Here is a 72,089-nt window from a genome sequence, read left to right on the forward strand (position 1 = left end):
TGTCTTTCTTTTCCCTCAGTAGTTAGGATTTTCATATGTTGGAAAGATAGAAAAGCTTGCTTATCATCTTTAGACTGCATTTAGGAGTTGTATCATACATCTCGAGGTGATCCAAAAAGGCAAACCTCTAAACAAGATCAACCTAAAATGAATCAAATGAACTTAACAACGCTTTGAAACATAACGCAAACACATAGAGGTCTAAGCTAGAGACGTTTTCCAGCGTCGTTAAGCCTAGTGACTGTTGATCTCGGGGAAGGTGGGTGATTCCTCCTGAGGGACGATAGCGCTAGTACGGATTGTGCTCCCACGTACTGTCGCGTATATATTGGGAGACCCCTATAGGCATATATCCTTTATCCTTAGGAAACCGTGTCGTCCGCCCTACTGATCGCAATGCAGTGAACACAGCATTCACGAAGATCGACCACCCGTACTGTAAAACGTATTCTGTGGTTTTGCGAAAAGTTTGGCACACCCTCTGCCTAGAACTCCAGAGCAGTTCCTTTTGGCCTTTTTCAGACTCTATAACAGAAAAAGTCCACCCGAGCATTTGTCACTTCGGGCTCGTTAAAACATCGAAGGAGACTAGAGTCATCTTTAGCTTTTTCTCGACTCTTAAAAAGAGAAAAAGCAAGTTGTGTCTAAAAGCGTCGTTAAAATTTATTTTAAACGGAACAAAATCACCTCATATTCCTGCGTTGATCTTTAGGTTGAGAAAATGGAACACACCAACCAAGGAATTCCCCTTGGTGGAAATCCTAGTCCCTTCTCCTCTTGGGGAGATGTTGGTGCGCCCCATATGGCCACATTGTCGCTTCCAGGATTGACAATTGGCCTGCCAGTCTGGCTCTTCTCAACCAATGTAGTTCAGAACACCACGGTTCCTGAACAGTCGAGTCAACAGTTAGATCAGTCTAGAGCTGCCACCCAGCCTTCTACTTCCGATAACTCTTCCTCTCCTCCTTCCTCCTCGCAAGGTAGAGCCGGCAAAAGCCAAGCTCCCAAAGAGAAGAAGGAGAAGAAGAAGAGAGAGAAGAAGAAGAAGGAGCCAAAGGCGACTGGGGGCAAGCAAAAGACATCTGACAAAAATCCACACACAGCACTGACCGGGCCTAAATCGCCATGTGTCATATGTAGAGGAGACCACTTCCACAGAGATTGTCCCTGTATTCCCCGGATACTAAGGGACTGGTCCCCTCGTTTGCACAATTCGGGAGCATCAACCTCTGATAGCCATGTTGAATGCTTACCGTCAACCAGCGAAAGTGAAGGTCCAAGACAAAGAGGGAGAGCTGGATCTCCCTGCAGACTGTGTGAAGGCGATCACGCCATCCACCGTTGTCCCTTCTTAGACGAGGCGAAGAGAGTTTTGGAAGATCGTCCGGTTTCACCGTCACGACTTCCTCCTGGATATAAAAAACTCGAGCCAAGTCCTTCGTTAGTTGAGAACCCAGCTGGCCCGCTCAAGTGGTCAGCTGAAGCATCTGTCATTGAAAATGAACCTATTGAATCCAAACCGGACGAAAGTCCAAAGGTCGAAACGACAGTTGACCCGGTTTTGCCATCAGAGGATTCATCTTCAAATGACACCGTCACTGAGGATTCATCTTCAAATGACGCCGTCACTGAAGAGAATAAGGATGACACCATCCAGATTCTTTTCATCAACACAGACTCTAACGAGCATCAGGGCAATGCGCCCATTCCTTTATCGCAGGAAGGAACTTCGTCAGGGTCATATCCGGCCGTCTATTCGGTCCCACCACCAAGCAACCTGGTTGTGTCCTTTGATTGGAACCAACTAGGCAGACCCCGGTTGCCAGCCAGTATACCATTCAGAATTATCGTCCAAATATATAGAATGGTAATGGTGGGCACTATCATTGATGAAGGGGCATCTGTGAGTATCCTTTCCTCTATTGCTTGGAAAGCACTGGGTTCCCCAGCGCTTTTGCCTGAGATGAGAAATCTACCAGGCTTTGATAAAGGAACCAGTCGACCATTAGGGATCCTCCCCAATGTGCCCATTACATTGAAAGGGAAGGCCGTTCAAATGAACGTGATGGTCGTTCAAGGACCCTTGGATTATAACCTACTCCTTGGACGAGACTATATATATTGCATGGGAGCAATAGTCTCCTCACTCTTTAGAGTAATGTGTTTTCCACACGAAGGAAGAATGGTCAAGCTCGTAGACCAACTTTCATTTCCGGGATCACGCATCGCAAATAGTCACATACCAACCCTGAATGGTCTATTCAATCAAGAAATGTCTCCACCCCCAGTCCTCTTTCCCGATGAGTGCGAGTGATTCGGAAAGATAGGACTGGAACCCAGGGGGCATGCATCCTGGTCTGCTTCGGGCAGAGAAAACCTCAGGTATAGGGTAGGTTTCCGCGGGAGAATATGACTAGTCCGTACCCCATCCAAAATTGGAAAAGGGGTTGTTCTAGAATAAGATTCTTTTGTCAAAGTTATGTGTTTGATGCAAATGGTCATTCACCTTTGTCTATTTCGGTAGACATCGCCGAAGAAATATTTTATTCGTAGCCGCGAACGAAACAATCTTTGGGTAGCCTAAAAGAGGTAGGCCTCACCTCAGTAAAACAAATGTTTTGTCTTTGAGTAGTGTTCTTCTCTTGTCGCAAGTAGCTGTTCTCTTGTCGCAAGTAGCTGTTCTCTTGCGATCTTGCAAGAATATATTGAAAGTGGGACTAGCGAGAAAGCAAGTAGCTGTTCTCTTGTGATCTCGTATGGACCCGTTAAAGCTAGACTAGCAAGACGACAAGTAGCTGTGAACACCCAAAGAAAAGCAGATGTGAGAAGCCGGAGGGGTAACTTTGAAATCATACTTCATACCTGGGGGCATGCAAACCTTTTGGAGTGCAAGCAAAGAGCGGTTATTTATCTGTTTTTTGGGTTAGCCATAACTGAACTTGCATAAAGAAAGGATGTGGGGCAAAAATCTAAAAGTTGCCGTTTTTATAGGAGACATTTCTTATCTTATGACTGGTATTACGAGCAGTTTTAGCACACAGTTCATGCTCGTTAAAAAATAAACGCAAGATCCGAGCAGTTTTAGCGCATAGTTCATGCTCGTTAAAAAATAAACATAAGATTGTGAGCAAGCTTTCCCCTAGAGTTCAAGCTCATCCAGAAAAAATGAACCGGTAAATAACCATTGTGATCGTAAATTCATCAGCCATAAAAGCCCTGGTCGTGTTTGCACCGTCACCTCCACTTTTCATTTGGCCGATCATTCACCTCCATTTGATTGTTTACCTCTTTTGAGGAGCAGCTGCGAAGAGTGATTTCACCTAACCATCCTTGTGACACTACCGTGATTGGAAAATTCCAACCTGTACCTGGAATCTGCTGCTATCCCTGTTTATCACTCGTTCCTCAAAAGACGAGTCTTCTTTGAGCTCTTTTTAGCTGACTCGTAAAATATGAAAAGATTGCCGAGTTTTGGCCTTCCAGCTCGTTAAAGGGACCGGAAGAGCTATCCCTCCTCTAGATTTTAATCTTTTTGGACCTGAGGGATTATTGCACAAAAATATCGAGCGCTTGTTTTATTCGGCTCGTTAAAACTATCGAAAATTCATCCCTTCTGTATTGTTTTATACTTTTTCGGACTTAAGGGATTAGATGACGAAAAAGGACTTCTGGAGTTAACTTTATGTACCTTTTCAGACTCTCTAAAAATGAAAAGGACCGAGTTATATTTGTCGCTAGACTCGTTAAATCCATTAAATAGTGACAAACTTGTCTTTAGACGAGAACGAGTATCCCTATCGCTAGGCTCGTTAAAACATAGCGATGGGCTTGCCCGAAGGGCAGGTTATAGAACAAGCATATGTTATCCTCCTCAAGCTTGACAAAAATAAAGAGGTACTGGTCAGAAATGATTGGGGAAAAATTGGGAGAAACTCAAAAGCTTTGATGGTAGCAAGTCGCTCTTGAACATGACACTTTTCCTCCGTACCACAATCGGGTTGGGTTGTTTCTGTTGGAAATAATACTGAGAGGGGGGGTGAATCAGTATTATCTAGCAATTTAACAAATCTTCCTTATTTGATCTTTTGAATTATTCTTGCATATCAGTACCATAAAATAATGAGCATGAACAAAGAAAATAGACAGTCACACCAAAGAACACAAGATGTAAGGTGGAAACCCAATGTGGGAGAAAACCACCTACTGCAATATGTCTCTATCTTCTTTCAATTTAGAAACTTCTTTTACAATGATTTTGTACTGGTGCAGTCCTTTACCAGTACGCAGGCTGCAACCTGCAGAGAGCTACAACTCTCTCTCTTTCTCGTTTTCAAGTCTACTCCTGGAAGGGAGCTACAACCCCCTACTTCTTTTCATAAAGCATCAGATGATCAACAAGTACATAACAGATATGGACCACTACAGATATCAGATCAGCAATAACAGAACTAACCCATAACACCTTATCAACAGAGAAATTCAATCAACAGAACATCTTAAAACAGAGACGCCGTTTTTCCTTCTGTGGCCTGCGACCAGACACAGTAAACCTTCTGCTACTCTGCGTCCACACGCAGATATCCTTCCGCTACACTGCGTGCCCACGCACTGTTCCTTTAACTGTTCTGCGTTCTGTTGCTTCAGGGACGCACCCAAAGATACTATCGCGCCGCGTCTTTTGCTACAGAGACGCACCTGAACACACTATCGCGCCGCGTCTTTTGCTTCAGAGACGCACCTGAACCTTGATTGCTCTGCGTCCCCACGCAGATCTACAGTCACTGCGCTGCGTCCCAGACGCACCTGAACTTCGTCTGCCCTGCGTCCCCACGCAGATCTCCAAACTCTGCACTGCGTCCCGGCGCGCTTTTCTTCCATTGAACCTGCGTCCCTTCAGATATAAATGATATGAAGACTTCAGGACTAACCCAAACAGTCAGATCTACAGATCTGATCATGCGCCATAGAGATCACAGTCCATTAGAAGATTCGCCCTCTTAGATCTGGACTAGATCTCACCAAATAAGATATTCAACCAAAGACCATGCTCAATCCAAATGAACTCCTTTGCTTTATATAGGCAAGCTCCTCCCCAAAACATGGAACAATACCACGAGCCGACACCATAGAAACACAAAACCGTCGGCTAGATACCACACAAGAAACCCCCACATGCTTTTTCTCTGCCTTGAAATGTGTGCACTAGGTGGACGCACCCCCTGAATAGCTGGCCAGCGTCGCTGGACGCAGACCCTGCATGGTGTACCTGCGGGTACGCACCTCCTGAACTGGTTTCCTGCGTCCTTCTTAATTTTCAACAAACTGAGAGCCTTGCCACTGGAGTTTCCATCAAGTACAACATCTGTAACATACAGTCATACCAGAAAACATAATGCCAACAATCTCCCCCTTTGGACTTGATGGCAACCTTACAAACTTTAGCTTCATTCTCCCCCTTTGACATCAAGGGCAAAGGGTATGCTCCCCCTAAGCTCATGCTCCTCCAGATCTGCAACAAATAACCAGAGATCCACCATGAAAGAGATAGAGACATATTGCAGCTATTTCCAAGATCTCCTTCTCCATAATGCCAACAATGCATTATGTGCTCCCCCTGAGCCTGTACCACCAATAAGAAGATGTTCAACAATAAGATGATGCATCAACAACCCCCAGCTTTTGCCTGAGGTATTCAAACGTGTCCCTGGGCAATGGTTTGGTGAGAATATCAGCAACTTGTTCCTTGGAAGGAACATACTCCAACTTGACTTTCTGTTCAAGCACTTGTTCCCGGAGAAAATGGTACTTGATTGGTATGTGCTTGGTTTTTGAATGCATAACAGGGTTCTTTGAGATGCTGATTGCACTTGTATTATCACATAAGATGGGGATTGGTGGTGTACAAGTGATTTGAAAATCCTGCAAAGTCTGCATCATCCAAAGAAGTTGGGTGCAACAAGATGCAGCAGCAACATATTCCGCTTCAGCTGTAGACAAGGCGATCGAACTCTGTTTCTTGCTGAACCAAGATACCAGTCTGGAACCCATAAAGAACGCACCACCACTTGTGCTTTTCCTGTCATCCACGCTTCCGGCCCAATCTGCATCTGTATAAGCATGAAGAGTAAGATCTATATCTCTAGGATACCATAAGCCATAATTTTGAGTCCCTTGAAGATATTTGAAGATTCTCTTTACTGCCTGAAGATGAGTCTCCTTCGGATTTGCCTGAAATCTTCCAACTATTCCAACTGCATGCATGATGTCCGGTCGGGTACCTGTCAAATATAGTAAACTTCCAATCATAGATCTGTAGGTTGGTTGATGTACTGCTGCAGATTCATCATTTGCACTGAGACTACATCCTGTGACCATGGGTGTACATACTGGTTTTGCATCTTCCATGCCATATTTCTTCAAAATCTGTTTGAGATACTTGGTTTGAGATAAAAAGATTCCTCCTTCCTTTTGTTGGATTTGCAAACCAAGGAAATATGTCAGTTCTCCTAGCAAGGACATTTCAAATTCTTTCTGCATGACCGAGGCAAAACTTTGACTCATAGCTTCTTCATTGCTGCCAAAAATAATGTCATCTACATACACAACAAGTATTAGCAATTTGTCATTTTCAACTTTTATATACAGATTGCTATCTGCTGAACCTTTTGAAAAACCTTGTTGATGAAGATATTTGTCCAACCGGTAGTACCAAGCCCTTGGAGCTTGTTTGAGACCATAGAGAGCCTTTTTCAATCGGCATACAAGATTTGGATCATTTCCAAGAATGAACCCATCTGGCTGTTCAATGTACACTTCTTCTTCCAAGTCTCCATTCAGAAAGGCCGATTTCACGTCCATTTGAAATACTTTGAAGTTTTGAAAACTTGAGAGAGCAAGGAACATTCGGATGGCCTCAAGTCTTGCAACAGGAGCAAAAGTTTCTTCAAAGTCTATTCCTTCTTGCTGCGCATACCCTTTACAAACAAGTCTGGCTTTGTTTCTAATTACTTCTCCATTTTCATTCAATTTATTTTTGAAGACCCATTTTGTTCCGATAACATTCTTATCCTTTGGTCTAGGAACCAGCTCCCAAGTGTTGTTCTTTTCGATTTGCTCAAGTTCTTCATCCATTGCTTTTACCCAACATTCATCTTTGCATGCTTCTTTCACATTTTATGGTTCAGTAGAGGATAGTAATGCCAAATAGCTTGAGGCTTCTGCAACTGTTCTTCTTGTTTGTACACCTGCTTCTTTCTGCCCCACAATCTGAGATTCTGGATGATTCTTCTGAACATATCTGGATGGAGTTTTCTCTTCTATTCTTGTCTGCTCCTCTGGTTCTTCTTGAGGTTCTTCTTGAGGTTCTTCTTCTTCATCATTCTGTCTTTGAGGGTAGCCTTCATCTTCTTCGATATCTTCCCGATGTACTTGCCTAGGAATGTATCCCTTCTCATCAACCACCACATCAATGCTGTCAACAATTCTGCCAAGTCTTTTATTGTAGCACTTGTATGCTTTGCTATGTGGAGAGTAACCAAGAAGAATGCCTTCATCTGCTCTAGGTTCAAGTTTGCCAAGCTGCTCATCAGTATTCTTGATATAGCATTTGCTCCCAAAGATTTTGAAGTGCTTTACTGAAGGAGTTTTACCACTCCAGAGCTCATGAGGAGTTTGAGTGCTGTTCACCCGGACATTTGTCTTGTTGAGAATAATAACCGCAGCATGTGCAGCTTCACCCCAGAAAGTTGCGGGAGTTCCTGATTCATCAAGCATAGCACGAGCCATTTGTTGGATTGTTCTGTTCATTCTTTGAACAACTCCATTTTGCTGAGGAGTTCTAGCTGTAGAGAATTCTCTCCTTATGCCATGTTCATCACAGAAATTGAAGAATTCATTTGAAGTAAATTCCCCACCTCTGTCGGATCTGAGGCACTTAATTTTGTGACCTGATTCATTTTCAACCAAGGCTTTGAAGGATTTGAATTTTTCGAAAGCTTCATCTTTGTGCTTCATAAGTCCTAACCAGACAAACCTGGAGAAATCGTCAATAAATAATATCAAGTATTCCTCTCCTCTAGGTGTTCTTTTCCTGAATGGACCACATGTATCTGTATGTACTAGCTCAAGAGGCATGCTAGCTGATCCTTCCTTCTCTGGAAAGTTAGTCCTGGTTTGTTTTCCAAACTGACATGATCTGCATATGGTGTTGTCAGGAATTTTGATATCTGGAAGATCGCGAACTGCCTGATATTTGCATGCTTTCCTTATTTGTGAGAAGCTTAGATGTCCCAACCTTCGATGCCATAACCAGTCTCTTCATCCTTGCTCAGATAGCATTGTTGTTGTCCTTCTTCAAATATGTACAGATTATTTGGAGTTCTTTTGCCTTTGAGTACTGTTTTACCTGTATCAAGATCACGAACAAGACATCCATTCGATCTGAAAATAACCTCGGTTCTTTGATCACACATCTGGCTGACACTTAGAAGATTATGCTTCAATCCATCAACATACAAAACATTTCCAGCCTTGACCTTTTCTTTTAAAGGAGCAATCCCTTTTCCTTTTATAGTTGCAGGAGTATCATTTCCAAAAGAAACTTTCTTTCCCTTTTCTAAAGTAGAATAAGATTCAAGTTTTTCTTTATCACCTGTCATATGTTTCGAACATCCACTGTCAATGTACCATAGATTTTCCTGTCCTTCTGCATAAAATGCTATCCCACATCTTTCTGTTTGAGGTTCCTTTATTCTCCATGTTTTGGTGCTTGTGGCTTGTTCCTTTTTCCGCTCTTGTTCCTTTTTCTCCTGAAACCTGCTCTTGCATTCAGAGTCTTCATGACCAAAATTATTGCAAATAGAACATTCAACTTCATTTTCAAGAGCCGAAAAGTTGTTATAGGTCCTTTTTGTAATCCCTGTCATACTTCTTTGTTTTTGAGCTTCCCTAGTCATGATTGTTTTATATGCAACACATTGAGCTGCTTTGTGACCAAAGTTATGGCAAGAAAAGCATTGTCCATTGAAGAAGCTTCTGCGGTTATTGAATCTACCAGCCAACTGATTGTAATTTCTATTTTCATCTATTCTTGAACCAAACTGAGAAGATTTTACCTGTGGCTGGTTGTAGCTTTTGTTCACCCTTAAGATGGATTGCCCCTGATAGTTTTTGTTTGTAATTCGTCCCTGCTTTACCTGATTATCTTCATTGTTCTTCTGCTCATTTCTTCTTGCTGCATCAAGATAACTTTTTGAGGTGGATGCTTGAGAGGTTTCTCCATTATAGCCCAAACCTGTCTTGTTTAGAGGAGACCGCTGCACATTGATAATCTCATCCAAAGTTTCAGATCCTTTGACAAACTTAAGATTAATAGCTTTTGTTTTCTCAATTTCTTTTCTGAGACCAACAATTTCACCTTCTAGTTTTTCAAGATGTTTTTCCTTTTCATCAATTTGAAATTGTAGAGTATCAATGATCACATTCTTTTCTTCTATACATCTCTTGAGTCTAGTAATTTCATCATAGAGATTATCCACATCTACAGCATCCTCATAATCATCATCTTCAAATGCCATTAACAGCTTATATTTATTACCTTGTTCATCTTCATCACTGTTTGATAAGCCATCACTATCTTCATGGGTGTAGTAGCTTTTCTTATTTGTACTTTGTTTCTTATTCCATCTAGCAGGTTCCTTTCCTTTATCCTTATAAGGACATTTTGCAGCATAATGACCTACTCTTCCACAAGCAAAGCATTTAAAAGGTAGCTTACCTCTGAACCTCCCAGAACCCCTTTGAAGATTTCTGACAAAGTTTGATTCTTCTTCCTCTTCTTCTGGAACATGGCTTGCTTCATAGTAATCTTCTTTGCCTGATGCCTTAAAAGCAGCTTCCCTTCTGTATATAGGCAAGCTCCTCCCCAAAACATGGAACAATACCACGAGCCGACACCATAGAAACACAAAACCGTCGGCTAGATACCACACAAGAAACCCCCACATGCTTTTTCTCTGCCTTGAAATGTGTGCACTGGGTGGACGCACCCCCTGAACGGCTGGCCAGCGTCGCTGGACGCGGACCCTGCATGGTGTACCTGCGGGTACGCACCTCCTGAACTGGTTTCCTGCGTCCTTCTTAATTTTCAACAAACTGAGAGCCTTGCCACTGGAGTTGCCATCAAGTACAACATCTGTAACATACAGTCATACCAGAAAACATAATGCCAACAGTTTCATTCACCGGTCACATCACCATGGTCTCGCCATACCATCCATAAATGGGGTAATGCTACCGATCCATCGCATCAGTGTCGCCACATGTTCAAGAGAAGTCATTCAGAAAGAGTCAACCGTGTCCCATCCACTACCATACATTATCCTTCATCCTTTCATGACCGCCACCCTGAATCATATTTCACAGATCGTTTTCACCTCCATTAAAATCATTAGCTCCGTTCCGTGTCACTGATGTGGGATTCATTAAGGCCCTCCTTTGACAGATCGCTTCTTGTCGACATCAACTCATTATCCAAGAAGTTGATCTAGGAACACCCCCTTCAGTACTTTGAAGCTTGCATGCCTCAATGGCAAGTTTCTCACTTCCGGCGACAGGTATACATCAATGACCTTCGACCAGAAGATTTTGCGTGGTGTTCGACGCCAAGTCCTCTATTCACACCACGTGAATTGTACTGCAGTACCTTGAGGGTCATTATCATTATCGGTGATTCCTCTCGCGCTTGTTAACGGTTTACATCATTGACCGGTAATCAAGCGATGTCCTTCCATGTTTGACTTCAGAAAAATTCTCACATGGATCGACTTGTACTTAGAGTGAAGATCGAACGAGTTTGAAGACCCCGGATCTAGTTTCATCCATCTGGGCTGCGATATATATTCAGGAAATAAAGACATTTGACATGTACATCATTGCAACAGATGATCATCCTACTCAAAGGATGATAATTTCATCAAAATTATCAATCTACCATCAGACGATCGTCTGTTCTATGTACCAAAATGAATTTATAAAGCTGAGCATGGGAATGCCCGCCTCAGCTAGATCATGAAAGCAGTATGAATCATAATGTATTGTATTGTATCTTATTACAGGTCTCCTCCCAGCGATTGGATGAACTTCGGATCCTCCTGATAAAGCATTTCACCCGATAAACGGCCTCATACTTTAGGGGGCAACTGTTATAGACATTTTTGTGCCTTACAGCATTGAGCATGAAATGTCCATAATCTAAGGGATCCAAAGTCCCTAAACATGTTGTTCCTACCCCTAGAGGAATAAGGCCGATAAACCACAACAATTCACAGAAGTTCTCCACCAAAAACTGATCAAAACCAAGTCAATTCAGGATCATGTCAACTGCTCCATGGACCACCTGCGCTGAATGTCAATGGCTCCACTGGCTACCTGCGCTGAATGTCAACTCCAACAAAGGCTACCTGCGCTGAGCGAGTTTGGACAAGTGGCAGGCTCATTCCTCAATGTGTCAATGCCCAGGAAGCTTCCAAAATGACAATTGTATCAGGGAATTCGACTGGTGATGAGTAAGAGGTTCCAAATCTCCAAGTGGAAGCAAGAACCTCCAAGTGGAATAAAGAACTCACAGTGAGAGAGGACACTAGTCAGTTTCATACCAGTCTCAAGCTGACTCATCTTCTCTCCAAAACTCCTATATATAGATCTCTCCTCTATGAGATCAGGGAGGCTGGAATTTGGTATTTGCAAAGAATTGCTGCTGGTTTGAGGTTAGAGCTATTGGGTGATTTGCTTTGAAGGAGGTGAAGAAAGAGATTCCTTTCTGCTGGGGAGGTGATGCTGGATTGGGCCTCTTATGGTTGTATCACTCCCTGAACTTTACTTACTTCATCAATAAAGCCATTTGAGTTTCTTCTATATGCATGTATCTCAATGATGTTTTGTTGTATTTGCATATTTAGTTTACACTAATCCTTAAACTAGTTATGAATGTATGCTTCTTGTAGTTTCCTTCTCTTGCCATTTTGCAGGAACTTGGTGTAGCTGGGCCAGTGAAAGAGCAAGCAGCTGGGAGCAAGCAGCAAGGAGTGAGATTGGATCAACAAACTAGCGGAAGACATCGGTTAGTTACATCCTTCTCCTCCCTTTACATTTCATAAAGAAGAACACTTAGATAGTTTTGTCTTGTTTGTTGCTGAGGTACTGTCACTCCTTAGAGTGGGATAGGGGCATTCTGTATTGGATACTTTTCCCAACAACACCCCCGCGAAACAACTAGAGTTTGACTTGGAGAGCGTGAAGGAAACATTTATGGAGTCCAAGAAGAACTTCGTGGAAGCTTCCACTTCGGGTAGCACGGATCAAACAGAGTTGGAGAGGGATACTTCTATGCTAACTACCTTCTTAGAGACATGCATGAAGCTACTTCGGGATACCAAAGCGGTGAAGGGATTGCAAGAGTTAATAACTAGGTGTGCAGGATCGGACGAACCTCGAATGATACAGAGGTTGGGCAAGCATGCGTTGCGAACGGGGCAGGAAATGTGGTTGATTGCCCAGATTTGGGACTATGATATGGATCAAGTTGTTCTGGACTTAGGGTTAGACGCAAATATCCTACCTAAACAAACCTGGGAGCGCATGGGCAGGCCCGCACTACAATGGTCCCCTATCCAGCGACGGATGGCGAATGAACAAAGGATTTTGCCTATGGGAAGACTGCAGGGAGTTACAGTAGACATCGACGGTGTAAGCACACTAACTGATTTTGAGGTCATAGAGATTATGGATGACAGTAACCCATATCCTGCATTATTAGGGATAGACTGGGCAATGGATATGAATGGAGTCATCAACCTAAAGAAACAAAAAATGATATTCAAAAAAAATCTCTCCGCGTAGTGGTTCTGCTAGACCCAGCCGAAGGAGCACGTTATACTGAGCCAGTTCGCAACGAGGACAGTGACGATGAACTAGATTGTATTTACCAGATCACTGCGTAGGATCAGGACCGAGTGAATCCGACCGTGGACGGACGAATCTCATGGGACCGTGACAGTTCTTGCACATCAGACTCAGATGAAGAGATTGAGCGGTGGTAGAATCGATTGCATGAGGTAACGACACTAAATTGTAATATGATGGTTAGATCGCTACACCATGCAACCATGGAAACAAGGGACAGGCCAACGAATGAGGATGCCATGCAGGCGGTCGACCAGTGCGACACGACGATTTTGAGACAAAGGCCGTAGGATGACCCTGCGGAGACACCATGTGCAACGATTATCCACGAATGGAGCACATGCCTAAAGATTTGGCGAAAGGGGCGCAGATATCAGAAGCAGGTACGTGCAAGGGCTACGGGGCAGTCCTGTTCACCAGCAGCCCGTGACAAAGTTAGTTGGGGAACAGGGGGAAGTTCATTCAGTGTTCACTCGAGAAAACGATCCACCGAGAAATTTCAGATACCACGGGTTCAATGGGCCTATACTAGAAGGGAGGCATAGATGACAGTGTCAAGAAGTAAATGGACAGGAGCCCAGACTAAGTGGGGTAGCAGCAGGCCTCATGAAATCGAGAACCTATGGGCATGGCTCCGGAAGAAAAGCATGCTAATTGGGGAAGGAAGCAGCAAAATGAAAGGTAGCAATGCCCACGAAGGCCGCGTGAGTCTGCGCATAAGGGAATCGGGCTCGGTCGAGTATCCCATAGAATGCAAACGCGCCATGACCCTGCTATCATGGTTGCGCCCACACCTACGGAAGGATACAACCCACACAATGACACACGAAGAGATAACAGCTACAAAGACACTCGAAAGGTGGTCGCAGCCTGGGCTAGCAGGGAAGTCTAGAAATCACACCAGGGGTGCGACCACCTGACTAGCTGTAGGAAGCACAGTCCCAACACCCCAAGCAGTTGAAAGAGGGCACGGGACTATAAAAGAGTATGTGGGAGGCCGACGTGGCAAAAAGGTTATCTACAGAGTCATATGGGCCACAACATCGCTGTGACACCCAGGTGATGGCGTTGCCATTCGGAAAACTCAAGAATTGACTGTTAACATCACTATTCCTGACAAGAGAGTCAAGTTATGTTAGGGAGGAGTGGGTGGCAGGTCATTAAGATGAAAGTTTCGAGCTAGATATGAAAAGATCTGCTGCCCAAACGATGTTAAGAAGTTGGAAGTACAGGGAAGGGATTCATTGAAATTTACATGTTCATCTAATAACCTCTGGATGGCACCGAGATATTTGAGATTGGCACCAGTAACAACCAGCAAACACTTGGCTACCAAGGTTTCCATGAGTACCATGGTGATAACCCGAGCACGGTTCGCGAAAGAACTATACTCAACCCAAGAGGCATTAGATGAAGCCGCTGCGATCCCTGAAGTCCCAAAATCCCCATGCACACCGCGGTCTCGGAAAAATAAGCAGCCGATGGGGCTAGTGAGGATATCGCCGAGGTTTAATAAGCTATCAGGAACTAAAATGGGCAAAGCAATCACCACCGACCCTGAGGAGGACGATGAAGATTTGAAAGCTTTGATCAATCAGATTGATGCACAAGATGAGGATGAAGAGGATGCTTTCCAAATCCCGTCATGACCCCCATATATTCCCAAGGGATCAGCATGGTTAAGCTACCAAAGGACGTGGACACTGCAAAGAATACGCTCCAAACCCCGCTTCTTTGGATGAGATAAGGTTTGATGGGCCGTCACTGGGCCAAGTCCTGAGTATCAAGTTCGAAGACTGGGACCTTGCAGACAGCGACAAGTTCCCCAAATTGGCCGAAGACAAATTACTACCGCAGAAGTGGTTACTAGGTGTGGAGAAGGCGGGGTTACTCAATCTAAGGTGGATACCTCACTATCCCTCACCATCTGTGTTATCCGGCAATTACTATGTTTGGTACATGATGGGTTTCTCTGGTTGGAGGAGCCGATTCTGATCATAGCTGATTTAGTACACCGGATTACCCACTTGCCAGTAAAAGGGAATGACCCCACAAACATAGCCGGAACAAGTAGCGATGCGGGTCGCGCCGAAACAATGAAGGCTAAATATAAGTTGGAGAAGCGGAAGCGGGGGTATGCAATAGCAAGCATCAAAGACCGAGGGGTGCGAATTGCTACCCAGTTACTAGCCAGTAAACTAATGAGGAAATGTCGTGCAAATGAGGTGCCAACTCCTATCATTGCACTTGCGGAACAGTGCGCGGCAGGGGTTCAGTTTAACTAGGCACAATTCTTATGCGACGAATTTTTGACAAATTGTCAAGAAGCACAAGACAAAGGTAAGACATTTTATTATGCATGGTTTCTACTATTAATCCTTCTGGTTGCAGGAGAACTGCTGCAGGGTTGCCAGTTTCCTAGCATTGAAGACAGCTTATTGGAAGCAGTGCGATATACTTCGCTTTGGGCTACAAAGGACGCAGTGAGGGCTTCTGACATCAATGTTTTTTGGACCTTCATGGAGGGTACTATCCAGACACAGATCGCTCACCAACCCCGAATGTCTCCAACAATCTACAACACTTTGCAAAGCACGACCGAGTTCAAAGTGGACATGCATAACTTATATATCTAGGCGCGGAAGGATCCGAAGCGAGCATGGGTCACGCTTCCATTCATGGCAACAGATGATGCTATTTATGCGGTGTTAGCAACATGGCCCCCAGAATGGCGTGCCCCCACCAAGGCTGTACTAGAAAAAATGGCAGCGCAGCAGCGTAAAAAGGACCTCCAGCAACGACTCACTAACTTGGCAGAAAAGGCCCGTCAGGGACAACAGGCAGCTTCGCAGAAGGAAGCACCCAAGGAAGTGCTAACCGAAGGAACCACGATAGATCAGGAAATGGCCTCGAACCACGATCTGCAATAGGAGAAGGAGATACAGGAACACACAGACCATCTTACCGAATCAATTCCCATCAAGCGACCGCGTAGCATGGAATCACAGCACACACGCAAAAAGTCAAAGATAGCCAAAGCTCTGGAGAAGGAGTTTCTTGACAACAGAAAACCGCCGAGTAATGTCCCTATCGATGCATTGATGAAACTGATCACGGAGCAAACAACTATGTTGGGGGAGATCCGAGAGGAGTTGCAGGTGCTACAGGTGCGACCCCCAGGTGGGGTAAGCCTACAATTAACTGAGGGCACAACCGCAGCCAACCAGATGGTGAGTACCAATACAATGAACACCTTAGTGTTGCCAGCAGGTGCTATCTTGGCCGAAGTAGAGGGGGATGTGCAAAGTTGGGGATTGAATATGGCCGCTCTTCCAAGAGAAACCTTATACCAACTACAGGATAGGGTAACTACTGAGCTTCGTGCCCAGGGAGGCTGCACCCTCCAAACAGTGATGGAGCACAAGGCAAATCTGGAGCAGGTCAGTCTCCATTGCAATGATTTGATCTCACACACTCAGGAAGTGGAATAGGCCATGATGGCCACTTGTAGCAAGGTCCCGGAGTTAGCTATCCCAGCCGAACTTCCAACCATTGACAAGATTCATTGCATGGCCACAGGATTCCGTACGGCCCAGGAGGAGGCTGTAAAGGCTCAATGGGAATTAAATCTACAAATTGCAGAGCTAAGACTGAAGGCGCAGCCGGCCACACCACCAGAAATCCGAGAGCAGTGCCACGGTGAAATTCAAGCAGGATTGGAAATGATAAAGTGCGCTGTACGAGATTGCTCAGGACTATTAGATCAGTCCCTCCTTACGCTCACCGCCCTCCAAGAAGACCCAACCATACAATAGGTAGAAACCAAGGCGCGGGAGTTGCAGCAGGCTTATGACACAGTCCGAGGGACTGTGCAGATGGTCGCTATCACGCAACGGTTGGCTAAAATGAAGGAGGCCCAGGCTCTCAAGACACAAGTTGACACTGCATGGCAAAAGGAGGCAGTGCTTAAGGAACGCATCCAGCCTTGGATTGATGAAGCATTCGCGGTCTCCACCACCATAGAAGGAAAGATAGCACACATGCAGGCAGTATGTGATCCCAGACAGGTAACTCCAAGTGATACGGATGCATCAGCGGCTCGCATAGAATAGGTACAGAAGCTAGCGGCTGAGTGTGTTGCAAGCACAAGCGATGCACATAAATTGTTGAGTGACCTCCGCGTGAAGATTCCCACACCGGTCGAGTGACTCGGGATGAGTCACAATGATTGTGTTGGGGGACTATTGGGTAGCAGAGGGCCCACATAACAGTGTTGGGGCTGAAAGCCTGCAATTTTGGGAAAGGTATGGTAAGGACTCCGCGAAGTGCGCGAATTGTAAATGAGTCTAGTCAAAGGGTTGTCCACCCAAAAATGATGTAAAATAATAGGAAGTAAGTCAGCTTGCCCATGATCTGTGGACCGTGGGAATGTATAAATAGAGCAAGGCTCTATGGATAGAAGTCAGTTTTTTGGTATGTACTTTTGGATTTGGAATGTAATGGGTTTTTGAAGAACGAAATCTTGAAGCGTCTGTAAGTTCAAGTCAAGGGTGTTGATAGATAGATAGAGGCTCTGTAGCTGTGTGCGCAAAGGATTAGTAGAGTCCGCAGCTGTGTGCGCGGACCCCTACAGCTGAGTGTGCAGGGTGGATCTGGATGTATTGGTGAAGAAAGTGAATAAAGATAAGTGGATACTGAAATTCTGTGTTAAATCTAAATTATTGTAGATTTGTCTAATTTATGGTTGATATAACTATTTGATTTATGCGTGTATGCTTATGTTATGAGTCTATGTGAATCTGTATCTTTTCTGGGTGTGTGAACTGGTTATTTCTGTTAAATGTTTGCGTAAAGACCATAAAAAGTAGATCTAATCTATAAACATCACATTAATAAGTAGTAAGTATTTTCCTGGATCCGGATCTATGCGAGGACGAGTGGCGCGAAGCCACAGAATGAAGTGCGAGCCTTGCACACCACATAAAGACATCCCAAGGTTGCGGAAACCTGGTTCCAGCACCCTCCCCTGCTACCTCGGGTGAGACCTCAGTCTGCGCTTCGTGCGCTGTTGCCAAAAAGGCCGGTAGGTGCGGGATTTTTTTGGCTAAACAACTCTTCCGAACCTGGGTCAGGCCCATTAAGCCAACAAAACACATAATACATCATTAAATTGACCATTGTTTAGATGAACAGTTCCAGTCCCTACAACACTAAGAGATCTATCATCACCAACATATATATTTTTGGTGTTACAATCATTTAAAGAAGAAAAAATGGCTTTGTTTTTGGCCATGTGATAAGAAGCTCTAGAATCAATGAGTCACTCATGAGAATGAGAAGAAGAAGATACATTTAGTGCATAACCAGACCAAGATGATTGACAACCACATGCAGAAAGTATTATTCTTGAAGTTGAAGTTGAAGTTGAAGAGTGCTCCAAATCGATGTTATGCTTCTTCATTGCTGCTTCCAAGGCTTCCATCTTCTTAAAGCATTTGGATTATAAGTTGCCATCTCGATTACAAAAGTGGCAATGTCTATCAGTCTTCTTCCCTTTGTTTTTATTTGCCTTATCATTTTGAGACTGAAATTGCTTAGGACCCTTATTTGGTTTAGGACCATTCTTTTTAGGATATTGCTTTTTAGGATTATGGGTGGCTAAGGCTTTCTTAGAAGAGTTTCTAAGATTAAGAAGACCAAGATATAAGAGATTTTCTTGTTCTCTTATTAAAGAATCACAAAAGACATCAAAAGAGGGGGACTTGTAGTCTTGTCCTTGAGAAATAAAGGATTCTCTAGTAGAATGGAAGGTGGAAACAAACACAGAGTAGGCTGGTCCCAACTTAGTAAGAATGGAATAGATAAGACTACCATCTTCTTTCTTAACCTTAACACCTTCCAAGAGAAGTCTAAGGGTCTTGAACTTGGACAAAAAATCTTCAATGGAAGAAAAATTATTGGGGTCCAATGTAAGCAACTCATTTTCAAGTTGATGGGCTCTAATTTCATTTTTAATTCCAAAAACTTTAGTGAGCTATTTCATTGCTTCATTAGGAGTATCAAGTTCTGCGATATGGAATCTAAGGTCTGGAGAAATAGACATCCCTATCAACCCACGTGCTTGATCTTGCCTATTTTCCCATTTGGCTGCCTTATCTTCATCTTGAGGTTTGGTTTCTTGGCCTGAGGCTATTTTGTAAAGACCTTTACTTCTAAGTAAATCCAAAATGTAGGACCACCATTGAAAGTAGTTGGTGCTGTCAAGAATAACTTGGAATGTAATTTCCATTTTAATAGAAAATGAAGCCGTAGATGATGAAACTAAGTGTTCCAATGGAAATATCTCAAAAAATTAGGCCAATTAAAAAAAAACGGCTTTGAAAACGACTTCTAGATGAAGAAGTTATGGCTTTTTGAAGAAAAGTTGTTGAAGATGCCGACGAAGTGCGTGAATGTGCGGAAATGAATGATAATGTTATATTTAAAAAAAATTCCCCACCTTTCCAAACTTAATCTAATTAGGTCACTTTAAAAAAAAATTATGCGACTCACTTTTATAAATAAGTGAAAGTCACTTTGTTGGCATTATGATACAAGTGTTGTCCTTGATGACAACTCACACAGATGACAGATCATAGTGCAGCAGGTTAGTAGCAAAGAATTGATGATCAGACTACAAAGAATGAAGAAAGAAAAGTATATACGCAAGTTCACTATATACCAAGTAGTGTATACACGCAGGATCACTATATACAAAGGCGCGTATATCGTACACATGCACTTTCACACAAGGAAGGGCGTGTACATGTCGGAAAATTAAGATTTGGCTCTGTGGTATTTGGTCCATGGTATTTTGGTATTTTGTCCTTGGTATTGCATCCGAAGTGTTGAACCTAGGTATTGGGTCCCTAGTATTGGTTCTAAATGGTTTTGGACCATGGTATTGAGTAAGGCCTAAGACTATAAAAGGAGAAGAAGATCATTAGGCAAAGGTATTCAGAAAATCTTGAATATCTGATGAAGTATGAGATCCAATATGCAAGTTATGGGTTCATGATGCCTTGCTTGATCTGAGCTAAGGAGGAATCTCAGCAGTTGATGGAGAACAAGATCTAAGGATAGATTGGGATCTAATGGCTTGGAATGAATCATCTCTATACGGTTTGATCTTGTTAAGTCTAGATCTGTATACTGACGCATGTAATGTTCTGTAAATATTATGGTCTAGGTATAACTCAAGTTTGGAATAGCTGCAAATCATGAATGAATATTTACAGAAGTATACGTTGGTTGACTTTGATAAAAGTGCATACATACGCAGGTTAGATACATCTAAATAGTGTATACCAAGTAAACTATGATGTTTGAAGTTACAGGTGGTTCTGGTTGATGATACAAAGTCTGAGTTCTAGTGACTGTTTACTGGTGTCAGTATTCTGCATATTTAGATTGGTTGAATGGTTTTAGCTTCAGTGTTGATGAAAGATCTAATCATAATGACTTATCTTTATGTGATCTGATGAACTAGATCTGGTTGCAACACACGTATTATCCTTGTATATGTAATGATCTGGGTATGTCTGAAGTCAGGAAATGCAGCGAAGTTATAAGTAAGTATTTGTTGACATATACGTTGGTTTGATTTGGTGAAGTTGCGTATACATGCTGGTTTGGCTCTTCCAAGCAGCGTATGCACTCTGATGCATGATTTTTGATGATACAGTTAGATCTGAACATTGTTGCAGAGTTCTGTGTTCTGCTTTGTGTTCTGGTGACTGCAGTTTGTTGACATGGTTTCAGTAATTCAAAGATTAATGATGCTAGTGTTGATTGATTGTGTGCTTCAATGATATTGATGGGTCCAGTATGAAAATTGGATGAAACGTGGCCTTCAGATTATGGTGTTGTGCTTCAGGATTATCCAGCCTGAAAATTTATGAAACCTGGTACCTGGACAAAAAAAAGAGAAGGTTGTAGCCTTCTGTAGGCCAGTGCCTACGTACTGGTAAACATATTGGCCAGTACAAGAGCCAGGGGGTTGTAGCTCCCTTCTAGTAGTAGCTGGAAAACAAGTGAAGGTTGGAGCCTTCGGTAGGCCAGTGCCTACGTGCTAGTAAACAGATCGACTAGTACAAGAGCTAACGGGGTTGTAGCTCCCTTCCAGGAGAAGCTGGAGAACGAGAGGAGGTTGTAGCCTTCTGCAGGTAGAAGTCTGCATACTGGTATAAGACTGCACTAGTACAGAAATATTGTAAAAGGAAGTTTCTTATAAAAGAAGATAGAGACAAATTGGAGCAGGTGGTTTTCACCCACATTGGGTTTCCACCTTACATCTCAGTGTTCATGTGTGTTGCTTATGTGTGATGATCTGTTCTATTACTTCTCCTGTTTACTGTTCATATGGTTAATAATGTTCTGATGCACTCATTAAGGATCAACTAACTAAATGATAATTTTACTGGATATACGCTTGTTGCATTACACATAGTTGTGTATACATGCGGTTTGCCTTAACTAAAATAGCGTATATGAATCTTAATATGGAAATGAAAAAGTTATATTGATTTAATAATATTGATTCACCCCCCTCTCTCAGTATTATTTCCAACAATTGGTATCGGAGCATGTCCTTTGGTAGAAGCTTGATCACTCAAAGGAGATCCGTAGAACAATGGGAAAGAAGCTTAAGAAGAAAGCACCTAAGAAGAAGAAGACATCTCAGAAGAGCTATGACAGTGGGAGAATCGATTGGGGAATATGTGGAAGAAGCACTTCAGATTCAGAATCACTTCAGAATGAAGATGAACAAGCAAAAGAACTATCAGGTATGAATTTGTTATCCTCTGGTGATACATTTATCCATCCATTTGAAGATGATGAAAGTGATAGCGAAACAACTGAATTTTGTCTTATGGGTAAGCAAGAAAGATATCAAATAGAGGCAGAATTTAAAAGGCTTATAGACAAAATTAGAGATCAACAAGATCTATTGAACAAAAGGGAATGTGCCTTCAAAGAAGAAGCTACCAAACTAAAAGCTCAACTAGAGGAAGGAAACAAGGTAAGGAAGTTATTCAAGGACAAGGAAGATCAATGTCAAAAGTTGCAGGATGAAGTGACATCATTAAGAAATGAAGTCAATGAAAGGAGCACAACAATCAAGAAACTCAGAGATAGATCCAGTTACTATGAAAGTCTTGAAGCTACGATCCTCTCACTAAAAGAAGATCTTGAAGAATCAAATAAATAGAATAAAGAACTACTCCAAGCTCTTGAAAAACAAGAAAACGAAGTTCTTGAACTAAGACATCAGTTGGAAGAAGGAAGAAAAGCTGAAGAAAACATGAAGAAGCAGTATCATGAAAAGGAGGAGCAACATCAGGTTGAAGTAAATATTCTAAAAGACAACTTAGAAGAAAAGGATAAGCTCTTACGATTTCAAGATAGTACTAAGATATTGGATGATATTCTTAGTAGTGAAAGGTCTCTTGCTATCAAAATTGGCCTTGGTTTTTATGAATCTGTTGAAGATGAATCTAGCTCACAAGGAGAGGCAATGAACTCTAATGAGAAATATAAAATAATCAACAAGGAGATGAGAGGACAACCCCATCAACAGCCAAGGAAAGAAATTCTTCAAAGAAAATCTTTTACTCCTCCGGTGAATAATGTTGAATGTTATGTATGTCATAATCTTGGACATGTTGCAGCCAGATGCAGAAGAAGAATGGTTCAAGACCATCACATAGAAAGATCATCACGTTCCAGGTACTTTAAGGGATATTGTTTTTCTTGCAATATGTTTGGTCACAAAGCTGTTGATTGCTACAGAAGGAATATGAAACATATGAGATGTTATGCATGTAACAAGCTTGGACATATAGCTAAGGAATGCAGGAACAAAGTACGAGCACCATACCAAAAGGAGAAAACATCATCACACTTGAAGATATGGAAGAAGAAGGAAGTACAGTCAGAAAAATGTGGCACAGCACAATGTATAGACATAACAGACTCAGAGGGAGCTGAAAGTGTAAAACTTCAGTGTCCTAAATCTCATACGCAAGTTTCATAAAGGGAAGTTGCGTATATACGCGAGTTAGTTACTGCACAGTCGCGTATATGTTAGTTTGAGGAAAAGCAGTAGGGACAGGCTCAGGAAAAAGGGTCTGATATGATTCAGTCCATTATTTGCTCTGTTTGATAATGGTTACAATCTGCTGATGATGTGTGGAAATGTCTTGACACTTGTAAGATGTTTAAAAGTGTTTTGATCCTAAATTAATGATGATGATGCCTTGATACTTCTTGCTGATATATGCATGATCAGATCTGACAATAAGCAAGATGGCACAGGTTCAGGGGGAGCATATGCTTTTAATAATGCATTGTTGGCATTATGGTTAGTAGTCCTTGGTGATGATGCTTATATGTCTAAATGATGTATCTTGCTATGATATGGTTATGAGTTGTCCATGAAAAAATCTCATATGATTCTTGGGGTTACATAGTTGATGTTCAGATCAGATTTGTGGTTGATTCTCTAATGATGCATATACGGTGATTACATGGTGATCTTCATAAGGATAAGGAGAAGTACAAATCTTGAATACACAACTTCATTACTTGATGATGAGTCACTCGTATGCTGCTGTCATCATATGCATAAAGATGATATAATACAGTTATGATGCAAGATTCCTATAGTTCTTGCCACTCATGTGGATGAGGATTGTTGCTGTTGATGATATCAAGATGTCTTGACAAATGATCTTGAGCTCAAGATACATAGTGCTGGATACATGAATGATTACTCAAAGTTGCATTGTTGGAGACATGATGATTATGAGTTCTTACCTATATGATGATAGGTTGATGCTGACATATGATTGATTAATGCAGATGAGGGATGTTCCCGAGTGATGATACATGGATGGTATATAAGATCATGCAGATCTTGATGATGATGAGATTACTATGGTGTTTTTAACATATGATATAATGTGAATGATTTTGTCATGGAAGGCTATGATTTTTGTCATGGACCAAGTGAGCTAGTTTAAAAGGTTAGTAATTTTTGGAAAAGAGGAAGGGGGTTCTTTTTTTTTTTAGTCACTGAAGCTTTGGGGTGCATGCTTACTTGAAAAAACTCCTTTTTTCCTACAAAAAAAAAACCACAAAACTCAACACGGACATACAAAGAAAAAAAAACCTTACGGCTTGAAGTTAGCTTTAGCCGGAAACTAAATATTTTCCTCAATGTTTCTGATTTTCCGAGATTATACTAAGGCGCGGCGAAAAAGAGCATATGCATGAGAAAAATCCTTTTTTTTTTTTTTTGATTTGCCCAGATCGCATAGAGTTGCGGGGCAAAGAGCATATGCAAAAATGAAAGGTATAGGTCCAGATCTTAAAAATGACGTAGTTAGGGCTACCAAAAACCTTTTCACGTGAAATGAAAGGGGTTCCTCACTAGAACAGATGCTCCTAACACAATAGAGAAATCCTATCGGCCTGAAAGTAGTCATAAATAGTAGATCTAGGAAACGACAATCGGATGTAGTTGTACCAACTTCAGATTTGGATCACCAATGGATGTGGCCGTCAAATAGCTCTAATACCTTGTAGGAATTTATAGGGTAAGTTCCTCAGACAGAACACCAAAGGACACCGGTCACAAACAGATCAAAAACCAATACACCAATATTATTGACATGGTTAAAACCCTTAAAGAGGGAAATAGTCCACGACCTGAGCCAACGCGTTCACTTCAGGCAATTTATTAATAAAAGAATGAAAATTTACATAAGCTTCTCTCATGAACGGTTACCCTACAAATGACCCTCCATGCTCTTTAAATAGAGATCATGGACCAATCGGCTGTTAAGCCATGGATCAAGTGTCAGTAATACTGAGGAGAGTGAATCGTCAAATCATTTCATGTCTAGAACATATCATGACTATCGAATTGTAAGTTACAAATGTACATAGTAAAGAAACACCCTTTACCTAACTCTACACTAGACCAAGTTATACTTAACTATTTCCTATGTGTTGGAATATCCTAACACCCTTCTAGTTCACCTGGTGAACTATTTTCTATGTGTCGGAATATCCTAACACCCTTCTAGTTCACCTGGTGAAAGTTTGAAATCCAGTAACAAGGAGGCTAAGAAGAAGAAGAAGAAGACAAAGAAGAAGAAGACGGATAAGCGAGAGGCCAACTGTGCAGTTGCTACTCCAAATGCACCTCTCATAGACAAATGCTCTGATCCTCCACAGAATGTCAGATTCCCTTGCAAGCTATGTAAGGGTGACCATCTCTTTCGAGACTATTATAGCATTCCCAGAGTCTTAGAGGTATGGTCACAACATCTGGATTGACCATCCCCGTCGAGCTCTAGAGATCATGTCAATGCTACACCCTCGGTTAGCAATGGTGAGAAGAAAGGGAAGATTAGATTCCCCTGTAGGTTATGTGAAGGAGAAGATCTTCTTCACCTTTGTCCTCTTATGGATAAAGCTTCCAAGTTTTTGGAAAACGTTACAGCTCCTCGACCCAAACTTCTTGTTGGTTATCAGAGGCTTTCTTCTGATCCTCTCTCGGTTGGTAAAGAGATTGAATTAGATTCATCTCTTGCCCATCCTGCTCTTCCTGAGCGAGACTCTCTTGTGTCTGGTCCTGACCATCCATTGGTCAAAAAGAGTGTCAACTTGGCTCCGCCTTCAGCTGTTCAATCTGTTCTAGAAGAGAGTGGTGATCATACTTCTTATGTTCTTCTCGTCTCCTCTGATTCTCATGAATCGAAGAGTGACCCTCCCATCCCGGTTGTTTAGGAGAGTCCTTCTTCTATTCCTACAGAGCATGGGGGTAATCATATGATACCCCCACCAAATAGTTATGTCGTCTCTTTCGATTGGGGTCCATTGACCACTTTCTGCCTCCCATCTTATGTGCCTTTCCAGATCACAGTACAAACCTATAATATGGTAGTACCTAGCACTATATTAGATGAAGGTGGGTCTGTTAGCATCATGTCTTCTACTACTTGGCAAGCTTTGGGTTCTCCACAACTTGTGCATATCACCCAAGATCTGTTGGCTTTTAACGGAGGAACCAGTCAACCCTTAGGGATCCTTCCAAAGTTCCCTATTACTTTGGAAGGAAAGACCGTCTATATAGATGTGATGGTAGTCCAAGGTCCCTTAGATTTCAATATTCTCCTTGGATGTGACTATGTTTATGTCATGGGAGCTCTTGTTTCTTCACTTTTCCGTGTGGTTTGTTTTCCACACGAAGGGAGAATAGTGACCATTGATCAATTGTCATTCATTAGTCCCCAGGTGCCTCCTATGCACCCATCATCCCCTATTGGTTCTTGTTTGCAAGAAGTACCTTCCTTGCCATAGGTTAATTATGTGGCTACCCGTTCTGTCTCCGTAATTGCTGATGATCACACAGATGGTATTATACATTATGTACTGGGGGAATTGGAACCTGATCTGTCTTTGGTACCAAATGACATGTATTCCTCCTAGATCATGGTTCTTTTGTCTAGTGAAGACCTCTTGGGAGCCATGTTCTCGTATGTTCCATGAATAGATGGGTGAGGATAGATTGTTCCTATATCAACCTTGTTAAAAAATGAAATCGATTGTGAGCATAGTTCCTTGTCTTGTGTCAAGCTCATTAAAAAATGAAACAAGGTTCACGGAGCATGATTCCTAGTCTTGTGTCAAGCTCCTTAAAAAATGAAACAAGGAGTTATGAGCATAGTTCCTTGTCTTGTGTCAAGCTTGTTAAAAAATGAAACAAGGGTCTCGAGGATAGTTCTTTTATCATGTCAACCTCATTAAAAAATGAAGCAACTCCCTTTTCCAAATCGAGTCTTTGATTAAGATCTCGTAAAATCTAAGTCGAGTCTTTCCATGATCTTGAAAGTAAACCTTCATTCCATTCACCTAGTTGATTGAAATGAAGCTTGGGGGGCATGTAACTCGATTGAGTCATTATGATGAGGGCATGTAAACTTATAGCAAGCATAGTTTTTCATTTCAAGGTTGTGTAAACATGAAACCGAATCCAAGTAGAGTTCTCCATGGTTGAAGCTTGTGTAAAAATGAACCCATGCCCAATTTACATCTCGCGATTGCTATTTTTATCAACTAATTTATGCTAGATGCACCTTGGTTGTTTCATTCCATCGCCACCATATCTTTGGCCGATCATATGCTTTCAATTGGTTGTTTTTCCTTTCCTGAGGGACTGCAACGATGAGTGGTTTTATTAGCCAGCCTCTTGACCATTACATGTTTTGATCAGTTCCATCATTGCCTGAACCAATTGCTACCCTTTATATCACTCATTCCTCCAGGACGAGTCACCTTTAAGCTCTTTTTTGACTCGTACAAAATGAAAAGATCGCCGAGTATTTTTCCCTTTTTGACTCGTAAAAGAGAATAAAAATGGGGGGTCCGCTTTCAAGCTCTTCTATGACTCTTTAAACACGAAAAGATTGCCGAGCTCTTGTCGTTTTGAACTTGTTAAAGGTTGCAAAACGTCGTTTACCCAGTATACGTTTACCCCTTTTTTGGGCTGGGATAAACTATTTACGAAAAAGATACTCTTTGACTAAAATGGTTAAGCGGTTCTCTCAAGTATCGTTTTCTACCTTTTTGGGCTCGAGAGACACAAATGTACAAAAATGGACCATGTGGAGTTTTCTTTTCCATGTCTTTTTCAAACTCTCTAAACATGAAAAAGATATCGGATTCAGACTCGTTAAAATTTTAAATGGCATCAGATTCGTCACCATGACGAACATGAGCTTCTCCTTCCTAGGGCTCGTTAAACTTACTAGGTCGGATTCGTCCGAAGGATGAACTTACAGTGCAAGCATATGTTATCCCCTTCAAGCTTGCAATTAAAAATAATTGGGGTACTTGCCAGAAATGGTGGGGGAAAAATTGGAAATTTTATCGATTGTGTCGGCAGCTCACTCTTGAACATGACACTTTCTGCTTCGTGTCGGGTTTGGACATCCTCCTATCATTGACCTTCCTGGGTTGGGCCATTCAGTTTTGCCTTCGATTTGATCTCTTTCACGTCATCATGACCACTGATCCTATGGATCCAAAAGCTGCCAAACTCCGAGTCATGTCGCCGATATGTTCAAGAGTTGTCCTTCTACAGTTACACTTATCTCTGATTCTCTGTATCATCCCACAATCATTTTGCATCCCTTTGTCTTGTGTCGATGATGTGGGGTACATCATGGCCCTCCTTCAACATGGTCACTTCTTATCAACTTCAGCTCATTATCCAAGATGTTGACCAAGGGACTCCTTTCCAGTACCTTAGAGCTTGCATGCCCTAATGGCAAGTTCTTCGCATTCGACAACAAGTTCACATCATTGGCTTTTGATCAGGTGATTTCACGGGTGTTCGAATTCAGTTCCTTTATTCACATTCCGTGAATTGTGCTGATAGTACCTTGAGGACCATTGTCATTATTGGTGGTTTCTCCCGCGCTTGTTAATAGTATACATCATTGACTAGTAATCAAGCGATTTTCTAGCATGTTCGATGTCAACACATATATTCACATGTTAGAATTTGTACTTTGATCGAGTCGTGTTGGAGCGCAAGACCCTAGACTCAGATTACAAAAGTCCAGGTTGCAAGGTGATGTGACATGATTACAAAAGTCCAGGTTACAAGGTGATGTGACTCAGATTACAAAAGTCCAGGTTGCAAGGTGAGGTGATGTCTCTTATAGATGGATGACTGTGACCATACCTTGGTTTCGATACTATCCTCTCTATCAGATGGTTGCTCCCATACCTAGATCCATTTACATGATCATTCTATGGATGGTTGCATCCATACCATGATTCATGTATCATTTGATAGAGATTTCAGTTATGTATATGTATCTGTACTTGCTTGCAGGTTCCCCAAAGGTAGACTCCGGTTCCCCGCACTGATTCATAAAGCATTTCACCCCTCACTCTAGTTCGACCTTCACGCTTTATGGGGAATCTATTACACAACATCTTGTCACTATCCCTATACTCCCCATTCCTTGATCCTGGAGGACCTCTACAGTGACCCTTATATTCTTTCCCATCATGAATAAAATCCCATTATGTTCCTCTTCATGAGAAGATCAATTCCCCTTTACATAATTTCCCAAGAATCTTCTGTTTTTCCTAGTTTAGAAGAGTGGTGGTAATGAGCAGTGTCCTACCCATGTCGATATGCAGGGATTAAAACTGTCCCTAGCACCGATCAGAGCAACTAAGCAGTTTTTTGGTCACGCTAGTCCTGTTTTGGAAGGTTTTTATAAATAGAGCCGAAGCTTCCAGCTCTAGAAGCTTTGTAACAGAAGTCTGGTAGATGGTTAGGCCAGATGGAGTTGAAGAGTTTAGTTTGAGCTCCTTTCCCCTATTAGGATGGAACTACCTCAAAAGATAAGACCTTCTCCCATGAGAAGAGGAGCCATCTCTCCTATATAAACCTCCATTTTTCCCAAGCACAAGATAGTGTTTAGTGATATTGTGTGTGTGTGCTAGTTCTAATTATACTTTGGTTGAAGTTTTGAGCTTTAAGTATCCAAGTTATAGCCTTCTAGTTGTGTGAGGGAGAAATGTGAATTTGGTTTAGTGTGAAGACTAAAGGGAAGAGCCTTGAGATTGCTGTTGTTGAGGCCATCATGGAATGATGACGGAAGAGCGTGGGAACTCAGATTTGTCAAGGGAGAATAGCAACGTCAAGACAACAGTTGTAACCTCTTCTTGATTTAATATAATGCAACTATCGATTGATTTCCTACATAATATGTCATATTACATGTTTATGTCTTAATGCTTCTTAACTTGTTAAGTAGGTTGAATTACAATTTGTTTATTATCACGGTTGTTGTTTGCTGTTGTTTACTTGTTTCAGGTGTTTGAAGAAGGAAATGGGAAATAGCTGTAGTGAGAAAGAAAGGTCATAACCAAACAGGGTAAGCATACTAAGAAGTAGGCCCTCTTAATTGGTTCTAACCTAAGGAAATCTTCCATACAATGTATCATTTGTGGCTAGACCCATTATCGGGCTAGAGGAATTGTTTGTGTCTGGACTCATAATTTTACTTCACCACACTTGTGTAATTCCCTGGCTACATTCCAGAGAGATATACTCAGCATTTTTGATGATTTGATAAATGAAGGAATTGAGTTGTATATGGATGACTTTACTCCATATGGGGATGACCTCGACCAAGCATTGCAAACATTAGAAATTTTTTTAGAACGATGCATTTCTACCAGGTTATGTTTAAGCAATGTCAAGTGTCACATGATGATGACCGAGGACGTAATATTGGGGCATTATATCTCTGCAGCAGGGATACAGGTAGATCCAACAAGAATTCAAGTAATTCTTTTACTACCTACTCCCTACACTCAGACAGATGTACGTAGCTTCTTGGGATATGCAGGCTATTATTGTAGGTTTATTAAAAACTTTTCACAGATCGCTACGCCTTTATATGATTTAACTGGAAATGTTGATTTCAAATGGTCTAACAAATGTGACACAACTTTTACAGGTCTAAAGAAACCAGTCTCAATAGCACTAGTGTTACGTGGACCAAACTGGGAGCTTCCTTTTCACATATCCATGGATGCATCAGATGTAGCTATAGGCACTGTCCTTGGCCAGGAGGAGGACAGTAAACCTTATGCTATATATTATAATAGAAAAAATCTTACTTATGCAGAACTTAATTATACAGTAATAGAAAAATAATTCTTAGCTGTTATTTATGCAATAAACAAGTTTAGACATTATATAACTAGCTACCAAGTCTTTCTGTATACTGATCACTCTGCCATTCGGTATCTAACTAATAAACCTATCACAAATGGTCGAGTGACACGGTGGCTATTGCTTTTGCAGGAGTTCGACATTACTATCAAGGATCGTCCAGGGAAGGAAAACCCAGTTGTTGATTTTCTATCTCGAATTCCAAAGGTGAATGATCCACTTGTAGTAGATGACCAATTTCCAAATGAACATCTATTTGTCGTAGCATTCAAGACGCCATGGTACATAGATGTGGCAAATTATCTGGCAGTAGGGAAGCTACCGAGGCATTTGATGACAAGAGAGAGGAAACAGATTGTTCAACATAGTCCCCGATTCTCTTGGATAGGTAGATATATTTTTCACACAGGGACCGACATGTGTATTCTAAAAGGTTTCCATGATGAGCCCTGCGGGGGACACTTCGCAAATCATAGGACATGGCATAATGTATTACCAATGGGCTATTATTGGCCCACTATTATTAAGGATGCTAAGAAATATGTCCAGGCATGTGATAGCTACCAAAGGATGGGCAGGCCTGGCCAATCTGATGAAATGCCTCTGCAACCCCAATTAGTCATAGAACCCTTCGAGAGATGGGTATTGGACTTTGTTGGCCCATTCCATATGCCATCCAATCAGAAGGCTTACATACTGGTTACCATGGATTATGTGAGGAAATGGGTGGAAACAATAGATTTACCAAGAGCCACGGAGGAAGCTGTGATTAACTTCGTTTTTGGGCTATTTCTGCAGTATGGTTTACCGTGAGAAGTGATCATAGATGGGGGAGGGTAATTCGTAGGGTACAAGATTACTGCCACTCTCAGAAACCATCATATTACACACAGGATCACTTCCCTATATCACCCACAGGCGAACGAGATGGTAGAAAGCACCAATAAAGTCATTGAAGGGATTCTAACCATGACAGTATCAACACACTGATGAGACTGGACTACTAGACTTCTAGAGGCCTTGTGGGCCTATCACACAACTTAGAGGAATACTATTGGATACTCTCCATAATAGCTCGTGTTCAGCAAAGAACCTATTTTTCCTATCGAATTCGAAATAAAGACTCTAAGAACAGAGAAGGAAGTGGGGCTGGATCTAACAGAAGCCCAAACCAAGCGACTCTAGTAGATCAATGAACTAGATGAGGCTCGACTGATTGCTTTGCAACAGACTACAATTATTCAACAAAAAAGGGAAAAATGGCATGATAGCCTTATCAAGAAGTAAATGTTTCAAAAAAGGGATTGGGCACTCCTTTATGACTCCAGATTCCAAGATTTTTTGGGTAAATTGCAAATAGGATGGCTCAACCCTTATGAGGTTCAAGAAGTGCATAACTGTTGGAAACTTAATCCTCTATGGGTTGGTGTAGAATGTGAACAACCATGAGAGTCCAAGAGACCTTGGGATGTGGAACCCAATGGTCACATGAATGTACTATAAATGTATATCATTGTCAATAATAAATGTAATCTCATGTTTATCCTTCCTATTTTGTCTCTGCCATGTGTGTGTTTAACATGGTATCAGAGCGGGCGATCTCCTGCCCTGCTCACATTTGAGCCACTATTTTTCGTGGCCATTCTCTGTGTGCTTGTTTCCAGACCTTGGCGTTATCGAGACTCTCAGAAATCTGCACCTATCAGAACGCAAGACCTAAATTTGGGTCTTTGCACTGCTAAATCCTGGTATATACATTGGCTATTGTTAGATCTCATCATTGGCTGAGTTGGGCGACGCAAAGGAGATGTTTTCAGAGCAGAGGATGAGCTTGATGACGATGAAGATGAAGGAGTAGGTTTACCACGCTTTCGGATTTGCTTGGTGCCACTGAATTTGCCATCTCTGGCAGCGTGAAATGAGGCTACTGCGCATGGCTGCGGGATACTTCCACTCAAACGCTTCAAGTACAGTAGGTATTTCTGCAAATGGCTTGCAACTTTCTCTCGTGGAAGTCCTGGAACGTTCATGATTTCTAGAATCCTCTTCGGAGCTGCGTAGGATTTGATCAAACAGCCATGGAATTCATAAATTTGAATAAAATACATTTAACATTTATTGCATCTTGTTTCGTCCTTTGATTCTTGGTCAGAAATGGGAGATTCCACCCACAAATTCTTGTTTAGAAATTTTCTTGCTTCAAAAAAATAATAACTGTCAATTAAAGATTCCAGTTGAAGAAATTGCAGATGCAACTCCGCTCTCCACTATACCACTATACCGTAATACATCCTCTGGTGGTTATTACACCGCCTCCTCCTCACTCCAGTTTTACAGTCTATCAACAATGGTATTGTTGCAGTTATAGTATCATAACACCAGTCGTAACTCCATACATTGCTGATACCACCAGTCATTAAACCACTATCTAGAACACTTCCACACCATTGCAGTGTTACATATTCCACCGTGGAGTTGGCACCATTTGCTCCTCTGCTCGACTCTGAATGAGGCAAAATTGAGGCAAAGGAATAACTGCTTGGGACAGAAAACAAGACAGAGAAATTTGTGTGTTAGTTTTAGATGAGAGTTTCCCTATATTCACAAGCATTTATCTATATTTCCCAACGCATGTTAGCTGCTCCAAGTGTGTCAGACTGAATTTCTTGGTAAAATGAAAGATGGAACTTGCTGATGTATAGGTCTAAAGATAAAATCTTCTGGCTTTGAGGATGACAATGTGCTTCCTTGAAGCACACTTTCAGGTGGTGGAGGCAAAGGGATCTGCTTTAGCTCTTTGCACTTTTCAATGAAGGGATCTCCTACATCGAGGTTATCCACTGTCATAGACGTGTGATATGGTAGTTCATTTGAATTGAAAAGGAGCATCTTTGTCACTGAATCTATATTTGATGGAATTTATCATTAGAGAGATACTCATGGCTTGTTTCTGAAGAAAAAAACGAAAAAGTTCCAGAGTTCCATCTTCATTAGATTCTCGACTAAGTCCTCCATTCAACGACAAGGTTACCAAAGGAAAGTCAGTGTGAACTCCTCCAAATTTATCACCAAAAACTGCATGAAAATCTTCTACATCAGAGGACATTGAAGGATATCTTGAACTGGATTCGCACGCTTTGTGCCTAAAATAGCATCAACTTGGACCTTGGCAGTATCGATTCTGCTGGAAAAAACCCTTGAGGCACTGGTACTCAGCTATAACCTTGTGTGAAATAGTGTCGAAAATTTTATCTGCGGTGTCTTGCAGGACGAATAAGGCCTTGCACAGTTGACCATATTTAGGAGGAGGAGCTGATGCCACCGCTGAGTAGTAGGACCCATGAGGATTCCTCCTCCCAACTTCAAATACGCGAAGCATTTTAACAACTCGCTCTGTCAACTTATGCCTGTTGGATGATCTGTTTGTGGGTGTCGACTCCAAACAAATCGAGCGCATAAGTTAGATTTTCATCATAACTAGACATGAAAGCATACAAAATTGGTACATTGGTATGCAAATCAAGTGGATAGAGATACCGTCTGATACATGCCCATTGCAGAATTATGGTTTGGGTTTAAGCATACAAGAAAGGTTGACCTGCTACCTCCGTCGATGATAAAGAAAATGAATATTGAAGCATACACTAAAGGCTGACGAGTTGAAGCTTGAAGTCGTCCCATTTGATTCAGAAGAAATAGGTTGTGATTTGCTTATTCGAACAACACCCAGCTATCTACTCGGGCCCCACGACATTTTTGCACCATTGAAGTTGTTGGATCTTTAGCTTTAACAGTGAGATCGTGATTGTTAGACATAAAATGCTCGTTGAAATTTGAAGAAATTGAAGAGAAAACAGAACCCGGGTAGATGACAGTGATGTGGATGGTGTAGTTTATTCACATGAGAGCTTGGATGTACTTTTAAAATTTGTTGAATATTACCAGCAACCAGAAAGAAGTATAGCTTCAAGGATTTCCCTATTATAATTAGGCACATTTAATTTTGAAAAATATTGCATTTGTGGTCATTTATTGACTTGAATTGTTTGAATAATGACAAAAATTCATGGATTATTGGAGTTATTAGGAACTCTAATCGTGTCCACCAATGACAACACAATTGAAATCAACAAAACCACTCTTGTTGATATTCAAACTTGTCTGCAGCATACACAGGAAAAGGTAGAATTTTTGGAACTTGAATCTCAACTTCAGCAAGAAGAATTACAGTAGTGGAGTCAACATTCTGAACCTGTTTCTGTTCAGAACATTGAAACAGACTCCCATAAGAAACAAATTGATTCAGATCCAGTACCCAATGAAGCATCACAATTACATGCAGATGCAGAAATTCAATCTGCACTTCTCAAGCCCATCATCAGACCTTGGGAAGAGCTTGTCCATAACAAGCACATAACAGGTCTTGGATATGATAAGGAGGTTTCCTTTCATATTCCAGATTACTCAAAGCCCATTCAGTTTAAGAGTGTTGGATTTCTTCATGACAGTTCACCTTCAGCTGTTCCAGATTCTACTCCTCTTCCACAGCAACAACAAAAGATTGTGAAATGCCAACACTGTGACCGAGTTGGCCATATGAAAGATCATTGTTTTGATCTTCATCCATGTGAGCACTATCATAAAACCACCCATTCTTCACACAGATGCTTCAGAAACAAGCCTATTGCAAGAACAAAGATTCATCTTGGATGGATCGTTCTTGGCAATGGGCATCAACAACCAAGAAGATATTTTAGTCATATGTCCGAACTTGTTCTAGAGTATTGAACAATCTTGCAGTTGAGTTTTCTCCATCATCTCACCTTGTATCTGATAGGGGGGAAATGATGGTCATCTACAAGCTTCAAAGCCACATCAAGCGAGCCTAAGCCACAACCTGCCATACTAGATTCAGAGTTGTAGCCAGAGACAAAGATGCCCCTGAGCATGCCTTCAGTCAGTGATACCTCTTCAAAGAATTGGGGACACTTCCTCTAGCAGAAGACTTCAGCTTATTTTGAGTTTCGGAAGAGTTCTAGGAATTGCATTAAGCATTCCAGAGTTGTTGGTCATCCTTAAACCATCACAGGATGAGACCTCCCTTTTCAGGTTGAGGTTCTCCCTTTTATGCTGGGTGAGACCTCCCTTTCATGGTTGAAGGTTTCCATCTTCAAAACATTAGGAGCTCTTCCTCTAGCAGAAGACCTAAGCTTCATGCCAGACTTGGAAGGTTTCTGGGAGCTGCACTAAGCGTTCAAGTGTTGGTGGTCATCCTTAAACCACTGCCCTTTATACCAACATTTCAGAGAGCACATTCTACCTAGCGTTTCCATGCATTTTTGCACATTTTGTATTACAGTTCTCTTCTTGGACTCATACATAACCCTTCGGATTTGGGGGGGGGGGATGTTGGACACCTAATCCTCTATGGATTGGTGTAGAATGCGAATAGCCATGAGAGTCCAAGAGACATTGGGATGTGGAACCCAATGGTCACACGAATGTACTATAAATGTATATCATTGTCAATAATAAATGTAATCTCATGTTTATCATTCCTATTTTGTCTCTGTCATGTGTGTGTTTAACAATAACAATGGTACTCTTACCTTGATTACCATTGATGGATCTGGCCATTATTTTAAGGTGAATGGGAATCAAGTGCATCTCTATCATAAATCGCTCACCAAGGAGTCTTTCTGCGAGCAGGTACGCGAGGACCCCTCCATGCAAATCTTAGCTGCAGGGAGTGATGACCCAACAACTTTTATTTAAAAAAATTGAGATTTCTTTAAATTTTAAATAATGTATATATTATCCTTGATTGGTTGCAATTTAGATTAGGCATCACCATGTAAATATGAGGATTTTTTTGAATGCTTGATAAGTGTTATTCAATTGATTGAACAGTTGTTGTTACATTTGTAATTTTTGCTGTTCAAATGGTTGAATGATTGTTGTTCAATCGATTTAAGAGCACTTTTATTTTTGTTTCTTGCTATTCAATCGACTGAAAAACACTTTTACGTCTTTGGTTTTCATTGTTCAAACGATTGAACATCACTTTATCATTTGCATTTTTTCTCTTCAAACGATTGAACAAATTGTTGTTCAATCGATTGAACAAATTGTTGTTCAATTGATTGAACAACACTTTTACATTTTCATGATTTTTGTTGTTCAAACGATTGAACAAATTGTTGTTAAATAGATTGAACAACACTTTTACATTTTGTGATTTTTGTTGTTCAAATGATTGAACGATTGCCGTTCAATCGATTGAACAACACTTTTGTGTGTTTCTCTTTTTTATGTTCAGACGATTGAACAATTGATGTTCAATTGATTGAACAACATTTTTGTGTGTTTCACTTTTTGCTGTTCAAATGATTGAACAAATTGCTGTTCAATTGATTGAACAACACTTTTACATTTTTGGAATTTTTGTTGTTCAAACGATTGAACGATTACCTCTCAATCGATTGAACAACACTTTTGTGTGTTTCTCTTTTTTGCTGTTCAAAAGATTGAATGATTGCTATTCAATCGAGTGAACACCACTTTTAGTTTTCTTTTTGTTGTTCAAACAATTGAACAAATTGTTGTTCAATCAATTGAACAACACTTTTACATTTTTTTTTTGTGATTTTTGTTGTTCAAACGATTGAACAATTGTTGTTCAATCTATTGAACATCACTTTTGCTTGTTTTTCTTTTAATTTTTGTTGTTCAAACGATTGAAAGATTACTGTTCAATCGATTGAACAACACTTTTGCGTGTTTTTCTTTTAATTTTTGTTGTTCAAATGATTGAACGATTGTTGTTCAATTGATTGAACAGCACTTTTGCATGTTTTTCTTTTTTTCCATTCAATAGATTGAATGATTGTTGTTCAGACCATTGAACCATACCTTTGTTTTTTTTCTAAATAGGACAAACTGTGAATTCTTTAATTGCTGACCATTGTGCCATCTTTATTTTATGTTTTGAATAAACACCATTTGAATGGATTTGTGCCTAATATAAGCAAAAAAACAGTAATGATAATATCATTATGACCTATGAATCCTTTTGATGGTTATCTTCATTCAACAGCTAATACGGTGTATCTTTATAATGACTGGCTGAACATCTCTTCTTTGGACACATCATAAAATGATTCACTATTTTCAAACCATGTTGGCTTATGCTTATACTTTCAAATGGATAAATCCCATTGATACGATGATATGGGGGTAAGAGTATAAACCTTCATTGGAATATTTTTACTTCTTACACCATCCCTGACTCTTAAGGAGAAAATGAGCCTCCCTCTTGTTACAATAAAAATTTCAAAATTAAAAATGGAAATAATGAAATATGAAAATGCATCAAACATTCTCTTAAAGAGGATAGGGGGTCTCATCTCGAGCCAACCTACCATGCTCATAAGGATGTAACAGGGGATATTCCAATTTGGCCACCAAACCAAGGTAATGACCTTCTTGATGATTAAAACTATCAGAAGGACAGGGGGTCTCATCATGAGCCAGCCTGATCACTTGTTATATCCTGGTGAATAGCAATATGGTCATTTGGTCACCATGCTAGCATAGTGGTCTCTTTATGCCAAGCAAAGAAGAACCATTTCTACACTAAAAGGAGGACTCTGGCTCATTTGTGGGGTTAAAAAGCAACCTTATCGAGGCTATGAATGCATGCCGGCAACAACGGCTCTGCTTGTGGTATGGGAGTATCATCTTACACTGCCAAATGATTTCTATCTATTACCACCTATGGATTTTTTTCCAAAGGGAATTTCCCATTTGAACAACACTCTTCCAAGCCAAACTGCATGGTAACTTATGTTATATATTCATCATATTTTAATTGTCGAATCATTTTATGACAGTCATTACTACATACTGCCGATTATGCCTTTGTTATTAATACTGCTTACGGTGAAAATATTTTGTCATAATGAATTAAAATCTTTGTTTTAATTTTTTCTCGACCATTTCACATCTAATGACATGTATTGCTTTAATTGCCTTACTGATTAGCACACCGTTTTTTGGATTGGTTGTTGGCATTTATGAATTGTCAATGCTTTCGCTTGATTTTCACATGCTTAAAGGATGTGGACGCCCTTTTCTCGTCAGAGGGGGAATGGCTGCATATGAATGACATGAGTGAAAATTATGGATAAATGTGTGATAATCATTTGAATTAATTTCCAGGTATAGACTGCATGATGATTATGAATGCATAATAATTAGCAAGTATTTCTGATTGGGGAAAGGATGACAACCATTATGTCTGACATGCAGACTCATGATCTGGCGTTAAATGTGGTTGACGGGACAAATGACTTAACTAAATATGACATTAATTCTCAAAACATCGTTATTTCTCTGTTAATTGATCTAATGTTCTATGATGCTGTTCTGAATTGCATAAGTGTAAAACAATAGCATACAAGTGAACTAGTCATAGGTACAATAGCCATGGGAGGAAGAGCTATCTGAAATGAGCCCTCAGTACTCAAGGTATCAGACCAGGCTATGGAAGTTCTCGAGCATGTAGGATGGCTGCAATATCTGAATAGATTGCAGGGATTTCATGAGGAGCTGACGTTGGAATTTCTGCAGAATTTGTAGAACGACAACACAGTGGTAAGAGGTAGAAGTATAACAGTCTCTGAAGTGGTCATAGCTGAAGTCACTGGACTTCCAGCAGAGGGGATGAAATGGACAGAAAAACACGTCCTTCTGCACAATGCGGTTGAAGTATTCCAGGATCCAGGCGAGCAACTGGTGCGAACAGGAAAAGGGATTCATCCTTCGGCATTAAGGCAATTGTGGCAAGAATTGGTCATCATCGTGCAAAGGTACATTACTTGCGATGGTCGACACGATGTGGTAAAGCCTCGCTAACTGAAAATTCTAGCCATTTTAAAATAGAAAATTTCAGTTAATTTTCTGTTTTATTTGAATTCCCTATTACATGATGTCACCTGTCGAGTTAGGATAGATAAGGACCCACACAAAGTAATCAGTCATCATGGATTGATTAAATTGATTATCATGAATGGACTAGCCCAGCAGCAGTTAACCTAGGACAATGTTGTAAATCCTACTTTGGCTCCACCTCCAGAAAACACAGTAATAGAGAAACAAGGGCCAAGAACCCTAGGTTGGAGAAGGATACTGAAAAGAAAGAATTCCTCTGTGCCCCTAAACCCAACAAAATGTAGGCGCTCTCTACGAGTGAGAGCCCAACGACATATCTAATGAGCCTCATCATTCGATAATTATATGGGCCTTAATTCACCTCCTAGCTTAGTCAAACCAACTACTCTCATAACTTTTTGGATACTTTTGATTATATTTTGTTTATGAGACGAGTTAGAGTTGGATATTTTTCTTTGTGGTCTAATGTGCATTTTATGCAGGATTAAAGGAGAAAAGCAAGGAATTTTGGCAAAGACCAAGGTCAAAACTTAAATGGGACAAGGGAGAGGGATTATAGGAGGTAAATCCTCCTCATTTACTACCCCTCCATTCAAATATTCCTCCATTATCTTGGAGTGCAAACAACCAAATCATGAGGACTAGAAGGCAACCGAGCAAGTGAAACACAAAGCACTAGTTTATCTCGAGTTTGGGAGCCGAGCCTCCCTAATTTTAAGGAAGTCATTGGCTACTTCAGATGTATAAGCAGAGAGGCCTAGGACCTCAGTAGGATTCAAATTTTGATTATAAAACTCTACTCTATTTTCGAGCTGCAAGACTTGTGATAGTTCTTTTGATGTAATCTATTGTTTTGGTAATAAGAATGAGTTTTGTTCTGAGCCACCACTGAGTTAACTCAGAGGGTTGAAGATATTGGGTTAGGGCCCAACCCTAGCAGCCAAGGATCCTCTTTATTGTACATGTATGCTTAGTGTATATTCATAGCTTAATTATTAATTTGCTTAGTAGATGCATTTCCATTACAAGTAGTGTAGATTAGATTGGTTGTGTGATAGTTTTCTTCCATTTGTGCCTTCTTTCATGTAGTAGGTTAGCAAGGAGAAAAAGGATCACCACAAGGTTGTTAGCAGGTGTCTCAGCCTCACTTCCTCCCTCTGGGACCATGACTTGAGGAAGGGACCCTTTAGCAGCCCCAAAAACACAGATTTCTAGTTCTTTTATGAGCTTTGGAGTTTGTTGTCTTTAATTCAGTAGTTGGTTAATGTTGAAAGGCAGATTTCGTTGTCATCTTTTTCCATATCCATTTCTGCAATAAGATCTCACTCATGCTTTCATTCCCTTTAGCAACTTTCTTCATGCATAATATAGGCAGTTGATTCATGCTTTTCTAGTTTATGAAAATGTATCTTGTTGCATAGTGCTTTTTGGAAGACACACATGTTTTATGCAGAGCAGGTACTTCAGGAGGAGACAAAGACTTCATAACCAGCAGCCACCTTCCACTTCATCCAACTTAGCCATCCCTTGTTTCACCACCACCCCCACTAGTTTTTCATCATTTTTCATTGAAATTCTCCTAAACACATTGAGTGAATCTAGCCATCCCTTATCTTGGATATTGACTCCTGAGTGCACCTAGACCTTCTAACACTCTTGTTAGGCCCCTATACTACTAGTGTAACCACTTATTGTTATTAGTACAACCCCCTTATTATATTGTTGTACCCATGTAGTCCCCATATTGTTATTATTGTGCCCTTACATTATTATTGTTATGTTGGCTCTGATTATGTTAAGACCCCTTAGACTCCTATATATAGAAAGGAGGTCTTGTCATTTGTATCATCTAAGAATTGTTCATTTGTGTAATGTAAATGAGGTTGCCCCCTCGAAGAGGCTTATTTCTAAGGCGTTGATCTATCTTTTCTATCTTTTTGTGGGCTAGTTTCATAAAATTTGGTATTAGAGCTTTGGATTCTAGGGTTTCGCTGCTCCAAACAGGAGCATCAAGAACTACTCAAGCATTGAGGACAACACTTTTTGAAGGAGAGGGGCATGTTAGGTCCCTATACTACTAGTGTAGCCCTTATTGTTATTAGTACAACCCCCTTATTATATTGTTGTGCCCATGTAGTCCCCATATTGTTATTATTGTGCCCCATAAAAGCCCACTATTATTATTATTATGCCCTTACATTATTATTGTTATGTCGGCTCTGATTATATTATGACCCCTTAGACTCCTATATATAGAAAGGAAGTCTTTTCATTTGTATCATCCAAGAATTTTTCATTTGTGTAATGTAAAGGAGGTTGCCCCCTCGAAGAGGCTTATTTCTAAGGTGTTCATCTATCTTTTCTATATTTTTGTGAGCTAGTTTCATAACATTTGGTATCAAAGCTTTGGATTCTAGGGTTTCGCTGCTCCAAATAGGTCATCGTGGTATTTTCACTATACCTTTTTTTCTGCGACGTTTCATAAGCTAAAAAAAAACCCATTTGAGAAGAACTCTTGCTGAACCACGCATCCAAATTTCAGATCTTGTCTTGCTATATTTTCGGCGATATGATATGAGGAAGTTAGGGTTTTTGCAAGCTCCAGAATTTCATCTAAAACAGGTCATCATGGAATTTGCGCTATAACGTTTTCGCTACAAAGTTTCAAAACCTAAAACAAAAACCCATTTGAGAAGAAATTGGTCTGAACGTCGGGTCTGAATTTCAGATCTTGTCTCGCTATAGTTTCGGATATATGATCTAAGGAAGTTAGGCTTTTTGCAGACTCCCGAATTACATCTTAAACAAGTGACCTTGGGAAAATCGTCATAACTTTCGTTGTGAGCATCAGATTGAAATTTCGTAAGTAGTTACAAAAAGAGGACAGATTATAGTCTTTTGTGTGTATTTTTTCGATCCAAAGGTCAAAACAGTGACACGTGGCATGTCATACAAGTTCGCTATTATGAAAATGTGTATAATCAGGTCATCTTGGGAGATTATGCATAACGCTTTCTTGGAGAATCCAATTTCTATCAGACTAGTGGCATTGGAAAGAGGACACAGAGGACTACTGCAGATCATGATTTCAGAACTGGAATATCCGAAATTACAGAGTTATAGTCGTTTCAAGATCGAGCTCCTAAAATCAAGAAAAAGCGAGATGAGGAAATTTGATGGCAAGGATCCGATAAATTGGATACTACAGATGGATAAATATTTTGATCTACACGGTGTACCACTGTTACAAAAGGTATGTATTGCATCTAATTATTTAGAACCGAATCAATTTTTATGGTATAAAGGGCTTTGTTCTCGTAAACCACTTGTCACGTGGTCAATTTTCATGGAGGAAATGATAGCACATTATGAGGATACAAAGAGAAACACCTTCTTTAGCCAATTGATAAATCTCAAACAAAATTGTTCAATGGCAGAGCACATTGAGGAGTTTCAAAAATTAAATATAAGGGAAAATGATATTCCAGAGAAACAGATGATTGATGTCTCCATAGGGACTTCAAAGGATAACATTCAACATGAGGTTTGTCTTTGGGAACCTGATTCATTGGAGAAGGCATTCAGGTTGGCAAGAAAAGTGGAAAGCAAAATTACGGAAACAAGGAATTCTACCCCTCACAACTATAAACATCGAAGTGTTGCTTCTCCTAGCCTTCCACAACCTACAAGGGTGACACCACAACGATTGGAAGAAAAAAGAGAAATAGGGCTTTGTTACAATTGTGATAGAAAATGAACTAAAGGTCATAAGTGTGCTGAGAAGAAATTATTTTACATAGATTATGAGCAGAAGGAAGAAAATGATTAAGAAACATCAAAAGAAGAGGATATACACCAAGAACCAACCCCAGAGAAAGAAGAAATGAATCCGACCATATCTTGTAAAGCATTGGCAAGAATTACCACTCAAACTCTCAAGATAGAAGGATATATCGAGAAGAAAAAGGTTCAAGAAGTGAAAGATCACATCGAGAAAGAAGAAATGAATACAACCATATCTTGTAATGCATTGGCTGGAATTACTACTCCTCAAACTATCAAGATAGAAGGACATATCAAGAAGAAAAATGTTCTAGAAGTGAAAGATCACATCGAGCATCAAGAAATGAATCCGACAATATCTTGTAAAGCATTGGAAGAAATTACCACTCCTCAAACTCTCAAGATAGAAGGACATGTCAAGAAGAAAAAGGTTTAAGGAGTGAAAGATCACACCGAGCATCAACAACAATTTATCCAACTTTTAAAGCATAACACCACTTTGGTGCAGAATTGAATGAAACAACAGGTAGATCAACATCGCTGTGAAAAAAGTTTTGATGTAGGTGATTGGGTATTTTTACGACTACATCTCAAGCAAGCTATTTATGAGAAGGAAATGTTGGCAATACTACATGAACCTAAGAAATGGCGACCTTACCCAATGGGAAGACACTTCAAGGTAAAAATGGATCATGATAGTCTTAAATACTTTTTAGAACAAATATTATTTTTAGAAGAATAGAAACTATGGGCCACAAATATGTTGGGTTATGACTTTGACATCATCTACAGAAAAGGGAAGAAAATTTTTGTTGCACATGCACTCTCAAGAAAGGATGAGGATGTGGAAGCATTGTTTTGTGCTATTTCTGTTATCCAACCAGATTGGATAAATGAAGCAAGGGATGAATGGAAGAAGGACAAAGAAGTGTGGCCACTCATTCAAAAGTTGCAGAATATCCCAATTTAAACAATATTGCGAGAACTTGAAGAGGAAGGAAAAATCATATTGGAATCTGGAGCAGTCACAGAAATAATAACACGACAGCTACGAAATCGATCTATTTCAGAGTATCTCATCAAGTGGAAGAACTTACCCGCTGAAGATTCCACATGGGAGGACAAGAATTTTATACAGAAGCATCAAGAACTACTCAAGCATTGAGGACAACACTTTTTGAAGGAGGAGCATGTTAGGCCCCTATACTACTAGTTTAACCCCTTATTATTATTAGTACAACTCCCTTATTATATTGTTGTACCCATGTAGTCCCCATATTGTTATTATTGTGCCCCATAGAAGCCCACTATTGTTCTTATTGTGCCCTTACATTATTATTGTTATGTCGGCTCTGATTATATTATGACCCCTTAGACTCCTATATATTGAAAGGAGGTCTTGTCATTTGTATCATCTAAGAATTGTTCATTTGTGTAATGTAAATGAGGTTGCCCCCTCGAAGAGGCTTATTTCTAAGGTGTTGATCTATCTTTTCTATCTTTTTGTGAGATGATTTCCCCTTATTGTTATTAGTACAACCCCCTTATTATATTGTTGTACCCATGTAGTGCCCATATTATTATTATTGTGCCCCATAGAAGCCCACTATTGTTATTATTGTGCCCTTACATTATTATTGTTATGTCAGCTCTGATTATATTAAGACCCCATAGACTCCTATATATAGAAAGGAGGTCTTGTCATTTGTATCATCTAAGAATTTTTCATTTGTGTAATGTAAAGGAGGTTGCCCCTTCGAAGAGGCTTATTTCTAAGGCGTTGATGTATTTTTTCTATCTTTTTGTGAGCTGGTTTCATAAAATTTGGTATCAAAGCTTTGGATTCTAGGGTTTCGATGCTCCAAACAGGAGCATCAAGAACTACTCAAGCGTTGAGGACAACACTTTTTGAAGGAGAGGGGCATGTTAGGTCCCTATACTACTAGTGTAACCCCTTATTGTTATTAGTACAACCCCCTTATTATATTGTTGTGCCCATGTAGTCCCCATATTGTTATGATTGTGCCCCATAAAAGCCCACTATTGTTATTATTATGCCCTTACATTATTATTGTTATGTCGGCTCTGATTATATTATGACCCCTTAGACTCCTATATATAGAAAGGAAGTCTTTTCATTTGTATCATCCAAGAATTGTTCATTTGTGTAATGTAAAGGAGGTTTCCCCCTCGAAGAGGCTTATTTCTAAGGCGTTCATCTATCTTTTCTATCTTTTTGTGAGATGGTTTCCCCTTTTTGTTATTTGTACAACCCCCTTATTATATTGTTGTACCCATGTAGTCCCCATATTGTTATTATTGTGCCCCATAGAAGCCCACTATTGTTATTATTGTGCCCTTACATTATTATTGTTATGTCGGCTCTGATTATATTAACACCCCTTAGACTCTATATATAGAAAGGAGGTCTTGTCATTTGTATCATCTAGGAATTGTTCATTTGTGTAATGTAAAGGAGGTTGCCCCCTCGAAGAGACTTATTTCTAAGGCGTTGATCTATCTTTTCTATATTTTTTTGAGCTAGTTTCATAACATTTGGTATCAGAGCTTTGGATTCTATGGTTTCGCTGCTCCAAACAGGAGCATCAAGAACTACTCAAGCATTGAGGAAAACACTTTTTGAAGGAGAGGGGCATGTTAGGTCCCTATACTATTAGTGTAACCCCTTATTGCTATTAGTACAACCCCCTTATTATATTGTTGTACCCATGTAGTCCCCATATTGTTATTATTATGCCCCATATAAGCCCACTATTGTTATTATTATGCCCTTACATTATTATTGTTATGTCGGCTTTGATTATAATATGAACCCTTAGACTCCTATATATAGAAAGGAGGTCTTGTCATTTGTATCAACTAAGAATTGTTCATTTTTGTAATGTACAGGAGGTTGCCCCCTCGAAGAGGCTTATTTCTAAGGCGTTGATCTATCTTTTCTATATTTTTGTGAGCTGGTTTCATAACAACTCCATTCTGCCCGTCACACACCTTTCCTAATCTTCCCAACACCTCACAATTATCTCTCGGTTTTATCCTGTAGGTTTCCTGTAATTCCTACAGGATCATCCTGTAGGTTTCTAGTACATCCTCTAGGTTTTCTTGAAACACCCTGTTTTGAGGCCAAATTAATGTGAATAGGAAGTCACAAAAAGCCTCCTAGGACCCCTCTACACCATCCAATCACTTCATAAACCTTCTAGCCATGCTCAAACACCTTCCATCCACCTGTCACATCCACAAGAACAATTAGTTTGCATACTTGATTTTTCCTAGAAAAACCAAAAAAGTGAAAAAAGATTTAGTTTAGTTTCTTTGCTCGCACATTAGTATGGTTTGATGCTTTTTACTTCTGCAACTTAGATAGTAGCTTTTGTTTATTTTTGATTTAGAAATTCTGCTTAGCATAGCTTCTTAAATGGTTAATTAGGGTATGGTGTGGTTTAGCATTACATGTTGGCCTTTTCCATTACTGCAGTAGAGTAACTCTCTTAGAGTAGATTTTCCCTTCTTCCATCAAAGAATCAAGCTTCTTCTGACTCTATAGAAGTCTGGCTTGGAACCCCAGTGGTCTCTCGCCAGCTGAACAGTGACAACAGGAAAAACCATCACTTTTACTTGTGCATACAACACTGTCACCTCCAAGTTTGTACGAACCCCGAGTTGATAAGTAAAGCTGGTAGCCCAGGAGTTGTAGCATCCTTGCTGCAATACTGGTGCTCATCACTTTTTGGTGTCATTGCCAAGGAGGTGTTTGAGTAGAATGTGATTACTGCTTTCTTTTCTTCTATTTCTTGTCTTCAATATTCTTCCATTAGTTTATTTCTGCAAAAGTAATCTAGTTGTTTCCTTTCTTTCATTTTGCATTATCTGCTTTCCTTTCCATTTTGCAAGTAGGATTTCAATTCAGCAAGTAGCTTTTTCATTCTTTCAAGTAATTTTCATTCAATCAACAATTTCAATTTTGCAAGTACTTTCCAAGTTTTAAAAAGAATACAAAACCAACCCAAAAATATTTCCTTTCATGCCTCGTAGGAATAGGGACAACTTAGGAAATTTTTTTCCAAATACCCCCACTACATCCAACAGCCAACCTTCTCTCTTCTTCAGTGGCTGTGAATTGGAGGAACCCTTAGGTGAGCAACCTGACATATTTGAAGAACCTACAGGGGAAGAAGAAGAAGAGGAACCCATTCCTACTAAGCTAATGGCTGAAAACCGAAATGACAAAGGGAATAGAGAGAGAGAGTTGAGGGTGCCTTCCCCATTAGGGAAACCAATGGGGACACTAAGATGAAAAATATAAGCCCCTCTGCCCTTGATCTGATATTCACCCTATGAGTGACATCAGTTAAAGATTTATTAAACTAAGGTATTACAGACTCATGTGCTGGTGTGTGTTCTGTGTTATTGAAGCAACGGATCGATCAGTTTGCCAATACACAGACAATAAAATGGAAAGACAATAGAGAAATACAGTAAGCAACACAAAGACACAAATAATTTTAGTAAGGAGTTCACCCTATTCTCCAGGGCTACGTCTCCGGTCTAGCTTTCAGTGGTGGCCTTGTTTTATTGTTTCTTCAAGCAGCAAAATTACAATACAGGGACTCAATATGAGTTCTCCTGGAGTAGATTTTGCTTGGTAGGGTGGTTCTCGGATTCCCCAAGCCACTTGGAGTACACAGACTCTTCTTCTTCCTACCAGCTCTATGACCCTTTGGTCTATAGTGGAAAGAGTTGAATGTGATGCTCAGTCTGGACAGATTCCTCTATGGGAAGGCTTGAATCTTCAACCTCTCTGGTGCTCGACGCTGCCTTTCGTTAGCTCGGCCCTTTGTCTCTTCTGCTTGGTTTTACTGTTCTCTGTGTTCGGTCCTCCTCTCAGGGTTCACTGTTCACTGTCTCTCTTGGTTGCTTGAACTCTACTCAACTCTAACTGATTCGACTGTCTCTGTTAATGGCTTTTAGCCATCCGATCCCTATGCCTGTTCGGTTCCTCTTCCACCTTTTGATTTGCCTTCTACAGCTGCGCTTGGAGTTCCCTATGTTCGGCGTCATCATGAATGCTCAGGGAGTGGCCACTTGTCCTCCTCTAAATGGCGCTGGCATGCTTCGTCGGTTCGTTTCTTCAGTTACACCGTGGATGCATTCTTCCTCCACCGTGGCGGTCAAATGGATTCCAAAGCCCTTTAGAACGCGGCTTAATTCCCTGTCGATTCTGCTTCTTTCCATTGGGCGCAATCTCAGCCATTCGATCTGAGCCCTCCAGATCCGACGCCATACGTACGTTTTGTGTGGTTGACTTTCTCGACCGATAGCGCGCGATCAACGGTGGTTTTCTCTCACCTCCACTACCAAGTGTCGATCGGTGTATGGAATCGCTCTGCTTTCGTCCAAAACCTCTTACCATTCAAGGGTGCCCTGATCAATACTGCTAGTTTTCCAGTGCGCAGGTCCCGCCATTGTACGTTAGCATCTTTCGCTTTTTCCGCCTGCGGTTTCCTAGCTCCCGATGTGACCGAGTGCTTGGGTTTCCCCTTCAAGGCCCTGTTCACCTAGAAATGCATGATTAACACTAAGCGCTAATTGCGCATCAAAAATCCTTTCCCTTTCCCATTCCGGGGCTCCCAGGGGCTACTTTGGCCTCCTGTACAGTTTCCATGGCCTCGGTTAGCGTGATTTGACCGAGGTCCTCGTTGTTCCACGTTGGCTGCCATTGCCACTAGTTCAAGGTGTTTTTGATGCTGTTTTGGACTTCTTTAGAGATTTGTTCGACCTGATTCAATCATGTTTTTTTTGACAGTCTTTCTATGGATCTAATTCGGATCACGGCCCCCCCCACTGAAAAAGCTTTTGGACCACCAAAAGTTGGTTTTCAAGCATCGACTAAGTGAGGATACTGTTTCTTCACTTGTCTAATCTCAATCCACTTTGTGCTGCTTGGATTTGAACCTTTGAGCCCAATCCCGAGGTACTCAACATCTCCCCTATGTGTTGTCCTCACCTTCCTTTCTAGCACTGTGTCTTACTACAACTCATTGAGGTATTCAGGTAGCAGGTCATCAATAGAAGGCAATTGTCTTTTCTCTCCAGGGTCCTCAATCATTGAAGGTTCAAACAATCTCAAGCAGTCTGCATTTACGACTGAGTAGATGTGCATGTAAGCTGGTAGATCAAGGCGAAAAGCATTTTCACCAATATTTTCAAGTATCCTAAAAGGTCCATACCTGATAGGCTTTAGCTTTTTACCTTCACCTTGCATCCGGTCTTTGCTGATATATAGCCAAACTTGGTCTCCAACTTGAAAACTATGCTCCATCCGATGCTTATCATGCCTAGGCTTATACTTGGCCCGACTCTTTTCTAGTTGTTCCTGTACTGCCTGATGGATCTCCTGGATCTGTTCAATGAACCTAGTTGCCTTCTCCACATCACTGTGTCCATCAACCATGGTATCTTTACCAAAGACAAAATCCAAAGGAGACCTTGGTGTGAAACCAAAGTAGGTCTCAAAAGGAGATCTCTGTGTAGAAGAGTGTTTGGCTTTGTTGTAAGCATGTTGCACATAACACAAATGTTCATCCCAAAGCTTAGGGTGTTTACTGCAATATCCTCTCAGTAACTAGATCACTGTCCTGTTACTACTTCTGTTTGGCCATCTGTTTGTGGATGAAAAGTTGTGCTTTTCTTTAGCTTGGTGTCCATCAGTTCCCACAGACTAGACCAAAACTTCCCCACAAATCGGGTGTCTCGATCAGATACAATGGAAGTGGGTAATCCAAAATGAACCCATACATGTTCAAAGAACAGTTTTGCAGTCTTGTTCAGCTGTGATCTGTTTACTACAAGGTATCAAAATACACATCTTGCTGAACCTATCCACAACAACATATAGATAATCATGACCTTTCCTAGATTTAGGCAGTCCTCCAACAAAATCCATGGAAACACTTTCCCAAGGGTGAGAAGGAGCTGGAAATGGAGTGTACAAGCCTAGTTTTCTATTGCTGGGCTTGATTTTAGCACACATGGCACACCCTCTTACATATCTAGAAACTGTCTCATTCATTTTTGGCCAATAGAAGAATCTTTGCAGCTGTGCAACTATTTTACTAACCCCAAAGTGACCTAATATCAGAGAAGTGTGTGCTTCCCTAATTATCTTTATCCTCTTACTTTGTGGAATGTAGAGTTTCCCACAATGATATAAGAGTCGGTCCTTTATATGATAGTCCAATTCTTCTACTCTTTTGCCTTGACTCAAAGTTGCATATACATCTTTAAAATTCATATCTTGAGCATATTGTTCTATGTAGCTTTCATGTAGCACAGAATTATGATTAAGTATGGTAGATGCATTTATAATGGGTCTAGATAACATGTCTGCAACCTTGTTATGTATGCCCTTTTTATATCTGATGACTAAGTGAAACTGTTGTGGAAAACCCATCCATCTGTAATGTCTTGATTGTTGCAACTTAGTTTGGGAGTGTAGATATTGAAGTGGCTGATGATCAGTATGGATTACTGTCTCTTTGCCCATTAATTAATGTTTCCACTTCTTCACACTCTGAACTAATGCATACAATTCTTTATCATATGTAGGATAGTTAACTACTGCAGGATTAAAAATCTCAGAATGATAACATATGGGTTTGTTGTGCTGTGTCAACACTGCACCCATGGCATAGTCACTGGTATCAATTTGGATCTCAAATAGTCTTTGCAGATCTAGCAGTGCTAGTATAGGTGCTATATTTATTTTCTCTTTCAAGGTGTCGAAGGATTTCTGATGTTTGCCTCCCCACTGAAACACCTTATTCAATCTTGTTAAAGCATGTAAGGGAGCTGCAATCGAGGAGAAGTTAGAGATGAACTTCCTCCAATATTGTGCTGCTCCTAGGAAGCTTCTCACTTCTGTAGCAGACCTGGGTTTAGGCCAGTTCACAATGACTGCCACTTTAGAGGGATCTATTTTCAATTCACCTCCCCCTACTATATGACCCAAGTAGTTTAGATATGTTTTGCCAAATTCACATTTTGAGAGTTTAACATAAAGTTTTTCTCTTTTCAAAACATCTAATGTCTACTTAACATGCTTTAAATGTTCTTCCCACGTTTTACTAAAAATTAGAATGTCATCTAGATACACAATAACAAAATCATCAAGAAAAGGTCTGAGTACATCATTCATTAATCTCATGAAAGTAGCAGGAGCATTAGTTAAGCCAAAAGGCATAACTAGCCATTCATACAATCCCTGCTTTGTTTTGAAAGTAGTCTTCCATGCATCTTGCTCTGCAACTCTGACCTGATGGTATCCACTGTGCAAATCCAGCTTGGTGAAATAAACAGCTTCTTTTAATTGATCTAGAAGATCATCTATGCAAGGAAGGGGATAACGATTTTTTATTGTTATCTTATTCAATGCTCGGTAGTCTATGCACATTCTCCACGAGCCATCTTTCTTTCTCACCAAAATGATTGGTGACCCACATGGTGATGTGCTAGGCCTAATGAAGCCCTTTTCGAGCAACTCCTACACCTGCTTCTTGATTTCAGCATTCTCTAAAGCAGACAACCTGTACATCCCAATGTTAGGCAATGGAACATCTTGCTGCAAAATAATATCATGTACTATTCCCTTTTTGGGTGGTAGACCTTTAGGTTCTTGAAACAAGACATCATACTCTGAAACAACCTTTTCTATATTAGCTTGCTGTTTAGAATTACAGCCCTCAAATAAATTGGTTTTATCAGGTTTCTTTTCCTTTACAACCATTAGTAAGAATTGTTTGCATGAATTAATCATTCTTTTCATCTGTCCTGAGTTTATGAGAGTATAATTATTCTTGAGCTTATGAGCTCTTACAAAGTATTCGATTCCATCTTTAACCAGTAGATACTTGTTCTCAGCTCTATATAAAATAGCCTTTCTATCATACAAGTAGGGACTTCCTAAAACAATTCCACATATATCCAAAGGAATTATGTCTAACTCAACCTCATCTACAAATGCTGACCCAAAAGAAAACTTGAGTTTGCACTGTCTAGTCACTTGTAGTTGTGCTTTATCATTCAACCATCCTAATGGGGATGGTTTCTTGTGAGGTGTAGTTACTAATCCCAATTTCTTTACAATTGCTTCAAAAATCAAATTTACTTGTGAGCCACTATCAAACAAAGTATCAATCTTTTGATTTTTGGAAATAACTCGAATATGGAAAAGCTCATGTCTTTTTCTCTCATTTTCTTCATCAATAACAGATTGAGCAGAATTACTAGTAGATGCTTCAGAATTTTTACCTTTTATACCTGTGGCTACTATAGTTGTTTCATCTCCCGAGTCTGACCCCAAATCTCTCTGAATAGCTGTAGCTGTCTTCTTCTTCTTGCCCTCAGACTTCCTAGGTCTTAGCTCTGGATGCAGAATCCAAAAATGCTCATCATCATGCCCCTCCTTTTTATAGTGAGTGCATGAAGCTTTGGCTTTCTGTGCAGTGTTAGACTTCCTTGCTTTCCACTTCTGTTTTATTTTCTCCTTGCTCTTGCTTACAGTGGGTTGGGATGGTCCCCCAACTTCTGGATTGCGATTCTTTCCTCTAGCCTCTAGCTGAGTAGCTTGTACAGATACCTCATCTATACTAGTGGGATTAAACATGAGGATGGTATGCCTCATGTAGCTGTGTAGACCACCAATGTACTTGAAAATAGTCTTTGGTGAGTCTAATGAGATACCCAACATCAATGCTCTCTTTATGAACTCTTGAGTATACCCTTGCACACTTTGCCCTTTCAACTGTCGAAGAGTTTGCCAACTCATCATGGCTTGTTGCATGTAGGCCAATGGATAGAACTGCTTTTTGATTACAACAACAAATTCACTCCAGATAGAGATGGTCTTGCCATGTCTTTTCATATCAGCTTGGGTTCTGCCTTCCCACCAAACCAAGGCAGTGCCTCCTAGGCGTAGGCTTGCCAGCTGAATCTTACTCTTGTTTGAGTTTATGTTCTGTACCCTGCAATACACATCAATTTGTCTAATCCAATTGTCCAATTTTTCAGCATTTAGCTCTCCATCATATATAGGAAAATCAAATTTAACATCTAGCTTAATCAAAGATGCTTTCTTATTATGTACAATGCTATTAGGAGGTGTGAGAAAGTGTTCCTCTTTCCTCTTTCCTTTGGAGTTGTCATGGAAGTGAGACTCATCTTCTGCTTTCTCTTGCTTAGAGCCTGATGCGTCTTCCACCTTTTGCTTTCTAAAGTCTCTGTACATTTCTTCAACCATAGACTTTATAGCTAGGAAACTCTCTATGAATTGAGGGTATGGCCCTATAGAACCTTCTTCTAACATGGTCTTTCAAGGATAGACTCTCCAAATTTCAGGATTAGTTTCCACCAACTCTCCTTCTCCTGATTTGAGCTTTGATCTTGTGAGCATTCACAACTAAACCAACACAAGCTTGTCTAACCTTATAGCCTTGAGCTCTGATACCACTTGATCTGATATTCACCCTATGAGTGACATTAGTTAAATATTTATTAAACTAAGGTATTACAGACTCATGTTCTGGTGTGTGTTATGTGTTATTGAAGCAACGGATCGATCAGATTGCCAATACGCAGACAATAAAATGGAAAGACAATAGAGAAATACAGTAAGCAACACAAAGACACAAACAATTTTAATAAGGAGTTCACCCTATTCTCCAGGGCTACATCTCCGATCTAGCTTTCAGTGGTGGCCTTGTTTTATTATGTCTTCAAGTAGAGAAATTACAATACAGGGACTCAATATGAGTTCTCCTGGAGTAGATTTTGCTTGGCAGGGTGGTTCTTGGATTCCCCAAGCCACTTGGAGTACAAAGACTCTTCTTCTTCCTACCAGCTCTGTGACGCTTTGGTCTACAGTGGAAATAGCCGAATGTGATGCTCAGTCTGGACAGATTCCTCTATGGGAAGGCTTGAATCTTCAAGCTTTCTGGTGCTTGACGCTACCTTTGGTTAGCTTGGCCCTCTGTCTCTTCTGCTTGGCTTTACTATTCTCTGTGTTCAGTCCTCCTCTCAGGGTTCACTATTCACTGTCTCTCTTGGTCGCTTAGACTCTACTCTACTCTAACTGATTCGACTGTCTCCGTTAATGGCTTTTAGCCATCCGATCCCTATGCCTGTTTGGTTCCTCTTCCGCCTGTCGATTTGCCTTCTGCAGTTGCGCTTGGAGTTCCTTGTGTTCGGCGTCATCATGAACACTCAGGGAGTGGCCACTTGTCCTCCTCTAAATGGCATCAGCTTGCTTCGTTGGTTCGTTTCTTAAGTTATGTCATGGATGCGTTCTTACTCCACCATGGCGGTCAAATGGATTCCAAACCCGTTTAGAATGCAGCTTAATTCCCTGTCGATTCCGCTTCTTTCCATCGGGCACAATCTCAGCCATCCGATCTAAGCCCTCTAGATCCGACGCTATACGCACGTTTCACGTGATTGACTTGCTCGACCGATAGCGCACGATCAATGGTGGTTTTCTCTCACCTCTACCTGCCACGCATCGATCGATGTATGGAATCACTCCGCTTTCATCCAAAACCTCTTACAGTTCAAGGGCACCCCGATCAATACCGCTAGTTTTCTAGTGCGTGGGTCCCGCCATTGTACGTTAGTGTCTTTCGCTTTTTCCGCTCGTGGTTTCCTGGCTTCCGATGTGACTTAGTGCTCGGGCTTCCCCTTTAGGGCCCTGTTTGCTAAGCGCTAATCACACATAAAAAATCCCTTCCTTTTCCCATTCCGGGGCTCCCAGGGGCTACTTTGGCCTCCTGCGCGGTCTCCATGGGCCTCGGTCAGCGTGCTTTGACCGAGGTCCTTGTCGTTCCACATCAGCTGCCATTTCCATTGGTTCAGGGTGTTTTGGATGCTGTTTTGGACTTCTTTAGAGACTTGTTCGACCTGATTCAGTCATGGTTTTTTGGACAGTCTTTCTATGGATCCAATTCTGATCATCCCTACCTCATTTCCATGGCCTGACCACAGAGGACCACGACACTTTCCTGTTTGAGTTCGTTGTTATATGCCCAACCTATGACTATATAGATGATGAGAAAAAGTTAAAACTATTTCCATCTACCCTCAACGATGCAACATTGTGCTGGTTCATGGGTTTACCTGGAGATAGCATCACAACTTGGGCTCAGATGTAGCAAGTCTTTAACAACAAATATCAAGATTACTTTCAGTCAAAGGATACTAAAGAAGAAATTTTTAAGGTGACCATAGGCCATGATGAATCCTTAGAAGAATATGAAGAAAGGTTCCAACTCAGTTACAAAAGGGCCAGGTGCACACTTGACCTTGAGTCACTAAAGCTGGTCTTGCTTAGGGGAGTAAGAGAAGATCTTCTGGATACCTTATATTTTTTAGCAGGAGGAGATATCTACCAATTACCCTATGAGGATATCAAGTCTGTCTTTAGAAACCATTCTAGGGTAGCTAGGAAAAATGGTAAGGGTAGTCAACCTATGGCCAGTACATCATCTTCCAACTCATCCATCAAGGGTGAAATTGGAAACATGCTGGAATATTTCAAAAGTGAGATGCTGCAAACCCTTTCCTTACAACTAGACACCATGAACATTAAAAGGAAGCAGGAGGAAGCAGAGAGAGCCTTGGCCATCTTTTGTCCTAGATGCACCAGGAGGCATCCTAGGAATGAATGTCCATTGAAATCTATTGAAATTTGCTCGGTCTGTGAGGAAAACCACTCCACAAACAAGTGCCCTTCTTTACCTGGACTAAAAGATATATATCAAGGAGTTGAAGGGGTCACTGAGTAGCTTTACTACATTAATCAAAGGAGACCTCCTGGGCCTAGACCATACCAGCAGGGCATTCAAGGGTCATCCCATGCATATTACAATCCCAACCAAACCACAGCTATACCTTCTTGGGGAACCCCTGCTCATCCATCCTGGTCTACACCCCCTCCTTGGTCCTATGCATCTCAGTATCATTCCCAACGATCCAACCAGTCATTTCAACCTTATGCTCCGCCACAACCTCAGTGGAATACATCACTCTAGGGGTGGAGGCCCCAATACAACAATGCTCCAACTCTATTGTCTCCACCACCTGCCCAACCATAGCTCTTACATTCTGCTCCACCCAAGCCACCCCAGATGCCTGCCCAACCAAATCCAAACCTGAATAATAGGTAGGCTCAGCAAGTATACAGTGGAGAGACATCCTATACAACTTATGCTGTGGAAATCCAGGAGATTAACTTGAGATCTGGGAGAGTTCTCCCGGATAACCAACCTCCCCCTCCACCTAGGGAGGTTGAGGAAGAAATAGAGGAAGGCAACCTTAAAGTAAATCCACACTTTCCTGAGAGATTAGCCCAACCACTCCAGCCTACCCTAGAAGAGACTGAACTTCTAGGAGAATTGAAAAATCTATGTGTAAAGATGCCCCTTCTGTAGGAAATAAAAGATGTTCCCATTTACAATAAGTTGATTAAGGAGAAATGCTTCAAGCATCCAAGGAGGCAAAAAAGGGATGCCCCTACCATTAATGTCATTGGGCAACTGTCTGACTTAATGTTGGGGTAGGTAATATGTCCAAAATATTTGGACCCTGGAAGCCCTGTAGTAGATGTGCACATCAATGGAACCGTTGTCCCACACACTTTGATCGATCTTGGGGCTGCCATTAATGTGATGACCAAGGACACCATGCTCAAGCTCAACCTCCAAGGGTCATTGAGGAAGACCACAATAGTTTTGCAACTTGCAGACTATTCCATAGTAACCCCTGAGGGAATTATGGAGGATGTGATGGTCTCCATTGACTCCTGGGAGTACCTTGCAGATTTCCTAGTTCTCCAGCCTAAGGCTAAGCTTACTGGTTATCCTCTCATCCTTGGGAGGCCATGGTTGGCCACTACCGATACTTACATTAGCTGTAGAGCTGGGAATATGACCATCAAGAATGGGCATATGTCCAAGAAATTAGTCCTATAACCTCCTACTCAACCTTCTCTATAGCATGATTTACCTTTATGGTTGGAGGAGGAGGAAGGAACTAAAGTTTATTCCACCCAACTTTATGCTTTGGAAGCAACCATGGGAGGAGGACAACAAGATGAGGATGACTTGATTGAACACCTACTCCAAAGTCCAACTCCCGGTTCATTACCTTTAAAATAAGCAGTAAAGGAAACCCAGAACAATCATCAAATTGACTTATGCTTAGCCGATTCCAACCCACTCTGTGTCAAAACCATAGAATTCGGCCTAGAAAGAACCTTGAAAATCAATCCATCTCTTTCTGCTCTCGAAGAGGAGAAGCTATGCAACATGTTAAAGGAAAATCTAGAATCTTTTGCTTTGAGTTACAAGGAAATGAAAGGAGTACAACCTCAGTGTGTACTCACCACATATACATCAAAGAAGGTTTCAAGCCAGTCCGACAACCACAAAGGAGAATGAATCTAGCTCTTAAATATATAGTCAAAGAATAACTGCAAAATCTGCTAGATGTAGGATTCATTTACTCTATCTCCAATAGTGAGTGAGTCTCTCCTTCGGTGTCAGTTCCCAAGAAAAATGGTAAGTGGAGGATTTATGTTGATTAAAGGGAGTTGAACAAAGCCACAAAGAAGGATCATTTTCCTCTACCCTTCATTGACCAAGTGCTAGATGGCCTAGCAGGGAAAAAGTTTTTCTCTTTCCTAGATGGATTCAGTGGGTACAACGAAATCCAAATCTACCCAAAAGACCAGGATAAGACCACATTCACCTGTCCTTGGGGTACTTTTTCCTATAGGGTCCTTCCTTTTGGCCTATGCAATGCTCCTGCCACCTTTCGGAGAGCAGTCTTGAGTGTTTTCATCGAATTAGTCCATTATGTGGTGGAGATTTATATGGATGATTTTACACCTTATGGCTGTGATTTTCAAGAAGCCCTATCTAACCTAGGAAAAGTACTGCACAAATGCATTGAAGCTGTCTCTCAGTCCTGAAAAATTTGAATTCTTAATGACTGCAGGGACCGTGCTAGGTCATTCAATATCTTAGCAAGCACTGCAGGTGGACCCAAACAAAATAGCTATCATCCAAAGGGTCCCACCTCCTCAAAATCAAAGAGATGTTAGAAGTTTCCTAGGGTTAGTTGGATACTATCGAAGATTCATAAAGGACTTCAGCAAGTTGGCCTCTCCTTTATTTGGTTTGTTGGCCAAAGATTATGATTTTATATTTTCAAAACGATGTCAAGAGGCCTTAGACATCCTAAAGGATAAGTTAACCACTGCACCAATTCTCCGAGGCCCAAACTGGGCCCTCCCATTTCATATTCATGCTGATGCCTCACACAAAACTATAAGAGTAGCTCTAAGTCAGATAGATGAAAAAATGCCTTACGCTATCTATTTTACCAGTAAGAACTTATCAAAGGATGAACTAAATTATACAGTGACCGAAAAGGAACTCCTGGCTGTTGTGCATTCATTAAACAAATTCAGGCATTACATTACAGGCTATCAAACATTTGTGCATACTGACCATGCCGCAATCAAATATCTAATGAATAAACTAGATGTGAATGCTCGAATTATAAGATGGTTACTTTTATTACAGTAGTTTGATCTAACCATTGTCGATAAGCCTAGTAAGGAAAATGTTGTTGTAGACTTTTTATCTAGGGTAAATTTGTCTACAGGTGAAGAAGGAATCGTGGATGACCAGTTACCGGATGAGAACTTATTTTCTATTTCAGTTCTCTCTCCATGGTTTGCTGACATAACAGACTATTTTGTATTAGCACAGTTCCCACCAAACTTGTCCTCCAAAGAAAAGAGCGAAATAGTCAAGAAAAGAACCCCCTTCACTTGGATTGGGGGAAATCTTTTCAAACTTGGCCTAGATCAAATCTTGAGAAGGTGTGTCAGGGAAGAGGAAGTCTTTGACATCCTTCTGACCTACCATGATGGGCCTTGTGGAGGTCACTTTGCAACAAATAGGACAACATTCAAAGTGTTACAAGCAAGCTATTATTGGCCCACTCTTCATCATGATGTGAAAAAATACACTAGTCAGTGTGACCGGTGCCAAAATATGGGAAGGCCTACTTGAAGAGATGAAATGCCTTTGTAGCCTCAAGTGACTTTCAAGCCATTTGACAAGTGAGGCATGGACTTCAATGGGCCTATTGACCCTCCTTCAAAGCAAAAACAATACATTATTGTGTGCACTGATTATTTGACTAAGTGGGCTGAAACTAAGGAAATTAAGGCATCAACAGAAGAGAAGGTGGCTAAGTTCCTAAGGGAGAATGTATTCTACAAATTTGGGTACCCTAGAGAGCTAGTCACAGACCAAGGTAGCTAGTTTACCTCCAACATGATTGAAGACCTGCTCAACCATCACAAGATCAAGCATATGAACTCCACTCCCTATCATCCACAAGATAATGGGCAAGTGGAGGTGACCAACAGAGCACTGGAGAGCATCTTAACCAAGGTGGTGAGCAGCAGCAGGAAGGATTGGGCAGAAAGGCTAGTTGAGGCCACCTGGGCCTATAATGCCACATGGAAGACCACCACTAGATTCACAGCCTATGAGCTGGTCTATGGTAAAAAGGCCTTGTTGTCCATTGGATTTGAATATAACACATTAAGGATGGCAGCCCAACTAGATTTGGATCTCAGCAGTGCACAAAAGAGAGATTTTTCCAATTAAATGGTTTGGATGAATTCAAAATGTAGGCCCTCCTACATACAAAGGTAGTTCAACTTTAGGGGAATATTTGGCATGATAAAATTATCAAGGAGAAGCAATTTTAGGAAGGTGATTGGGCATTTTTATATGATTCTAGGTATAAATACTTTAAGGGAAAGTTAAGGACAAGATGGCTCATACCTTGTGGAAAGATTCCATGATAATGGTTCAGTGCAAATCAGAACCATAGATGAAGAAGCCATTCCTTTGCTTGTTAATGGACACCGATTGAAAAATTACTAGAGGCCTTTATCAAAACAAGAGTTTGTTGATGATATCAATAAAATACTGATGATAGTGGAGCAAGTTCTAGCTCCTCCCTCATCAAATCACTGAGAAAAAATAAAAAATAATAAGGACTCAGGTGAAAACCTCCATGAGGCACCTGAGTCCCATCATTGGGTTGAAAACCTCTTAAGGCGGCCTAGTGATGAAAAAAAAAGAGAGAAAAAAAAACAAAATAAAAAGAGAATAAGAAGATCCTTGGGTGAAAACCTTTCTTAAGGTGCCTAGGGCAAATATCTAGGGTGAAAACCTCTCTGAGGCAGCCTAGTTTTTTTTCAAAAAAAATAAAAAATTATCGTGAAATTTCCATTTGCAGATGGGCGAGAAGGACAATCAAGAAGAAAAAGAGGATCGCAAGGAGACCGCTACCACTCACATATTCATTTTTTTCACTCCTTACCATGCATCCCTCCATCATTTTTGTCATTTTTCCACTCCATTGCTTCAGTTTATAAAAAGACTGTGTTTTCTACAGGATCCCCTGAAAACCTACAAGATGATCCTATAGGAATTACAGTGACCCAGAAATCCTACAGGAAGCAATCCGAAGGCAAATGATGGACTAGTTAGGTCCCTAAAATTCATCCTCTTCATGACCTAGCACCTCACCTTGTCCACCATCATCATCCCTGCACTCACCATTCAAAAAAGATCAGTTTCAAGAGTTTTTATCTAGTCTTCAAAAGAAAAAGGAAAAAAAGAAAAAAAATGGAAACAGAGAGGAGTAAAGAGCATCACCTGAGTATCCTTTTCTCTCCACACTCCCACTCCTTCTTTCCATCCATGTCACCATCCTCACAGCCCTAGCAAGCAAGATGATTAAAGAATTCTGAGGGAGAAGCAACTACAGGACATCCTGTAGGAAATCCTGTAGTAGCCTATCCCACAGAATACCAATCACACCAGCAACAAGTCTTCACCATGATGACCCAGGAGCTCCAAAACAACAACACCTCTGGTCTTCGACAACTGTAGCATAGCATTGAAACCACAGGTAAGTATCCTGCTCGCTCTCTCATATGCATCATGTAGTCAAAAATTGTAAGGGTTATGAGATAGTTGGTTTATAAGTGAAAAGGTGGCCAGTTAACTTGGCCACCTTCGTTCAGTCAACACATGCACAACCGAGTGTCCTCTCACACGTGGCTGCAGTCAACTCAAAGACAGAGAAGGAGTAGGACAAAAAGTGGTTAAACTATGGATCTACGAGGTGGGAGATGATTACGAGGAGTGGGAAATGATGAGGTGTTAGTGGGGACCAATGGTCCATAAATGGAAACATACCTTTGCTGCCAGCACACCACCTCACCTCGAATCACCATAAGAGGAAATAAAACATCGCTCTCGTGCATTATGTATTTCACCTCCTCAAAACTCCCTCACTCAAGTCGCTCTCATAACCCAGGCAACCCACTGGAAGCAAAGATCCATCATTCACTGCACAAGAATTCCTACAGGAGCATGTGCATGAATTCCTACAGGATACAGAGACTGTCTATAGGATACACAGAGACTGTCTACAGGATTGGAAGAGAAGTGTTTAGAAGGGATATCACGGGAGTTGGCCACTCCAACGAGTCTAAAGAGGTAGGCTCTAAAATTACATTCCCCTTTGAAAGTAAATGAAACAAGGATACTCTAAATTTGAGTGAATTTAGCAACTGTGTGAAGGGAATTTAATACATAGTTATCTTTGTTTTGCTCCTGCATTTGAAAAATTGTTTCAACCCTCTCATTTTCTCCTCAAGCTTCACTAGCAAGATGATAGGAGGTTTTAATAGGAGAGAGCCCACAAACACTATGAGAATCCAACAACACCCCCAAGTGCTTGAAATTTTCACAAGACATCATTGGATGGGGTTTTTTGAAAAATTCATAGGGTGTGATGATGAGGTGGCTCAAGAATTTGCTCTCTCCCTCACTCCACACACCAGAATCCATGCCACTATTGTAATAAAAGGCCTCGCTATAGATCTCACCTCTGATCTCATTAGCAGAGTCACCACACTTCCCCTAGGAATACCATGGAGAAAAGAAGACAAAGGAGATAGTGAGGTTGCTGAAAGAAAATTCTTTTAGAAGGTGAGGAACCCACTGAGGACAAAAATGAAGAAGGGAAAGTCTCTCATAACCATGGAGTGAGGTAGGCTACCAACTAATCAAATGCATCTCACGTGAGGGTAGATATAGTGTTGTCTATGGCTATCATTTCAAGATCCTTGAAGAATTAAGATTTGGAGCAGAAACACCCCCTCACCAAAGGCTCAGCATACCATATTTCTTGCTTCAATCACTCATAGACTCAAGCATCAAAGTGAAGGAGGGAATTCCCAAAAATGATCTCACCATGGGTTGATTAGGATCCTCATTGAAGATGCCCTCCAAAACCTCAAAACCCATATAACATGGTCAATTTTCAGAGACATGCCAACAGAGGATGATATCAAGGCTCTCATTTATGATGTTAGTCCTACTATTAGTGAAGAGGAAGTAAAATAGGAAGAGGAAGATATAGAAGGAGAGAGGATGAGATGGATGAAGAAGGAGCTAACATAGAGGAACATGATGAAGATGAAGAAGAAGAGGGAGAAGAGAAGGAGGATGATGAAGAAACCAAGGAGGAAATTAAGGAGGAAACTGATAGAGATGATGAAGATCTACAAGAAGAAGAAAACATGAAAGACAGAGAGGAAGAAGGAAATATAACAGAGGGGATAGAGCACAAGGAGGAGTCACCTAGGGTGTCTCCAGAGGCCATTGAGAGAGAGGCAGCAGCTTCCCTCACTGCTCTCAGCATCCCAATCAAATAAAAAGGAAAAAGGCAGAGGCAGACCCCACTATATTTCAAGACAAGAAAGAACACAAGAATAATATAGGGGAAGCCACAAACATCAACCAACATTCCTATTCAGATTGAAGATTCCCCTACACAAAAAGACAAAATGCCTTACCCTAAGTCCCCTATCACCTATGTAAGGAGGCCTACTACTAGATGAACTTCCTCAAAGGGTAAGGCAATCCTACAAGATCCACAACAAAATCTACAGGAAGCAAAAATAGTCCTACATGATACTCTGTTGAATCTATAGGAGGCACAAAAATTGGAAAGGAAGGTAAGGGAGAAGCAAGAAGCTAAAGAGGAGGACCCAAAGACAAAATAACCCAACCCCCAACCTAACCTAGACTCCTATTACTGGTTTATTGAAGGAGGCAGGGTCATACCTCAAAAATTTTCCATTCCACTATTCTTCGAGCTTGAGAAGGAGAGGGCCAGAACTCATCAATGGATGTAGATCACCAAATCAAAAAAGGTAGAAGACATTGGGCACATGGAGGAGAAACTCAAAGAAATGGGCAGAGAGTGAAGTAGCTTAAGGGGCAGAGAAGCTATAATGAGAAATCAATTAGAGACAGAAAATGCATGGCTGAGGGGACAACTACAGGAAAGAGAGAACCAATTAGCATGTATGGCCAACCTCTCCTTGGAGGCAATCCAGTGTAGGATACCAGCTAAATCCTATGCTCTCTACCTCAAAGAACAATGGCTGCAGTTTCAGATTAAGACACTAGCATAGAGGGGAACCATTCCATTTCAGGACTACAAGCAGTTTATTGATCTTTGTGATCAAAGTACACTAGAGGATAGGGCCAAAATGGTTGAGTTTTATTTACACAACATGGTCCTAATAGACATGAATGTATGGGACCCTAATGCCAAGCTAGGAGATCTACAATTAATGGCTTTGGCATCATGGATGAACCATGAGGAGTCAAGGACTGCAGAGATGAAAAGGATATTGTTAAGAGAGAAAACTAAACCTCTTTTGATCAGATCTGAACAATCAAATCCCATGGCCCTCATCAATACCCATAATTTGATTGCAAATGACCCTTAGTCGGCACCTAGATATCTTGCTGCCCAAGAGAAAGAAATTTCACATTTTGAGGATATGTTTAGGTTGCTAGGAGATGATAGTATACATGCTTTCCTGAGGAGATGGAAAACACTTCCATACAACTTAAAGATAAGAGAATATCACTCCCCTCAAAGGTTGAGAGAGGAACTCAATAGGACACCTATGTATAAGCAATCTATGCAAAGGTTGAAGGTAAATTGGATAGGCCTAAAACTCAGTCCACCACTACTCTTAGGGATGTTAGAAGGGAGAAAAGAAGTAGAATAAAAGAGGTAGTGGGAAGAGGTAGAAAAGAAACCACACTTCTATGAACAAGAAGAGGAGAGCAAAACAAAGGCATGGGATGTTAGAGAGGCTACCAGAGCCATGAAGGATATGGATATTGACTAAGTTGCTCAGAGGATGAGCAACACTTTCAGTAGGGGGGTGATGATGAGCCTCATCATTGGGTAATTATATGGGCCTTAATTCACCTCCTAGCTTAGTCAAACCAACTATTCTCATAACTTATTGCATAATTTTGATTATATTTTGTTTATGAGATGAGTTAGAGTTGGATATTTTGCTTTGTGGTCTAATGTGCATTTAATGCAGGATTAAAGGAGAAAATCAAGGAATTTTGGCAAAGACCAAGGTCAAAACTCGAATGGGACAAGGGAGAGGGATTATAGGAGGTAAATCCTCCTCATTTACTACCCCTCCATTCAAATATTCCTCCATCAGCTCGAAGTGCAAACAACCAAATCATGAGGACTAGAAGGCAGCCGAGCAAGTGAAAGACAAAGCACCAGTTTATCTCAAGTTTGGGAGCGAGCCTCCCTAATTTTAAGGAAGTCGTTGGAGACTTTAGATGTATAAGTAGAGAGGCCTAGGACCTCAGTAGGATTCAGATTTTGATTGTAAAACTCTACTCTATTTTCGAGCTGCAAGACTTGTGATAGTTCTTTTGATGTAATCTGTTGTTTTGGTAATAAGAATGAGTTTTGTTTTGAGCCAACACTGAGTTAACTCAGAGGGCTGAAGCTCTTGGGTTAGGGCCCAACCCTAGCATCCAAGGCTCCTCTTTATTGTACATGTATGCTTAGTGTAGATTCATAGCTTAATTGTTAATTTTCTTAGTAGATGCATTTCCATTACAAGTAGTGTAGATTAGATTGGTTGTGTGATAGTTTTCTTCCATTTGTGCCTTCTTTCAAGTAGCAGGTTAGCAAGGAGAAAAAGGATCACTACAAGGTTTTTAGCAAGTGTCTCGGCCTCACTTCCTCCCTTTGGGACCATGACTTGAGGAAGGGGCCCTTCAGCAGCCCCAAAAAAATAGATTTCTAGTTCTTTTATGAGATTTGGAGTTTGTTGTCTTTAATTCAGTTGTTGATTAGTGTTGCAAGGCAGATTTCATTGTCATCTTTTTCCATTTGCATTTCTATAATAAGATCTCACTCCTGCTTTCATTCCCTTCAAAAACTTTCTTCATGCATAATATAGGTAGTTGATTCATGCTTTTCTAATTTATGAAAATGTATCTTGTTGCATGGTTCTTTTTGGAAGACACACATGTTTTATGTAGACTAGGTACTTTAGGAGGAGACCAAGACTTCATAACTAGCAGCCACCTTCCACTTCGTCCACCTTATCCATCCCTTGTTTCACCACCACCCTCACTAGTTTTTCATCATTTTTCAGTGAAATTCTCCTAAACACATTGAGCGAATCTAGCCATATCTTATCTAGGATATTGACTCCTGAGTGCTCATAGACCTTCTAACACTCCATTCCACCCATCACACACCTTTCCTAAGATTTCCAACACCTCACAATTAGCTCTTGGCTATATCCTGTAGGTTTCCTGTAATTCCTACAGGATCATCCTGTAGGTTTCTAGTACATCTTGTAGGTTTTCCTGAAACGGCCTGTTTTGAGGCCGAATTGATGGGAAACCTATAGGAAGTCACAAAAAGCCTCCTAGGACCCCTCCACACCATCCAACCACTTCATAAACCTTCTAGCCATCCTCAAACACCTTCCATCCACTTGCCACATCCACAAGAACAATTAGTTTGCATACTTGATTTTGCCTTAAAAAACCAAAAAAGTGAAAACATATTTAGTTTAGTTTCTTTGCTTGCACATTAGTATGGTTTGATGCTTTTTACTTCTGCAACTTAGATAGTAGCATTTGTTTATTGTTGATTTAGCAATTCTACTTAGCATAGCTTCTTAAATGGTTAATTAGGGTATGGTGTGGTTTAACATTACATGTTGGCCTTTTCCATTACTGTAGTAGAGTAACTCTCTTAGAGTAGATTTTCCCTTCTTCCATCAAAGAATCAAGCTTCTTCTGAATCTATAGAAGTCTAGCTTGGAACCCCAGTGGTCTCTCGCCAGCTGAATAGTGACAACAGGCAAAACCATCACTTTTACTTGTGCATACAACACTGTCACCTCCAAGTTTGTACGAACCCTAGGTTGATAAGTAAAGCTGGTAGCCTAGGAGTTGCAGCATCCTTGCTGCAATACTATCACTCATCAGTATCCCAATTCAAACAGATGAGGCTAGACCATCCTGTGCACCACCTGCAACTTCGAAAAATTCCCCTTTGCAAGACCATGAGGAGGAAGTGGCTAGGGTATTGGAAAAAATGGGAATATTTGGCGAGGGTAGAGAACAATCCGGGAATGTTGAAGAACAGAATTGTAGCTCCAACTAGTCTGCCCCTGCTGACAGCCCTAGTCATGAGCAAACCCTGCCATTCACTGATTCCATGGAGGAACAGAGGGAACCAATCCCTTCTATGGAAAAAACCCTTGAAGTTGAGGTACATGAAGAGGAAGTCAGTAGAGAAGAAAATTAGACAGTAGACACTAGTCCAGTGGACCCCCCAGCTGAAGAAAATCCTACAGATGAAACCGTGGGAGATGTAAATCAACCAGGCAATACTATTTTTTCTAAGTCCCCTGAGGACGAGGCCTACCCAGAAGAAAGCCAGGAGAATGACAATTGTTTAGGAGACACCATTGTATTGGGGTCTCCTAAAAAATAAATCCATGAAAAGGAGGAGCTAGAAGGTGAAGCTCCATTGGGAGATATAGTTCCGGTTGGAACCATCCCTGATGCTGACACAATACCACATGTACAGGAACCAGAGGACAATGCAGTTAATCCACCACCGGTTGGAAGTCCCAGAACAAAGAAGTCCTACAAGGACACGCTCAGAAAAATTCTTAAGAAGTATATGAAACAAAAGTGAATAATTGGGCAGCTAAGGTAGTGGTTAAAAGAAGCCATTAGAGCCAGGAATTTAAAAGTAGAAAAAGAGAACATAGGCACACAGACAGAACATTGTTCTAGAAAGGATGCTGAAATCAAAACTAAGGATCTTTTGGTCAGACAGAGCCATGTCTTAAGAAAGACACTGAAATGCAGACTGAAGACCCTTGTGTTTTCTCACAGGAGACTCAAACATACTACCCTACCGTGGATATTGTTGCTCAAACAGATGCCGAAGAGGAAATTCAAATTGGTCATTGCATGATTCAAGAGGCAGCTGAAGCCGCTGTTCAGACTGATCCCATGGAGACCGAGGATCGAGAAACCCAAATAGAGGAGACACCTGCTTATATCCCCCTATTAAGGGAGGGATTTATTAGCAAACTGCAGAATGAACTACTGAAGGTTCAACAGGAATTAACTCAGCACAAAAAAAAGGTAGTGTCCTTGCATGAGCATCAAGAGTTGAGGAAGAAATTTGAGGCACTAACTGTAACTGAAGATGAGACCTTTGCTCAGTACAAGTCTAGGTAGAAGAAGGTTGAAAGAACATGGGAAAAATTACAAAAGGATAAAGAGCAGTTGGAAACAATCTACTCTCTTTATTCAGATACCTTGTCATGCAGAGCCCCCACTACAAATTATTCCTTATTCCTCCTAGAGAGATACCTCCTGCTGAAAGTCAAAGATGTTAAGGCTAGGAAGTCTATGGAAATCAAGACTATCCCAGATTTTGTCAAGTGATTTAGAAAACACAACAAGTAGGTACATCGCCTCCTCCGTGAACTTTATATGCACAATTTCATTCTAGAAGATGATAGAGACAACAATCTTGGCCCCTTTATATGGGATGTACAACTATAGGCATTCCTCTATTTTGCCACTAATCAACTCAAGTGGGCCAAGGCTCACAATACTTTTAGGAAGCATGAAGAAGGAATCGACCTATGGGTGAGAGGGGAACCAACCAAACCCCTACATCTCTCAGCTAGACACAAGCAATTCATGAAACAGGAGGGATCGTGTTGTAGGCCAACTGGGGCCATTTAACATGGATATTGTACAAGCTGGAAAGGAGTACTTCTAAGAGATTGAGGAAGCCTTGTCTGCAACCAGACAAAGGTGGGAAGTCTCCAACATTACTATTAGAAATCGAGAACCATTTGGATACCAAAACTTTAAAGCTGCCTCCTCTCGTTTCTACAAGTACAGTAACATGGTCTTAACCATGGGGCCTGAATGGATAGGATGTTAGTATAAGACTCCAATCATATGGTATCCTCCAGAGAAGTATCATTGTGACTACACCATGAAGTATCAAGACTTTACCCAGGCTTTTTCTATACTAAAGAAGAAAAATGGCTTCACAAATTATAAGGAGGAGGTATATCCTGCTTATTCCCTAACTCAGCTACACATCAACTATTTACTTTCATGAGGACATGCAACAAGGTAAGCTGGGGAGTATGTTGGGTCAGGAAAAAGGTATGTTTTCTCTTCATAAATAGCTTTATTCAACATTTATCATCACATGATTATCTTTGTTTATGGATCAAAGTAAAGGAAATAACAACTAAAGTTGGGTAAAAGAACTTGGTAACAAATTAGATAAATCTAGCACGAGAAACTGACTTTTTTCTATCTTTATATGCAGAAGATGTGGATTGAACAATAGTTGTTCAATTGACAGAGCAGCATCGGGCCGTAAAAGGAAAAAAGACAGCGTCTAAGGTAGGAAAGGCAGCGAGAGACCAGGCAGACTGATGTTATTTCATGACAAGATCAGATTATGTATAGCGAAATCCTCAGGATCCCCTGATCCTAAGGATTCACTTTTATCTATTTATTTTCTAAATGTAATATATAAGGCCGAAAGGCAAAAATGCACAGTGTGCAAAATTTCATAACTTGTAATTATTCTTTTGAGACATATAATATTGTTACCTCTGTGATTTTGTAACCGTGTTGCTTATTTTAATGAAGAAAGACTATGTTTGATCTGTACTTATATTATGAGTATTTCCTAGTGGAGACTTATGGCGACTCTGGGCCAAGTCAAGAGAAGTTCTACTGCTTTCTTGTGTTATAATATTTTCTATTTAGTCGTTATTGATTGTTAATGTTAAGTTAATATCATTTCGCTTATTTGTGAATATTGACGATTCCGATTCATATTGTTGTTCATTTAGATTCAAACCTAGCTATGTGATATATATGAGTAATGCTTTGATTGGATTGGTTATAGTAGTAGATTGCTGTTCATTCTGAGTTATGTTATCATAGATCTTAGAGATGGCATTAGTCAATTTCCATAATTTTCTTATATAAATCATTTGTTGTTTAGAGATAATTTATCATTATATGCTCGCTGCTTGTTCAATTGTCATTTGCCTTTCAGTTGAGATTTTCGTTCAATTAGGATTTGTCGTTCAATTGAGATTTACTGTTCAATTCGGGTTTACTATAGATTATCATTGTTGTTTAGTTATTGTAGTTCTCTTTCTGGATGGAGTGAGTTAGTCTTAATTCTATTTGAAAATTTCTGAGTGTGATTATTTGCATTTGCATTAAGATTCATTTGATTTCAGAATAAGTTAAACAAAATTGCAAAGTGTGTTAAGAGTTCTTTCATAGTTCTTTCTTTCAGAAATGTGTGGATTGAGTTGAAGAGATAGTTATTAGTGATTACAACAATTTACCATTAGATAAACTCTGAATTCCCTACATATATTGTGCTAACACCTTTGAGATAAAAAGACTTACCTTGGGTTGACAATTAATGTAGGAATTAAGATTTCCTGTAAAAAGACATCTTAGTGCACCAAAAACGAGCAACTCTTGGATTTTCCACTTGATCTTTTCAATTTCCAGAATGGAGCGACAATATAGTGGCCTATTGGGTAGAGATGCTCCAGGAGTCAAATCAATCGAATGCTTGATATGACAGTGCAAGGGTACCCTTGTGGGTGAGGAGTGTTGGGTATGTGTTATATTCTTTCAATGACTAGCCCCATGTGCCAAGTTAGGGGTTCAGAGGGGGGCGGCGGCTAGGGCCCCCTTCGTTGTGTCAGATACATCAGGGGGGTCATAGGGGGTGCGGCAGCCCCCCTTGTTGGGGGGTTTGAGTGGAGCGGTAGCCCCCCTCTATGGGGCTCGGGGCAGTGCCCACAAATTTTATTTTTTGGAACCTATATTAGCTGGGTGGACCTACACATGGTTTTGTGTTGGTTTTCACACATGGTTTGGGGCATGATGGTTTTCTTCCCATTGCATTTTGTAGATCCGGTCAAGGGAACTATAGTTATGTTCTAATCTAGGGTTAATGGATTAGGGTTTATGGATGCTTCGCCATGTATATATATATGTATTGTAACATTGAAAGGAATACAATGAAAAATCAATATGGTAGCCCCGGTTTTTGGATCCAAGCGAAAATCTTTGTGTATATGTGTTTTATGTTCTTGCCATTGTTTATTTTTCTATTTTTAGAATTCGTATGCAGGTAAGTTCTGTACTGGGTTAAAACGGACAAGGAGAAGATGTCCTTGTATTCTTCTAAGAACTTATCCATCTGCTTTTGCTGCATGGAGGAACCCTTCTTGGGGACCATGGATGTGGCCACGATCTTCCCCTTATTTTTAGAGAAAATCAGAAAGATTTTTTTTTCCTAGTTTGGGAGATGATCTTTCTGCAGTTCTTAGTGGAGATTAAAGAGATGGAAGTAGATGGGGCTACCTTCGGTATCCTGTAAAACTTATTACCCAAATAAATAATAACAGTGTGAGGCCTTGACTCATATACAACACAACGTTTCGACAAGTATGGTTGACCTAATAATACATCACAAACTTCAAGAGGTGAAACATAACATAATACCTCATTCGTGAAGGGCTTGATGTTGTAGGGAAGGCGACATTACTTGCTGACATAGAGATCTCGTCCTTGGTGAAGCCACCTGATAGCAGTTGCAGGTGTGGTGTGGTTAGTAGGCCCAACCGCTTAACGACTTCTGCTAAAATGATGTTCTTTTGGTTCCCACTGTTGAAAATGAATAGCAGTGGCGAACCCTTCACCTACATCTGTGAGTGGAAGAGACGCTCCCCCTGCTCTGGATCTTTGAGCTCAATCTTCTAGATCTTGGTGGTGGCAACAATGGAACTAGGCTCTACATCAAAAATCTACTTCCTTTTGTCATTCCCTTTGTCAGGTTCAAGCTCAGAGTTGGAACATGCACATGATTTGAAAGCTTTCATCTCAGGCACCAACAACTGCTTGGCTCGACATTCACTTGTGTTGTGAGCAGGGCTCTTATGGAA

The sequence above is a fragment of the Pinus tabuliformis genome, chromosome 1_1 (genome assembly GCF_031772625.1).
Source record: "Pinus tabuliformis cultivar Carrire ecotype Pingquan chromosome 1_1, CPIR1, whole genome shotgun sequence".
Lineage (NCBI taxonomy): Eukaryota > Viridiplantae > Streptophyta > Pinopsida > Pinales > Pinaceae > Pinus > Pinus tabuliformis.